Genomic DNA, 72,089 nt, shown 5'->3' on the forward strand with positions numbered 1-72,089 from the left:
GCAATACATGGTGGAAAAAAGCATAGTTAAACGTCTACACCCTTATTTAATCCATTTGATAGGCATCAGTTTAGGCAAAATGGATCTAAAAGACTTCCTTGGCTCAGCTGACTTTATAAGGGTAGCAGAGTGAAGAAATCTATACTATCTACATAACTACTGAGGATTGCTAAGAATTGAAAGTGGTATAAAACTTAGCTTACACACTTTTTGGTGTAATTTACGCACTAAAAATCATTCTTGAAAAATACTCTTGAAAGAAACAAAAGAATAATTTGATATGATACATTGCCAATATAGCAGCAATATAGGATTCATTGTATTGTACTGTATTGCTGAACCCCTGTCCCCCAAATGGATCCACAGGAGAAGACTCCCACGCCACCTGGAGAAGTTTTAGAGATAGGAGCTATAAATGGCAGCTTTGAGTTATATGGTCTCTGACAGAATTTCACTGAAAAGCATGTCCAGTTCATGACCATTCGTTTTGTTGTTTTTTTAAACTTAAAAAACAATTGTATAAAGTTACTTGCTGTGAAAGGTCCAGCACTGGGAGCTCTAGAAACCACATTCTCTAGTTATCCACAGAACAGATACAATGCTGCACAGGTACCAGCAGTGCAAGCTTCTCTACACTGCTCTGCCGATGTCTGAAAGGGAGGAAGAGGGTTATCTGCCACATTAACTCTTGTACATAGTGTTGCTACAGTGGTGTCGGTCCCAGGATATTAGAGAGACAAGGTGGGTGAGGTAATATCTTTTATTGGACCAAGTTCTGTTGGTGAGAGAGAGGAACTTTCAAGCTTACTCAGGTCTCTTCAGCAGACCTGAAGAAGAGCTCTGTGTAGCTTGAAAGCTTGTCCCTCTCACCAACAGAACTTGGTCCAATAAAAGATATTACCTCACCCACCTTGTCGCATTAAATCTTGGTCTTTCTGCTAAGCACACCAACAAAAGAGCCAATGAGTGTTAACTGTGCTGTGTGGGTTTTGTGATGTGAACAGCTGAGAAGCTGGATTAAGATTAAACACATTTTACATAGGCCATTAGTAGGGCCCTACCAAATTCACAGCTGTGAAAAATTGTGTCATGGACCATGAAATCAGACCTCCCCCATGAAATCTAGCTATTGGAGGAGAGGAGAGGGGAGGGGAAGGGGAGGAGTGGCAGTGTCTGAGCCAAGGGCTCCTACCGTGCCCGGGGCTCCAGCTGCTAGTCCCATTCAAGCTGAGGAGGGACAGGACTTGCTCTTCTGCTGCACAGCTGCTCTTGTGGGGAGAGCAGATCCACCTCCAGGTACCTCCCCCGGCTGCAGGAAGCTCCGGGGCTAGGCAGCAACCCCAGAGCTTCCTGCAGCTGCAGGAGTTTGCCAGAGATGGAGGGAGGCGAGTCTGATCCGCCCTCCCCCTCCAGCCCCTGAACCCCCCAAGAGCAGCCATTCAGGGGAAGAGCAAGTCCTGTCCCTCCTCAACCCAGCCCGAACTAGCAGCTAGGAGCCCCTAGCTGGAGTGCTCTCAGCAGCACAGGGGAGATCAGACCCACCTCTAGCTCCAGGAACCTCCTGCAGCTGCAGGAAGCTCTGGAGCTGCTGCCTGCAGATAGGGTGACCAGATGACAGAGGTCAAATATCGGGACGCGGGCGGGGGGGGGGGGGGGAGGGTGGAGCAAAAAAAAAAAAAAAAGTCGGTGGCGGAGCAAAACAAAAAAAAAAACTGCCGGAGCACAGGAAAAACTGAGAAATCACGGGCAGCTCCATGTCCCGCCCCCCCCCCCCCCCCAGCTTGCCTCTGCTCCGTCTCCACCTCCCCGCTTGGGGAGGGAGGAGGCAGCACGCAGAGTCCCCCCCTCCCTCCCCGCCAGAGGGACCTGCCAGGGGGCCAGGTGAGTCCCAGGCAGTGCTAGCCTTACCTGGAGCGGCTCCCCGGAAGCATCCAGCAGGCAGGTCCCGTCCCTCTGACTCCTAAGGTCAGTCAGGTCAGGTCGAGGGGGGCGGGGGCAGGGGCGGGGGCTCGCTGCCGGCACGGCTCGCTGCCGGCGCCTACAAGCCCCACCCCTGCAGCACACAGTGGAGACCTACTCGCAGTCTCTGTGCGTGCTTGGGGAGTGGGGCTGCAGCACTCTGCAGGCTCCTGCCGGCCGGCCGGCGGGTGGGCGCCAGGAGTTCAGCTACACTGCCCCAGGCCCAGGTAGAAGAGGTGAGCGGCGCCGGCAGCACCGGCTTGTGTCCTCCACCAGACGGTCCCCCGATATCGGGACAAAGTGTGTCCCGACCGATGTAAGGTCGGGATGCGGGACAAGTCCCCTAAAATTGGGACGGTCCCGATAAAATCGGGACGTCTGGTCACCCTACCTGCAGAGCCCAACTCTGAAGGCAGCGCAGAAGTGATGGTGGCAATCCCACAACTCCCCCATGACTCTCTTTTGGGTCAGGACCCCCACGGTTACAATACTGTGAAATTTCAGATATAAGCATTTGAAAACATGAAATTGACTAATTTTCAAATCTTATGGCCATGAAATTAAATGGAATGGACGTGAATTTGGTAGGGCCCTGGCCATCAGTAACAATGTTCAGTCACTACCAACCTGGGCTGGATTTGAACAAATGCTCATCCATTTCAACTTGATGACATATAACTAGCTTCCTTAGAAATAAAAAAGAAGTATCTTCACATAACAAGTATTTTCAAGGTACTGAAACTACAAATATACTCCAAAAAAGGAAAACAACAGCAGGATTAACCATCCAGAAATCCAGCAGTGGTAGGAAAGTGGTGGTTATGCCCAGGAACAGAAACCTCTTTTGGTAACCATAAGCAATATACTTTTAATATAGATATTTATAGATATTTGGTAGTTAGGACCAAATTCTTCCTTTAGATACACTTGCCCAATTCCCACTGAAGTTAAAGGCAGTTGGGTGTGAATATATGAAGATATACATATAATTTGGCCCTAAGTCTTCATTACTTAAGTTAATTTTAATGTATGGTCATTTTTAAGTCACATAAACGATCACCTCACCCTAGAAAAAAGTGTCAGTTTTAATGTATATTTATGTGATTGAACCAATGATGAAAAATGTAGAGACCAGGAACTTCAGTGTATCTCCAGAACAAACTCAGCACAGTAAGTGGCAGCAAAAGCCCAGCCACTGCATCTCAGTCATGATGAAGGATCAACTCTGCTGGTGAGAGCAGTTCAGCCTTTATCTCCATTCAGTCCTTTGGCTGCCTGCTGAGATTGCCAGCAAAGGTGCCCAGGCTGTTTGAGATCGCATTTTTTGTTATACTGACTCCTGTCTGACGGGAACGGGACTGACACCATTTCACATAGAGAAGTGAAATGATAATCCATTTAAGGCAAGACTTCTCAAACTTTGTCAAAGGGTGGACCACATCCTAGTAAAGAGATTATTTCACGGAGCCTCCACCCTCCTATTCATCATCACATAACATCCCTGTGGCACCAATAGCAATTACTCAAATGGAAAAATAATATTCGAAAAGTTTTAATGTCTTTTAGCTTCTTTTAGTGAGATAAAGCAGCTGAAAACAAAGAAGAGAGCCAGCAACATGTGACCAGCTAGTGTTCTGCAGGCCACCAGTAGCCCAGGGGCCACAATTTGAGAACTATAGATCTAAACTGTACTAGGTTTCTCTTTAATCAGATTTATTTGTACAGAAAAATAGACAAATCAGAAGCTCCTGGGTCGGTATAGATTCACTTGAGAAAGCAAATTCTAAAATCTAGAGTGACATTAAGGGCCAGATTTTTAAAGGAATTTGGCATCTAGAGGTTCAGATAGGCACTGCCTATCTGCCTCTTTAGGCACCTAAATACCTTTAAAAACATAGCCCTAAACCCTGAACTTGTGCAAAAAAATTGCACGTTAAGATTTTGATTTTATCTGGGATGATGAACCGCCAGCAGCAGGCCTTGAAACCCCAAAACAATTTGCCTTCAACTGAATATGAAAAACATAATCATTGCTTCCTAAGCAGAAAGAAAATTGCAGTGAGTTTAACTAGCATCATCTGAAGTCAGTGTGGCTTGAAAGCTTGTCTCTCGCTAATAGAAGTTGGTCCAATAAAAGATACATCCTCACCCATCTTGTCTTTCGAATATCCTGGGACCGAAACAGCTACAACCACACTTCATACATTCAAATCAATAAATGCTCAGATAGTTGTGGAAAGGAATCAAGACTATTACATCACATGTTTGAGGATATTTGTTCCAAAAACGTGATCCAGTTGATTAGACTTCTGTCACATGACTTGGCTCTGAGTTCCTTAGAACAGAGGAAAGAGCTTCATGTTCCAGAGGTTGAACTATAGGCTCTGAGTGTTCCCTAGTAATCTATTAGGAAGCCTTGTGTTTCAAGGATGTCATGATAAAAAAATAGCAAGCACTTCAACCATTTTCTATTGTTTAAAATGAATAAATGCAGCTTATGTCATGTCCCAATATTCCTACATGTCACCAGCATAGAAGTTAGTTAAGTGACACCATCAGGCTAAGTTGATAAATACATGCTGATGCTCCCACAAAGCTGTACTCACCATAGTCACTGCATATATTTAAGTGTTCTTCATAATATGACACAAATTTTCAAAAGTGACTAGTGGTCATGGTGCCTCCGTTTTTGGGTGCCTGGCCTGAGATACCTTAAAGGATTTTCAGGAAGAGGGTGCTTGGAACTTTTCTGATATTCAGGCCCTTTAATGTAACTCAGAGTGGGTGCCCAAAAATTTAAGCCACCCAAAATCACCAGTCACTTTTGAAAGCTGGACCTATACTCCATTTTCCTTGTCAACCTTTCTCTCATACTGTACATTTCTGTTTGTGATACAGGGATTGTCTGCACATTCATGCCCTATAAAACCCCATGACAAACAGTTTCATCACAACAAATAATGTAAAATGTTATATTATGTTCTAACGCACATAAAAAGATGGGGCCAGATCCTGGGCTGCATTAGGGCAACTTTGCACCACTCTACTGGTACAAAACTACCCTGAAGCGAACTTATCCCACCACTGGGGGGATTCTCCCTGCATAGGCAGTTTCCTCAGATGACATAGAGCCACTGTAGTGGCTCCTGTGCTCTCTCTCCTCCCTGCAGTTGGTGCAGAAGGCATGACTAGAGGAAAGGGAGTGTAACCAGGGTGTCCCTTTACATTGACAAGCACTATCTACCATAATGGTTCCATGGCTGGTAATAAGCACCATATAAGAACCTCTGTAGAACAAAATGGCTCATGAGCTGTTCACTTATTCTGGGAGAAGATCCCAGTGCAGCTCTACTGCATGACCGAGAGCGCTCAAAGGTAGATTAAAGCCATTCCTCTTCCTCAACTGTATCAAATACTCCTTGGCAGCAGCCACGGATTTGGTTCATGGTATTTAAGTGCCATATACTACCTTCAATCTTCAGACACAACTGCAGCTAGCCATCAATGGGAACTGTATGTGGATCAATGGCAGCATGCGGTCTTCAGTGAGGGCTGGCTGAGGGAAACACTGCAACAGTATAGGCAGGAATTTTCAAAGGAATCTAAAGGAGTTGGGGCCCAACTCCCAATGACATTCAGTGCTAGTAGGGTCGGGTGCCTAACTCCTTTAGGTTCCTTTGAACATTTCAGCCATAACTTTACATGTATATTTAATTTGGACTCTTTTCATCACTGGTTCAATGCCAGTTGAAGGCAATGGCTTCCATCTGCCATAGGTTCTCTCTGTCCTTCCATGTCAAGTGCCCATGGACCAGGAAAGTATCATGAAGGAGGGAGACTCCTTTTATCTTTCTCCCCATTCCTTGAGCACCTAAGAGCTATAAGCAATATAGCTCAGAATTATCAAACAAACACTCACACACACAGATTGATTTCAGTGCCTTTCACATGTGGCCTTTTAGTGCCACCTTCAGGTTAACCCGAGATTTGCTCTATGTGCTTTCTTCTGAGCACCAGTCCTTTCCTAAGGCCTGGTCTACATTATGACTTTAATTAGGATTTAGCACCGTTAAATCAAATTAACCCTGCACCCGTCCACACAACGAAGCCATTTCTTTCGAAATAAAGGGCTCTTAAAATCGATTTCTGTACTCCACCCCGACGAGCGGAGTAGCGCCAAAATCAATATTGTCATTTCGAATTAGGGTTAGTGTGGCCGCAATTCGATGGTATTGGCCTCCGGGAGCTATCCCACAGTGCACCATTGTGACTGCTCTGGACAGCAATCTGAACTCGGATGCACTGGCCAGGTAGACAGGAAAAGCCCCGCGAACATTTGAATTTTTTTTCTTGTTTGCCCAGCGTGGAGAGCACAGGTGACCACAGAGAGCGCATCAGCACAGGTAACCATGCAGGCCGATAATCGAAAAAGAGCACAAGCATGGACCGTACGGGAGGTACAGGATCTGATCGCTATATGGGGAGAGGATTCAGTGCTAGCAGAACTTCGTTCAAAAAGACGAAATGCCAAAACTTTTGAAAAAAATCTCCAAGGGCATGATGGAGAGAGGCCTCAACAGGGACTCAGATCAGTGCCGCGTGAAAGTCAAGGAGCTCAGACAAGCCTATCAAAAAACAAAGGAGGCAAACGGTCACTCCGGGTCAGAGCCGCAGACATGCCGCTTCTACGCCGAGCTGCATGCAGTTCTAGGGGTGGCCGCCACCACTACCCCACCTCTGACTGTGGATTCCGAGGCGGGGGTAATCTCATCAGCTACACCTGAGGATTCTGCAGACGGGGAAGAGGAGGAGGAGGAGGACGAGCTTGCGGAGAGCACACAGCTCTCCGTTCACCCCAACAGCCAGGATCTTTTTCTCAGCCTGACTGAAGTACCCTCCCAACCCAGTATCCAAGACCATGACCCCATGGAAGGGACCTCAGGTGAGTTTACCTTTTAAAATATAAAACTTGTTTTAAAAGCAAGCGTTTTTTAATGATTACTTTGCCCTGAGGACTTAGGATGCATTCGCGGCCAGTACAGCTACTGGAAAAGTCTGTTAACGTGTCTGGGGATGGAGCGGTAATCCTCCAGGGACATCTCCATGAAGCTCTCCTGGAGGTACTCCAAAAGCCTTGCCACAAGGTTTCTGGGCAGTGCAGCCTTATTCCGTCCTCCATGGTAGGACACTTGACCACGCCATGCTAATAGCAAGTAATCTGGTATCATTGCATGACAAAACCTGGCAGCGTATGGTCCCAGTGTTTGCTGGCATTCAAGCAACATCCGTTCTTTATCTCGCTGTGTAATCCTCAGGAGAGTGATATCGCTCATGGTAACCTGGTTGAAATACGGGAATTTAATTAAGGGGACAGAGGTGGCCATTCCTACTGGGATGTCTGCCTGTGGCTGAAAAGAAATCCTTCCCTGCAGTTAGGCAAGCGCGGGGGGGTGGGGGTGGGGAGGGAGGAATTGGCCCTGAGCTTTTCGCGTTTGGCTAGCAGGGATCTTCCCTGATACTAGCCACGCGGTAGGGGGAGGTATAAAGCGATCATCCCAGAGAATTGGATGGGGGGGGGGGGAGTTTAGTTTGTTTTCTGCTGCTGAAGGTTAACAGGAAAACCGCAGCAGTCAACAGGCTTTCCTTGGTATGTGGGAAAGGAGGGCGCAGAAGCCGAAAGACAATGGCTTACCATGGTCGCATGCAAGCTGAATTCTGTTGCCCGGACCTGCATCTGTGATCTCTAACACCAAAGCCACAGACACTCAATATTAAGATGGAAATGCGACCTTGTACTGAAATCACATATGCTATGTAATGTGAATAGTGTTGTTCACCATGAAAGAGTATAAGCATTGTTCTGTAAAATGTATCATTTTAAAAACTTCTCTCCTTTTTTTCATCCCTCCAGCAGCTGCAAATTTTTCAAGCCTCCCTCCTCCGTCCCAAAGGCTATCTCAGATAAGGCGGCGGAGAAAGAGTACGCGAGACGAGATGTTCTCGGAAATAATGGAATGCACCCGCAATGAAAGAGCTCATTTGAATGAGTGGAAGGACACGGTATCTAAATACATGAAAGATGCCAGTGAACGTGAGGTCACGAGGACGCTCGAGATGAGAGGTGGCAGGCTGCAATGCTGGGGCTGCTGCGTGATCAAACGGACATGCTCCAGCGTCTGGTGGCGCTTCAGGAATGGCAGCAGGATAACAGACTGCTGCTGCAGCTGCTGTATAACCTCCTTCCCCCCCTCACCATGTTCCATATCCTCCTCACCCAGACATGTGAGAACGTGGGAGGGGAGGCTCCGTGCACCCTCCCACTCCACCCCAGTGGACAGCCCAACCAAAAGGCTGTCATTGTATTGAATTTTTTCAGTGGCCTTTTGCTTCCCTCCTATCCTGCTCCCAAACCTCACCCAGGTTACCTTGTCGGTTCTCTCCCTATGTTTATAATCAATTAATAAAGAATACATGATTTTTAAACGATAGTGACTTTATTTCGTTTAAAAGCAAGCTGTGATTTAAGGGGTGAGGGTGGTTTGCTTACAGGGAATGAGTCAATCAAGGGGGCGGGTTTTCAACAAACAGAACTTTCACACCGTAGCCTGGCCAGTCATGAAACTGGTTTTCAAAGCTTCTCTGACGCGCAGCGCTTCCTGGTGTGATCTTCTAATCGCCCTGGCTGCGCATAATCAGCAGCCAGGCGATTTGCCTCAGTCTCCCACCCCGCCATAAAGGTCTCCCCCTTACTCTCACAGAGATTGTGGAGCACACAGCAAGCAGCAATAGCAATGGGGATATTGGTTTGGCTGAGGTCTGACCGAGTCAGTAACGAGCGCCAGCGACCTTTTAAACGGCCAAATACACATTCTACCACCATTCTGCACTTGCTCAGCCTGTAGTTGAACAGCTCCTGACTCCTGTCCAGGCTGCCTGTGTATGGCTTCATGAGCCATGGCATTAAGGGGTAGGCTGGGTCCCCAAGGATAACTATAGGCATTTCAACATCCCCAACGGTTATTTTCTGGTCCGGGAAGTAAGTCCCTTGCTGCAGCCATTTAAACAGATTAGTGTTCCTGAAGACGCGAGCGTCATGAACCCTTCCCGGCCAGCCCACGTTGATGTTGGTGAAACGTCCCTTGTGATCCACAAGTGCTTGCAGCATTATTGAAAAGTACCCCTTGCGGTTTATGTACTGGGTACCCTGGTGCTCCGGTGCCAAGATAGGGATATGGGTTCCATCTATCGCCCTACCACAGTTAGGGAATCCCATTGCAGTAAAGCCATCCACTATGACCTGCACATTTCCCAGAGTCACTACCTTTCGTAGCAGCAGCTCAGTGATTGCTTTGGCTACCTGCATCACAGCAGCCCCCACAGTAGATTTGCCCACTCCAAATTGATTCCCGACTGACCGGTCGCTGTCTGGCGTTGCAAGTTTCCACAGGGCTATCGCCACTCGCTTCTCAGCTGTGAGGGCTGCTCTCATCTTGGTATTCTGGTGCTTCAGGGCAGGGGAAAGCAAGTCACAAAGTTCCAAGAAAGTGCCCTTATGCATGCGAAAGTTTCACAGCCACTGGTAATAGTCCCACACCTGCAACACTATGCAGTCCCACCAGTCTGTGCTTGTTTCCCGGGCCTAGAATCGGAGTTCCACGGCTATAACCTGCCCCATTAACAGCATGATCTCCAAAGCACCGGGGCCCGCGGTTTGATAGAATTCCATGTCCATGTCCTCATCACTCTCGCCACCGCGCTGCCGTAGCCTACTCCTCGCCGCCTGGTTTTGCAGGTTCTGGTTCAGCATAAACTGCACAATAACGTGCAAGGTGTTTACAATGTTCATGACTGCTGTCTTGAGCTGAGCGGGCTCCATGCTTGCCGTGGTATGGCGTCTGCACTGTTCACCCAGGAAAAAGGTGCGAAACGGTTGTCTGCCATTGCTTCCCTGGAGAGGGGGGAGGATGTACCCAGAACCACCCGCGACAATGTTTTTGGCCCCATCAGGCATTGGGATCTCAACCCAGAATTCCAATAGGTGGAGGAGACTGCGGGAACTATGGGATAGCTATGGGATAGCTACCCACAGTGCAACGCTCCGGAAATCGACGCTAGCCCCGGTACATGGACTCACACCGCCGAATTAATATGCTTAGTGTGGCCGCATACATTCGACTTTGTACAATCTGTTTCCAAAATTCGAATTGTATAAATTCGGATTAATCTGGTAGTGTAGACATACCCTGAGTCCCACTGCATTCCAAGACTAGCAGGAAGCCATGGAGTCTGAAGTTGATGCAGGTCTAAACAAAATCAGATCTGAACTTCAGATTCAATTTCAACTTGGTATCCCTGTAATGGGCAGAAGTAAAACATCAAGATCTGACCAACCCCAAACTTGGGTTTTTTTAAATCCATATCCAAACTGGTGCTTTCCCAATATTCAAGATATTTAGCTTTGGAATATTATAGAGAGGTTCCAGCTGCAATCTCACATCTGAATCCAGATTCAGGGTTTGACTCTGAGGTTTTGATTCAAGCCCATCTCCATTCATAAGGCACCATACACTCACATTTCTGGTATACTGGTTAGTTGAAATTTGTTGTAATTGTAAATGACTGTGGGTAAAATTTCTAAACGGACCTCATGTCTAATCTCTCATTTTGTGTCTGCAATTTTGCACCCATAATCAACTGCAGGCATAAAATTATGGTGAGGTTAATTGTGGGTATAAATGATAGGATTTAAATGTCTGTTGATCTGATGTACTGGCACAACCTGATATTTGCATGTTTACCTGCTATCTCATTTGAGCCTGCATTTACTAGCAGGTGCAACTGGCTGCAGGCACAAAATCAGAGGGCATCTTTTTAATGGGCTCATTTTTAGTGGGCCTATAATTTCTCATTATCCCATTCAAGTTAGATGCTGGTGAGGTTAGTTCTATGCAACTTTATTTGATGATTACTAAACAATAATGGCTTGTATTAAGATACAGTAGTCTACATTTTCAAACAGCAGAACTGTCAGCTGTGTACTCCCCAGTTTATGTGAATTTTTTTCTTGATTTCTAAGTTTTACTTCCTGTTCTTATTTCATCTTAAAAGCAAAACTACTCAAATACCCCAATCCTAACCCAACTAACCCTTTTCTTCATTCTTAGACTCATAGACTTTAAATTCAGAAGGGACCATCGTGATCTAGTCTGACCTCCTGCACATTGCAGGCCCCAGAACCTCATCCACCCACTCCTGTAATAGACACACAATCTCTGGCTGAGTTACTGAAGTCCTCAAATCATGGTTTAAAGACTTGAAGATACACAGAATTCACCATTTACACTAGTTTAAACCTGCAAATGACCCGTGCCCCATGCTTCAGAGGAAGTCGAAAAACACCCAGGGTCTCTGCCAATCTGACCTGGGGAGAAAATTCCTTCCAATCTCAAATATGGTGATCAGACCCTGCATATGTGGGCAGAACCCATCAGGCAGATACTTGGGAAAGAATTCTCTGTAGTAACTCAGAGCCCTCCCATCTCTTTGCCTTCATCGAAACCACCTCCACCTACCCTCTTTCTGTTCAATAATAATATTCAGCACTTTAGAGTTTTACATTTTTAATCACTTTATTACCATAAACATGTTAAATAATCTTTTGGGGCCATTAGCTGCTACTATTTCTCTACCAATCATTAATCTCTGCATTGTGTCACTCTCCTAGCAAGCTATACATAATTAAAGAATCAAAGACAAGAAAGGTCAAATGGGACTAATTTCTATTTTAGTGAAAATGCCAATGCTGTATCTCTGTGCTCTGATACTACTGTAAAACCACGTTTCTTTTTGTTGTTTGATGGACATTGTAACCTGTTCCTTTTGCGGGGGGAAATAAAGAAATCAATAGCATCTATACTGAGGGATTCACTGACCCTGGCCCCTTTGCCCACCCTTACCCTCATGCTGCAGTACAGTTGGCTCATGTGAAGCTCTGGTCCATGGCACACAGACAAGCAGACCTCTGTGAGAGCTTCCTGACTCCTGCACCAGCCCCTGCACAGCAGAACCATACCAGGGGACTTCTTAAACGTTGCATTTTAGACCCTCTTAAATGGTGTGTATCATGGCTATGGCTATGTTTTAGTCACGGGTATTTTTAGTAAATGTCACGGACAGGTTGCGGGCAGTAAACAAAAATTTATGACCCAAGACCTGTCCATGACTTTTACTAAAAATACTCTCAACTAAAATTTGGGGGTGAGGGCTGCCTGAGGGCACCGTGGGTGCTGAGAGAGGACGGCTTGGGTGCTGGGGCGGGCAGGCGGTGGCGCATGGCCCGGGACGCCTGCTGGTGCTGGAGCAGGGTTTGATAGGGCTGGCAGGCTCTCTACCTGGCTCTGCGCCTTCCCCCCCAAGCAGCAGCAGAGTTTGGGTGTGGGTGGAGGCAGGGGGTTGGGACATAGGATGGGGTGAGACAGGCTCTTAGCTTACCCGGGGGGCTCCCTGGAAGTGGGAAAACCACCACTCACTCAGCTCCTAGGCAAAGGCGTGGCCTGGCAGCTCTGTGCACTGCCTCCACCTAGAATGCTGGCTTCGCAGCTCCCATTGGCCGGGAACAGTAGCCAATGGGAGCTGTGGGGGCGCTGCTTGCAGGCAGAGGCAGTGCGGAGAGCTGCCTGGCCATGCCTCCGCCTAGGAGCTGAGCAAGGGGGATGTCACCGCTTCCAGGGAGCTCACGGAAAAGTACCGCTGCATGGGTGGGTGGAGGAGAGGTGTGCAAAGTTTCTTATGTACCTTATAAATACAGTACAACTTCTAGTAACATGGGGGCTATTGAATAAGTTTGAATAATTAAGGTTTTTAGGTAATCAAGGAAATTTTCAATTTAATTAAATGATGTCATGGGATATGACCCTGGTTTGGATAACAGAGATTATCAGATAATTAATGTTTGGCTTATCAGAGTTGCACCCTATTAAGAATCGGCTCCATTTCTTTATATATGTAAATTGTTTAAATCTTAGCACAAAAACATTACATTTTTCTAAAGCTCATTAAATGCCTTGATTAAAATACTACTGGCCTCTACAAAATGGCGAATCTGGGGGAATTTTCTTGACCAAATTACCTTAGGAGTAATTACCCCACTCTTCACATATTCAAAACTCCCACAGGTTCCAGGATCAGGCCTTTATTACTAGCTGTCCAACAAAGCAAAATGTACTGACTGGTATCATGTACACCCACAAAAATTATTTGAATCAGTATTGAATAATTATCTATTTCCAAGCACAATCTTAAAATTCTATCTCTTCTCTCTTTTGGAAAAGCCCTACATAATTTTAAAAATATGAAAACAGTAGGATTCTATGGAAATGTAATCAATTTCTATAGAAGTTGCTCTAAAAATATGGATCCTTTCCACAGGTGGTTTTAAAATTATCTTATACAAACCAAGAATGCAATTGTCTATTGAACTGTATATAAAATTATTTAAAAAAATCTTTAGAAAAGTTATCGTTTCCTATTAAGTTATATAGAATTATTATAAGATTAAGTTTTATAGGACTTTTTCATAAGGATTACCTCATACATTACTGCTATCTTTCAGCCATTATTAAAAACTCCTTTCTAAAGTACACTTTTCTAATTTGAACATGTGTTATTATTCATGTCGCTCTCCACTGTTGCCTATTCATAGCAACCTGCTTTTCCATCTAGCCCTGAAGCACATTCTCCAGGTGGTTAGACAAAGGGATCACAGAATTTATCAACCACCAGGGGACACTATTGACAATGGAAAGAGGATACTAATGTTGACTCATTAAAGGGAAATGCAATTTAAAACTCAAACTCCTGTGTGTGTATATATATTTATCTATATATAAATAAAACTTACTATTGTTACAAGTAATACTTAAGATTACAATACCTGAATGGAAATGGAGAAAATTTTATTTGACTTTTCCCCCCAGTTTGTTTACTTTGTGTATTTTAAATGTGTGTAATCAGTTTCACTGTTTTACCCTACATAATCAGTTAGCTATTCAGTCAGTTTCTTCTGTTATATGTTTTAAAGAGGTGTTTTAAAATGACAAAAATAGGTGTCCTACCCGAAACTACTCAATGTACTGAAATTTACCAAATTTCAAGCAGATGGTGCCTCTTTAAAAACCTTTGCTATCAATATTTATGAATGCACCATATAACTCAGCATAAGAATATTATATTAAAACCATCACAACCCACTGAAACAATGTTTTAAAAACAAAAGCTACTGACTTGCAGAATCTAGACCTTATTAGTTGATTCATAAAAATGACACCATATATCAGAGTACGGCAAAAAGCCATGTAAATAAACCAGACAACTTCCAGACCTCAGTATTTAAATTTATTAATGAAGTTTCAGTCTGCAACTTCGACAAAACATCATTTCGGAACACCACTGAAGTCAATGGGGCTGGTAGATGCAGATGTTCACCAGTCTGGGGCTTGTTGCAGGACTAGGGCCCTAGACCATACACAGGCAGTGTCGGCTTCCAACTTTCCCTGGGGGTGTTCAACCCCCACTCAGCCCCAGATCCTGCCCCAATTCCACCCCTTCCCCCGTATTTTCCAAAGGGAAAATGGGACATCCCTAGTCACTCACCCGAGCACCCCCCCCCCCCCCCCGCAAGGCTGTTGCCGGTCGCTGGAACCCGGACAGCCCCTCGCATGCTGGAATGCTGCATATCCCCCAGCCCGCCTCCCCCCCGAGTGGGACTGCAATCTCCGTTTGCCTCCTCTCCCCACCCCCACACATTCCTCTGCACCACACCACACTTTTTTGACAAAAGTGGGCATTTGTTCCATTTGCTCTTGCCAACTGACCAAGTCAGCAAGAGCAAATGGGACAAATGCCAACTTGTGCCAAAAAAGTCAGGACAGACGGAACAGCACTTAAAAAAGGGGACTGTCCTGGCCAAAATGGGATGTATGGTCACCCTAGCCCTGCCTCTTCCTGCCCCCACTCTGCCCCAGGTCTTGCCCTCACTCCACCCCTTCCCCCAATCCCCCACCCCCTTACACCTCTGCTCTGCCCATTCTCACCCAGTTCTGCCCCCTCCCCCAGAGCATGTCCCATCCCTTCTCCTCCTGCATGCCATGGAACAGCTGATCTGTGGTAGGTGGGAGGCGCTGGGAGGGAGGGAGAGCAGTTGATCAGTGGGGCCGCCGACAGGCACAAGGCACTGGGGGGAGCTTGGCTGCAGATGGGTGCTAAGCACCCGCTAATTTTTTTCCATGGGTGCTCCAGGGCTGGAGTAGGTGCCTATGAGACCATATCTATTACTACTCTTACTTGGCTTTATATTGATACCTCTTCCCTCATTTCCAAGAGACTAATTATTAAGGATCAAGAACTCACAAATCTAAAAAGAACAGGAGTACTTGTGGCACCTTAGAGACTAACAAATCTAACTATTTACAAAAATCATCACAATCCCCTCCACCTGGGGGCCAGGTTGAATATAAGGCCTTTCGGGTCAGCAGCTCTGTTAATCAAACAACCACCAAGCAACTTATTTTAAGTATCAGAGGGGTAGCCCTGTTAGTCTGAATCTGTAAAAAGCAACAGAGGGTCCTGTGGCACCTTTGAGACTAACAGAAGTATTGGGAGCATAAGCTTTCATGGGTAAGAACCTCACTTCTTCAGATGCAAGAAGTGAGGTTCTTACCCACGAAAGCTTATGCTCCCAGTACTTCTGTTAGTCTCAAAGGTGCCACAGGACCCTCTGTTGCTTTTAACTTATTTTAAGTGTGTGTCCCAGGAAGACACAAGCACCCAAGGGTGGGTTGCTTCCACTAGAATCCAATCACCGGCAGCCCTCGGGCTACTCGTAGCCAGCCTGGCCTTAGTCCGGGGAAAGAGGCACAGCTAGCCCCGATGCCCCCGCGGTACCTCAGGGCACACGAGCCACCCACCCCACTCCTGCCTACCCCGCTGGCGGCCCAGGCCAGCGCACGAGAAGCTGCGCTGCGGCCGGAAGGGTCCCACCTATCGCGCACCTGGGGCTGGCGAAGTGACACCACCCACCTGACCCTCCTCACGTGCTTCCCATCCAGTTACCGGCCCTGCCCCAGCCGCGCCGCGCCCCGCCCCTCCCTCGCGCCCTCAGTCACCTGCCCGCGTAAGCGCAGCCACGCCCACATCACCTGCTCGGCTCGCCCCGTGACTCCTCCCAACGGCTCCGCGGCTAGTTCTAAAGCCGCGCACGTGCGCTTTGTTTTGGTGAGCGCCGTTGGGGGTGGGGCGGAGGGCGGAGAAGAGCAGACAATACGCATGTGTGGAGGAGAGACCACGCCCCAAGAGGTTGGGGGTGAAGAGCTGCGTGCGCACGCATGCGCAGAAGTGGCGGTGCGTGCCCGTTCCAAGCCAGTTGCTGCTGCTGCTGCTGAGGAAGCTTCTCGGGTTGGGGGGTTTATAGCGGCGGCCGCTGTTGGGACTCGCCCCCCACCCCCGCCCTTTGTACCTGGCGGCCTGAGGCGCCCCCAGCCCCTCGCTCAGCACCAGCCGAAGGCGCGGGAGGAGGTGGAGGCGCGACGCTTCCAAAATGTCGCAGACAGCCATGTCCGAGACCTACGGTAAGAGCCGGGGCCGGCGGGGCGCGGCGCTGGCCGGGGGGCTCTGCGCTTGCGGGGCGTGCGGGTCTCCCTTTCCGGTCCCCCGGGCGTGCCGGGTCCCGGAGGGTTCGTTCCCCCGCTCTCTGCTCTCCCGGGCGGGGCCCAGGCCCCCGTGCGGCCGGCCCGCGGGCGCTGCCCGTGCCCTGGGTGGCGGTTCGGCCCGACAGGGGGTTGGGGACGCTCAGCGCCCCGGGGGGCGGGGGTGGGGGCAGGGGCTGGGCGTGTCAGCGGCTGCGGGACGGGTCTGGGAGCGCTGATGGTTATGCGGTAGCGCGTGTGGCTCAGGGGCCATCGACTCCCCGGCCCCAGCGTGTGGGATGCAGCAGGAGTAGCTTCCTCTCTGCGCGCAGTGCTGCGCGGTGGCCTCGGTGCATTATCGTCCCGGGAGTGGGGGGTGAGATTTGCATCCTTCTGAATTACCAAGAGTTGGCCACAGCTGGAGACAGAACAGGAAATTTGTTGAACCCATCGCCTCACTCAGTTTGGCAGATCCTTTGAGGTCCTGGACTGTCGCAGGCTTTTGGTGCCTATCCTGCAGCCAGATCTTTTTCTCTTACATTTGTCAAACAAACAACATACATTACTTGTGTCTTCAGCTTCCTGGATTTCACCATGGTCCTTCCCTTTGGTGCTCAGTACAAGCAACCTAAAATTAGAATGCCTGGTTTAATATGGGTTTTCACTGTTAAGAACTGGTGAGTTATTTGACTTGGTGGTGAAATTCAGGCCTTGAATTTTAAGTAGACACTTAATACTGTTGTATTTTAAATGGGTTCAGAAGGAACATCAGAGATCCATTATTTTAGCGGGAGGTGATTGTTACTTTTATGGCAATGCTCAGAGGTTATTAGGATTAGTCGTCTTGTGCTAGGATCATGTCTTTCTATAAGTTTGTATGGAACCTGTGTCCAAAAAGCTTAAAATCTAAGATAAAATATGTAAGTATAGCAAACCATAGGAGGGAATGGGGAAAGAGGACAAGAGAACAGTGATATCTTGTTTATGTAAGCACATGTTACAGGGCAAAGTTAAGGCAATCATGGGGCCTGTGCACAGCATGGGCATCTTGTTGCCGCTTGGTCTGGCTCGCCACTGTAGCTGAGGGTGTTAGGGCTCTTCTCTTGTCCTGTTAAGTTGAGGATGCCTTCAATACATCATTGTAAGGGTAAATACAATTCACGTTTACCTGAGATTCCTTCCACTGCATTGGACTTGCCTGTGCTTGACTGCTTGATTGCAGTGGAGTCTCAAACAGGTCCTGGCTCATGGCGTAGCTGGATGCACTAGTTGTATGTCCTCCAATCCTTCTCCTCGACCTCATTGTTCACACCAGGGGCCTCTGGCTTGGTCTCTTCAGACATTTCTATGGGGGCATTCAGGGTAGTGGTGGGGTCTCTGCCAAATATGGCATGCCGCTCTTTCTGAAAACAGCAGGTGCGGGGTTTGGCACTAGATTGATTGATTTGGCCTTCTGATATGCCTGAAGCAGTTCCTGCTGCTGGTTCCTGTCATACCCCTTCTCCTGCAAACCTCCTCTTTTCTCTCTCTCTCCCCCCTCCCCCCCCCCCTGCAATCTGATTGTAGATGTCTCTGTTTCTAGCACTGATCCATAGGTGTGCTTGCACAGCCTCTTCTCCTCACAGGCCCAGTAGGTCCAGTATTTCATGTCTTTTCCAAGCTGGAGTGCATCTGTAGTGTGTAGCCAGCATGATCAACTGGGCAGTTGCGCGTACACACACACACACCCTGCTAAGTGTGCTCACCAAGCTGAACAATCAGGAAAAGGCATTTCAAAAATTCGTGGGACTTTAAAAGGTAGGAGGGCCTTCTGGTCTTTGTGACCTGTGGGCAGTGGAGTTCACAATAGTGACCAGAATAGTCAGTGTTGGGTGTTATGTGACAGCTGCTGGAGGACAGTGATGATTGATATAAATAACATGTCTACTCTTGCTCTGCGTTGACTTCAGTACATTGACTATGGCTCAACACCAGCTGTGGATGGTGAGGTGTCTATGCTTTGAGGCTTCAAAAGTTCTGTTCCCTGTCAAGCTGTCAAAACCTTCAGATTCTCCTTGACCTCTTGAAATGAAAGTTGTGCATTGTTGGTACAAAGGTCTGACACAGAAAAATGAAAATATGGGGGATAGTATATAATAGCACAAAGATTACTGTACGGACTATATTTTTGTGTATTATCAAACAATCAGTTTTTTTTTATTTTAAATGAAGCTCCTGTAGAATTTAGTTTTACCGGTACTACAAAAAAGAGTGCCTTTCTGCAGACTTTTAGATCTAGCTTAACATGACATACGCAAGGCCTTGGTTATAAACTGATATTGCTTAGGTTGAGATCTTTGTTATGATGCATTTTGATTGGACATAAGTATGTTGCAGGCAGTCCCATGTATGATGCTGCTGGATTTACTCTTGCAAAGAGCCAGGTCCATCGAAAGTGCCCATGGGCTGCGGGAAGCAGCGTGGGCTGAGGGATGTGCTGGCCGCTGCTTCCCGCCACCCCCATTGGCCTGGAGAGGCAAACCGCAGCCACTGGGAGCCACAATCAGACGAACCTGCGGACAGGGCAGGTAAACAAACCAGTCCGCCCTGCCAGGGTGCTTAAGAACATAAGAAAGGCCGTATCGGGTCAGACCAAAGGTCCATCTAGCCCAGTATCCTGTCTACTGACAGTGGCCAATGCTAGGTGCCCCAGAGGGAGTGAACCTAACAGGCAATGATCAAGTGATCTCTTTCCTGCCATCCATCTCCATCCTCTGACAGACACAGGCTAGGGACACCATTCCTTACCCGTCCTGGCTAATAGCCATTAATGGACTTCACCACCATGAATGTATCCAGTTCTCTTTTAAACTCTGTTATAGTCCTAGCCTTCGCAACCTTCTCAGGTAAGGAGTTCCACAGGTTGACTGTGTGCTGCGTGAAGAAGAACTTCCTTTTATTTGTTTTAAACCTGCTGCCTATTAATTTCATTTGATGACCCCTAGTTCTTGTATTAGGGGAATAAGTAAATAACTTTTCCTTATCCACTTTCTCCACATCACTCATGATTTTATATACCTCTATCATATCCCCCCTTAGTCTCCTCTTTTCCAAGCTGAAGAGTCCTAGCCTCTTTAATCTCTCCTTATATGGGACCCGTTCCAAACCCTTAATCATTTTAGTTGCCCTTTTCTGAACCTTTTCTAGTGCCAGTATATCTTTTTTTGAGATGAGACCACATCTGTACGCAGTATTCGAGATGAGGGCGTACCATCGATTTTATATAAGGGCAATAATATATTCTCAGTCTTATTCTCTATCCCCTTTTTAATGATTCCTAACATCCTGTTTGCTTTTTTGACCGCCTCTGCACACTGCGTGGACATTGTCAGAGAACTATCCACGATGACTCAAAGATCTTTTTCCTGACTTGTTGTAGCTAAATTAGCCCCCATCATATTGTATGTATAGTTGGGGTTATTTTTTCCAATGTGCATTACTTTACATTTATCCACATAAAGGTGCTTACCTGCTGATCCCTGCTCTACAATGTACCCACATTGATTTAACCAGGATGTCCCAGGGTATCTGGAAACATTCAGGACTAGTCTCTGTTACAAAGGCTTTGCCAAAACAGTTGTGCTGGTAAAGCTTTATTGACAGACTCCCTTAGTGGAGAGTAATACCAGCAAAAGAAATCTTGTTGGTATAGCTAATCCAACTCCCTGAATGACGTAAGGTACACTAGCAAAGGAGTTATTTTGTCATATAGTTGCATCTGCATGGTCCATTTGACTGACAGAGATGTGATTTCTCTTTCTCTCCCCCACCCCCGGTCTGACTGACATAGCTTGCCAACACAACTTTGCCATTTAGAAGTGATCCCACATTTTTCAGTTTGGTTCTTGGACTCTACCTACTGCAAATAAGAATTTATATTGAGATGTTCTCCTCTTTCTCCAATTAACTTTGCTGCTGATAGAATTTTGGAAAATGGAAGGTAGCTGTTTTGCTATGGAGGTGGTGTTAGCTCTTCTCACTAAACCAGAGCAGTTCCAGTAACCTTGATGATTCACATGTAGGTAACAGATTCAGTACAACTTGAAATAATCTAAAGACCATCTTAGGAAACAGTCTATATTTATAGTAATATCCAGTGTATTGCTGAGATTGATTATGCAGTGTTGCTTCTTCCACTAGGTGAAAATGTATGGACTCTACCAAGAGATGCTTGAATTTGCAGTAATAGACTGGAACATTGTAATTTGCAGGTGATCTGCTGTTAAAAATGGAAAAATGTCTTAATGGTATCAAGAATATAGTATTCTGTGACTCTCATATCATATGAAATTGTTCCTAATACCATTTTTACAGAAAGTGATTTTTGTTTGCATCCAGATTTTTTTTGAAACAGCTAAAGCAAGATAATTTATTTCTTAATCAAGTTTCTGTTTTGGCAGTAGATTGAAAACTTGCCCTGAGCTTAACCATGAATACATTTTCAGTGTGAGTGGAGGTTTTCAAGAGCACCTAAGAGAGTTAGTTGCCCAACTTCCACTGAAAATAAATTGGAGTTGGATACCTCACTCCCTCAAGTGCTTAGCAAATACCACCCTGTTTACCAACAGAGTTTTAGATAGGCAAACAAAAGGCTGGATTCTGTGGTGAGTCAAAGATCTGAAGGAGGGGGATTGGAGGTCATCCCCCAGCAAATTGTAAAATACTTGGTGCAATTTTCTGCATTTCAGAAGATTTTTAGACAAAAGTTTTAGGCACTATATAAATAAAAGCCAAATGAGCAGTGGGGGAGGGGAGCCTATCTGTTCCTAATTTGGGGTTCTGGTGTAACTTGCCGGTGACAAATAAAATGCCAGCAAAAGTGCATCAGAAATCCTGTGTTCTAAAAGATGGGGATTTTTGCATGCGATAACACTAGCATTGTCACTGTTCAGTGGGTTCTTTTTGTTTTTAAAACAGAAGATTATCACTGTCTCCATAGACATTAGCCTTTTATGTCCGTTGCCTGACCCCAGTCCTTTCATCCTACACATATATACATTCAATAAAAATGTTTGATTCTACATCATATTTTGCTTTTCAACTTTTTATTACATAAGTAAAACAAATGTCACACTTCAGTCTTTTGATGTCTTTTTCTACTCACTGTAGGCCTTGCTGGAGCCCTAGGCACAACTAATAATGTGAATCAGAGTAGGCCTGACCTGGGCAGAAACACAACAAAATAGGTATTTGTTAATGCCAAGAAAGCATGTACATGACATAAGAGGATGGTACAAAAACACATATCAACTATGTACACACTCCTAAGAGATGGTACAAGAACACACAGACGCTTCATAAAGATAAGGAGGAGATGACAGGATAATGATGTCTTGTTCCAACTGTAGCAACAGGCCTGAGTACCGGAAACTTTTCCATTGCAGAAACACAGAAGTGAATGGGCAGGATAGTGGAGTAAGGGGCAGCACATAACTGCGCTACTCAGAGTAGGTAGGGGACCCAACAGTGATCAGGTGACAACTTGGTCCCTTTTTTCCTCTTGTTTTGGGGTGAAGTAAGCAGCATTAGGAAAACAGCTGGCTCAGCTTTCTCCCCCATAGTGTTAACTCAGCTGTGTTGGCCAACCTGTTGTGGAGGTGGAACCAACGTGCTGGTGATGCAGGTAGTCTGTGCAGGGGAGGAACAGGATTCCTTATAAAAACAAAGAGGAGTCTCCGAGATGCCACAAGGACTAACAAATTTATTTGGGCATAAGCTTTCATGGGCTAGAACCCACTTAATTGGATGCAGTCTTTATTCAGGCCTAATCTGGTGGTATCCATTTTGCAAATTAAATGAAGTTCTGCAGCTTCACGTTAGTCTTTTTTTGTTGTTGTTGAAGAATTGCCACTTTGGTCATTCAATAACAGACCTCAGAGAAATTGAAGTGTTCTACTGGTTTTTGAATGTTATGATTCCTGATGTCAGATTTGTGTCCATTTATTCTTTTGTGTAGAGACTGTCCGGTTTGGCCAATGTACATGTCAGAGGGGCATTGCTAGCCCATGATGGCATATATCACGTTGGTAGATGTATAGGTGAACGAACCCTGGATGGTGTGGCTGATGTGGTTAGATCCTATGATGGTGTCCCTTGAATAGATATGTGGACAGAGTTGGCACCAGGGTTTGTAGAAGAGTTTGGTTCCTTGGTTAGTGTTTTTGTTGTGTGGTGTTTAGTTGCTGGTAAGTATTTGCTTCAGGATGGGGGGGCTGTCTGTAGGCGAGGACTGGCCTGTCTCCCAAGGTCTGTGAGAGTGAGGGATCATCCTTCAAGATAGGTTATAGTTCCTTGATGGTGTGCTGAGAGGTTTTAGTTGGGGGCTGTAGGTGATGGCTAGTGACGTTCTGTTACTTTCTTTTTTGGGCCTGTCTTGTAGTAGGTGACTTCTGGGTACCCTTCTGGCTCTGTCAATCTGTTTGTTCTCTTCACTTCACCAGGTGGTTATTGCAGTTTTAAGAACGCTTGATAGAGATTCTGTAGGTATTTCTCTGAGGGATCAGAGCAATTGAAGTTGTATCTTAGAGCTTGGCTGTAGACAATGGATCGTGTGATGTGGTCTGCATGAAAGCTGGAGGCTACCTTACCATGTGCACAGAGCTGAGATAACAATGGAGCCCATGCTGGCTAGTTTTGAGACTAGCGATGGTATTTCTTGTCATCTGAAACTCTCTGTGGTGCATTGCATATAATTACTTTTCTCCTGAATTGTTTTTAAATCATCTTTTCCATATTATGAGGATCTTAACTACAGCCAAAGATTAACATTTCTAAACTTTTTTAGCGGTAGCAGCAAGTTTTTGTGTAATGTGAGAGTAACATTCTTCTTTCAGCTGCACTGTCCAGAAAGAATGATAGAATTTTAAGACAGAAGCTCCTCTAGGATGATATCTGAAGGGAATGTTGGAACTAAGGCTTCTGTGTCAGTTGTGAAGAAAGAGAAAAACCACAACATAAAGTGACTTACAAAGTGCTTTTGCTTCCAATTCTGCTCTGGGAAGAGATGATGACTGAAAAGACATTCAGGCAATTCAGCAGCAGTAGAAGCACTAGATGTGAATTGCTTTCAGTGCCTAACACTACAGGGAGTGAGCATAGAGAAATGAGTTTTGTTCCTCACTGAGTTTGAATAAAGACTAGTGTATGCTAAAAGTACAGCTGGGCCAAGGGGACCAGTTACAACACATTTTCATGTTGGTAGGGTAGACAGGACTAGAATCATGTTTATGTACCATGTTAAAGCTTTGGCTGTGTCAGTGCAGTTCAAGGACAGTTCAAAACAGTCAAATCCTGTCTAGATTACAGAATGTAATGGAGTCGTAACTGTCTTCTGACACGATTGTAACTGGAATGTAGCATGGATCTTTGTGAGAGGAGTTTGCCAAAACAGCCGAGTGAAAAGTACGCACTCTTTTTTACCTGTTGCATAATGTATGAACAAAGGGCATGTGGTGAAATTAAAAGCCTGTGCACTTTGTTAAATGGAAATATTTTTTTACACAATGTATTGTCAACTTGTGGAACTCATCCAAAAGACTGTTATAGGCACACTTTTACTCCTAGATATGCTCCTAGTGTATACTCTGAAACATATCTCTGTTCGTCACTGACGTCGTTTCTGTGTTTTTTGTTAGCTCTTTTCATCTTACAGTAAGTGGAAATAAGATGGATTCTATTCTGGTGTTCTCAACATAATAAAGTTAAGTTCTAATAGCAAAATCTTCAATAAAGAGATGAGTATATACCTCAATTTACATCTTAACTGCATTGTTGCAGCTCATTTGAATCAGAGTTTGCTAGCCTAGCAGTTTTTATTTTTAAATAAATAAAATTGTAAACTGAGTAAACTTGCTCTGGAGTCGACTGTTTAGATGACAAAGTTTGAGGCATGGACTGTCTCTTATTGTGATTATACTGCACAATGGGACCCTAGTCCTAATTTGGGCCTCTCAGTGCTAGTATGATACAAATAGAGATAAACCTGGAATCCCAAAATGCCATTTTCACTTTTCAGAGTAGAATTTGAAAGGATACCATCATCTTCAAACTTTCAGACACATTTTTTTTAAGTACAACTGTTAGAGTAATTGTAGAGGTTATTTGTAACTGAAAGAGGCTAAAAAGGAAAATTTCTTCCATAATTTTTTTTCGGTTTACTCTGCATTGGATTGCACTTAACGTATATAGTCAGTTTCACTATGTCTGATGTGGCTTTCGCACAAAGTGGTGGGGATTTAAAAAGAGATTTTGTAGTTGTTTTTTTTTTTTTTTTTTAAATCCTAACAAGGAGCCTTAGCTAGATGTTATACCTGAGACTACCTGATTTCAAATTGGGTTTAAAGTTGCTGATATACTATAAATCTGGGATACTGTACATTTGAAGCAAACTGGTCACAATGAAGATACAATGTTCCTTTGAAAAGCTTGAGTTCATTCTCAAGTGTAGAAAAACCTGAATTTAAAAACTTTGTCAGATATCCACAAAGCTGTCAGCTGATGCCATTTTGGGACACTGGGTTTTTATGATACATACCACAGTTTGACACAGGCAGTAGTCTTGAAGGCTTTCCAGGTGGCCCAGAGAATGAAATCTTCTGTAAAGCATGCATTTTGAGAATCCAGAAATTGGGAAATGAACTGTAGGCAGAATAAAGGCGCTGGAGAACCAGTGATATACATTGTTTGAAGCCCTACCTTTCAGTCCACTGGGGAAGATGCTATCCAGAATGCCCATTGTGACATTGTGCAGTCTATATGGTTTTATAAAAACATAAGAAGTTAATATAATGTAACTGGGATAGTTTTAGAAAAATATGGTAAAAAAGTGAATATAACTTAACTGGGATATGCTTCATGCAAAAGGTCTCTTGCAAGGTATCATTACAAAGCTTATAATATACTGAGTGTGATCATCTGATTTGTATAAATGTACCACTCTTGTATCTAAAACTAGAAATATAAAATATAACTCTGAAGGCCTATTGTAATTATGTAAAGTGTGGGCCATTAATGATGGTTTGGAATCTTGATGACTCCCATTGTCTGCAGATGGCTGTTTATCTGTGAGTCTTCCTGTATATGTGTGTGTGTGTGCTGGCAAGTGAGTAATGAAGTCTTGCAGTGATATATGATCATGTCAGCTGAACTGGAATCCATCTTTAACCTGGTGCTTTTCCAGTGAGGGGCGGTGGAAACCCAGAGGGACAAAGGGTTCCCGCCTTATGCAAAAGATATATAAAGGGGTGGAAGAGAACAAAGGGGAGAGGGGAGCCATCATGAAGAATCCCCTAGCTATCACCTGAGCTGCAACGAGCTGTACCGGGGAAAGAATTGTACCCAGGCCTGGAAGGTGTCCAGTCTGAGAAAAAACTTACTGAAGCATCTCTGAGGGTCGGATTATCTGTATTCAGTTTGATTAGGCATAGATTTGCGCATTTTATTTTATTTTGCTTGGTGACTTACTTTGTTCTGTCTGTTACTACTTAGAACCACTTATCCTATTTTCTGTATTTAATAATATCACTTTTTATTTAGTAATTTACTCAGTATGTATTAATACCTGGGGGAGCAAACAAGTGTGCATATCTCTCTATCAGTGTTATAGAGGGCGAACAATTTGAGTTTGCCCTGCATAAGCTTTATACAGGGTAAAACGGATTTATCTGGGTTTAGACCCCATTGGGAGTTGGGCATCTGAGTGCTAAAGACAAGCACACTTCTGTGAGCTGTTTTCAGGTAAACTTGTAGCTTTGGGACAAGTGATTCAGACCCTGGGTCTGTGTTAGAGCAGATGGGAGAGTCTGGCTCAGCAAGACAGGGTGCTGGAGTCCTGAGCTGGCAGGGAAAACAGGAGCAGAGGTAGTCTTGGCACATCAGGTGGCAGCTCCCAAGGGGGTTTCTGTGATCCAACCCGTCACACCCATCAACTAGAACAAAAAATTCTTCCCAGGTAACTGTTTCTTGTCAAGGAAGCATGAATAGCTGGGTGGAGGAGTGAAGGTTAACTGGGAGAAGAATTTGGGAACAGAATATAGTGAGGAAGAGTGGTCCTATACCTGTGAGCAACTCAAACATCTCAAATTAGCAGAAAATATAATGTTTTGATACAGTGTTTCCCAAACTTGGGACGCCGCTTGTGTAGGGAAAGCTCCTGGCGGGCTGGGCAGGTTTGTTTACCTGCTGCGTCCACAGGTCCGGCCGATCGCGGCTCCTACTGGTTGCGGTTCATTGCTCCAGGCCAAAGGGGGCTGCTGGAAGCAGCGCGGGCCGAGGGACGTACTGGCCACTGCCAGGGGCTTTCCCTACACAAGCGGTGTCCCAAGTTTGGGAAACAATGCTTTGATGGTGTTAGAATTCTATGTGTGGCCACCAAAAAGGCAAAACACAACCATAAGAGTAAAACAGTGACAGTGTACGCTGTCATTGTAGAGATGAATACATTCTGGAGGAAAGTTTTATGGACGTAGGAGGGTTGGGTGCATCCGAGCAGCAGTCTTCTGTTCTGTCTTCCCATTTACTGTTCAGCAGCAGGATTTTATAAACACTGAGAAATTTATTTGTGGTGGTTTTGGTATTCCTATAAGATGCTTAATGATGCACTGTAACAAAGAATAATTCCCATCGTGATGGGTTAGGTCACAGAGACCCCCTTGGGACTGTCACCTGATGAACTGAAACTACCTCTGAGCTGGTTTTCTTTGCCAGCTTGGGACTCCAGAACCTGTCTTGTTGAGCCAGACACACTAGCCTGCTGCAACACAGACCCAGGGTCTGAACCACACCCCCAAAGCTGCAGACTTAACTGAAAACAGCTCAGCAAGTATTCCTGTATCCAACACCCAGCTCCCAATGGGATCCAAACCTCAAATAAATCTGTTTTACTCTGTATAAAGCTTATATAGGGTAAACTCATAAATTGTCTGCCCTCTCTAACTCTGTGTGAGAGAGAGATGCACAACTGTTTGCTCCCCCAGGTATTAATCACTTACTCTGGGTTAATTAATTGATAACATTGATTTACCAAGCAAAATAAAACAAAACATGCAAGTCTAAGCCCAATACATTAAGAAACTGAATACAGGTAAATCTCACCCTCAGATGTTTCAATAAGATTCTTTCACAGACTAGACTCCTTCCTAGTCTGGGCCCAATCCTTTCCCCTACTACAGACCTTTGTTAGTTCCAGCAGGCATCTTAGGGGAAAAGCAGGGGATTTCACATGATTGGGACCCGTTTTGTTCTGTTCCACCCCCTTTTATATCTTTGGCACAAGGTGGGAATTGTTTCTCTGTGGGTCCACACCCCTCCTTCTAAATGGAAAAGCACCAGGTTTAAGATGGATTCCAGTATCATATGACCTGGTCACATGTCCTGCGAGATCTCATTCTTCATTACCCACCTCACCTACACAGGAAGGCTTGCAGGTGAACAGAGCCATTTACAGCCAATTCTCCTAGTCAGTGGGAGCCATCAAGATTCTAAACCATCGTTAATTGCCCACACTTTGCATAATTACAATAGGACCTCAGTTAACTTCATATTTTTAATTTTAGATACAAGAATGATATATACATACAAATAGGATGAACACACTGTATAAGCTTTGTAATGATACCTTAGACGAGACCTTTTGCATAAAGCATATTCCAGTTACATTATATTCACATTCCAAGCATATTTTCATAAAGCATATGGAGTGTAGTGTCATACCCATCTGAAACAGAATGGACTAATGATTTGAATGCATGCATGCTCCTGGAGAAAAATAACCTATAAATGAAGGTCTCACCCTGAACTTCTGATGAAGTATGGTTTTCATGCTTTGACATATTAGCCGTGATCTGATTTTTCAAAGTTAATACTTATGTAACCCATTTGACCAGTGAACACTGACTGCTTGATGGAATTAATCTTCACTTTCTGGTGGAATCCCAGTCTTCATACTTCAATTTCATGCTTATTTTGTGTTCTCTGGAAGCTAGCTGTAGTTAAAGGAGAAAGCTAATAAAGATGATTAAAAGAGAACTGAGACTGCTTGGAACAAAATAGGTCTTGTAAAATTTTGTAACTTTCAGGGTGGATTGATTAAAACTCAGGGATTTAAATTGGCAAACAGGAAACCTTGATTTATAATTGATTTTAATCTTTTTTTGTATTTAGTTATTTTCCTAAAAAAAGATTAATTCTCATTGATTGGTAACAATTAAAACATAGCCGTAAGCAGAAAGTTTAGTGTATTTTGCTAATCAGAAGAATGTACTATATCTATGCACATTTAAGCAATTGTATAGCTTAATTTACTTATTTAATTTATTCAGATTCTTAATTTTTTACTTATGAAGAAAATGGCAAATGCATTTCTTATTTACTAGGTGATTAATTTTTTTTCTTGTGATTTGTGTTGAGCTCTATTTGGATGGAAATTAAAATGCACAAAAACAATTTTAAAAGTGTATGTTAGTTAAACTACCTTAAATGTGCTGTGTACTTTTTTATGTATCAAAACGTGAATTTAACTCTAACTGATTAACCAAAGTGAATACCTGTAGTTAGTGAGTTGGACTAATTTTTTCTTGTTACTTTGTCCTTCAAGATTTTTGAACTAGTAGATCTTTTCACACCTAGTTCTTATTCATAGATTGGAAGAGAAAATCAAGCTTTGTGCTTTTTTCAATTTCTAATCTGTTTCTTATCTTTGAAATAACTGGTCATAGAACTGAACAGTTGAATAAACTGAAATGACAAAAATACTGTCTCGGTACTTGCAGAAGAGGCTACTGGTCTTAACACAGGTTGTCACAATTTAGGCTTTTTAAAAAGTAAGCCTATTTTGAATTAATATATTTTTTAAATTGAATTTATCCACCCCGAACTAACATACCAAATTTCATCTTCATTGCCATGTATTGGGAAATTTAAGTCTGATATTGATATGAGAATTTATTAAACAGTTGAAAAAAATCTTTCCTTTCCTTGTCATAAGCAAACAGTGGAAGTAGTCCCATAAGCGAAGGGTGAAGCAGATATGGACAGAGCACAAATACTGAACATATAAATGAGCCAGTGGACACACACAAAGAATTATTCAGCGAACTCCTGTTTCTGAATCACTTTTCATGGCACTGAAGTGCCAGAAGTGGCTTAATTCATAAGGGAGATGTGAAGGCAGTAATCCTGGAGTGTATATATATATTTTTTTAAGCCTATACACACACACAAACTTGTTTCAGATACAGAAAATATTACAGCAGAATATGGAGTTAGGTAATTAATAAACATACTTTTAATTTTGTTCTCATTAATCTAAGCATAACAGTGCAACTCAAGAGTTTTGCACATGGCACGATGATACAAATGCATAACCACACTAACTATCTGCAGAACATCAAGCTGTGGCTAAAAGGTGACAAGAGTTTCTGGAGGTGGTAGTGCCCAGTAATATGCGTGTGTGTTTGTTTGTTTGTTTTTGTTTTTTTAAAGTGAAGTATGTGTTTAAAAACTAAGTTTTTTTTCTAATTTATCTTTGTAGTAGGTGTTATAATACTAAAAATCTTATTTATTCCTTACAAATTGGCTTACGTATCTTACTTGACTCCAACAGTTTATTGATTTGTAATATGCTTATGCCACAGTGTTTCCTGAACTCTAACTACTTCGTGTATCAGCATATCTTGAATGGTGTTTTGATTTTTGTTCAGCATCATGGTGAATTTCTTGTTAGTTCTTGATACTACAAATAGCAATGCTTCATTTTCTCTTGACTGTCTTAAGATTGACTTTTTCTGTGTTCTCTTGATGTAAGAACTGTTGTGAAGCAGATCAGTTTTCATGTGTTTAAAATAAATCAACACTTGGGCTCTTAACATTTCCGTGCCTCTTGGCTGTTATTACTTCTAAGTAATATCACTTCTACATTTTTATGGTAGGAATCAATTCCTAGGACTTTCAGTATATGACTTTCATTTTGACTTTTCTTATACGCGAAGATGTTTCTGTACTGTGTTGTAATGTCTGAGCAACTTGAAATGTGTTTTTAGGGCTCTCATTGTGAGAAGTGGGGATACTGTGAAAAACAAGAATATACTCTTTTGGAATACTAAAAGACCACCTATCTTACTATGCCTTTGTATTTTTCTTTAAATTGCCCTTTTAATCCAACTTCTCTGCTTTTTAATTATCTATCCCTATAGCTCCGTAAACATAGTGCTCCTTTTTTTTTTTTTTTTTTAACCCCTTTATTGCTTGCTTATCTTTATGGCCATTTTCCTAAGTGTCCTATCTATTCCTCCTTTTTAGAATAACAGCTAGTGGCAGGTGGCTGACTGAAGAAGTGTTTTCTCCTTACATTACTTGGTCTGCTGACAAGGCAAAAAACAGATACTAAAACAGAAGTAAATGTCTCATAGTTGGCTCTTAGGTCTCTTTTTGTTTTCATTCTTCAGATTTCCTCTTTAAATTCTTGGTTATTGGAAATGCTGGAACTGGCAAGTCCTGTTTACTTCATCAGTTTATTGAGAAGAAATGTAAGTATTTATATCTGGGCATAGTGACATGTCTGATGTTTCACCGTACAGTAATTTTAAAGCTCTGTCCACACTGGCATCCGTTTTTTGCTAGCCACAACATCGTTTAAAAGTATTTTGTACTAGCAACACTTCTTTAACCAGTGTAGACAAGGATTTTGTCTGGGAACTGTGTTCAGAACCATGTTCTAAAACTGTTGTAGACTGCAGAGGAAGGTGATCTATACTATGATGCTCATTAATAATTCTTGTCCCCACTGTCCAAGTAAACCATACTAGGGCATGCTAGTAGAGAGTGTTTTAAGCAAAGTAAGCTAGCATGTTTCTGATGCCAGAGTGGACTGGGCCAACACTTGTTAGAGTACCCCTCTATCTGTTTTGTACTTGTTTATATTTGATGGCAAAAACCTGCTTTAATACAGAGTTAATGTTGCTTGGTGGCATGACATTCCTTTGCAGAACATTGAGTTGATCAAAACTAAGACTTCAGCAAATGCAGAGTTAAGGTTGCCCATACCACCTTAACTCTTCTCTCTTTCAGCAATGCTCACATACACCCCCTTAACACACCTACCTTTACTCTGCCAACTCCACAGTTGCTAAGCTCTTCACTTCCTTTTACAGCCCGTGTTCTCGTTCTCTCTCTCTCTCTCTCTCACCCACAAGATTCCATCTAATACTATTAAAAGACAAAAAAGAACAGGTTTTCCATACCCTCTTCAGGCAATATCTCATTATTCACATTGGCTCTTGGCATTATAAGATTCAGGAAGTTCCAGATCCTGGCATATATTCTCATACTTATGCTATTTTTTCTGAGGAGTTGGCTATGTGTTGCAGGGGGTTGGGGTGCACTGGCAGAGCTGGGGGTGTTATGCCTTCTTCACTTAAGCCTCTAACCTCTCACATCCCCTGCCATCCATCTCCATTTTCCCCCCCTCCCTTCACTGCAGCCACAAACCCTCCTCTGTTCCTGGAAAGCCTTCACATGTCTAACTTTCCCGCCCCCCCCCCCCAATACTTTGTTCCCCTCCAAAATGAAAGTGCCACCCACGACTGTCAGGTCTTGTCTATGCTTAGAATGCTGCAGCACTTCAGTGAAGACACTACTACGCCGATGGGGAGACTTCTCCCCTTGGCGTAGGTAATCCACCTCCCTGAGAGGCAGTAGTTAAGTCAACAGGAGAAGCGCTTCTGTTGACGTAATACTCTCTACATTTGGAGTTAGATCAGTATAATCTTGCATTGTTCAGGGGTGTGGATTTTATATAGCTGTTTTTCCTTTTACACACCCCTGAGCAAAGTAGTTATACCAACATAAGTTGCTACTGTAGACCAAGGGCATATCTACACTACAAAATTAAGTCGACTTAATTTATGTCGGCATACAGCCACTGCAGTAATTGCATCCTTTGTGTGTGTCCTCACTTTGCTTCTTGTGTCGGCAGGCATATCCTGACTAAGAGCACTTTTACTGTCAGTGTGGGGCATTGTGCAATGCCTTTTCAAAGCCAGTAACAGTCGATGTAAGCAATGCAGTGTCTACCTTGGCACTGTGTCGACCTAACTACATCAACACTGACTCTGTGCCTCTCATGGAGGTCTAATTAAGTCGATACAGTGAGGCAGATACGTTGGTGGGAGCAAATTTTTAGTGTAGGCACTTACATAGTTAGGTTGACATAAGCCACCTTGCGTTGTCTACACTACAGAGTTAGGTCCAGGCCCAAGCCTTAAATTGCAGCAACCTCCCGCCACTCAGTTGAAAACTCCTTTTGTCTTAAGTTGGGGGTTATGATTAATTATGTTAATTGAATGGTGAGTTCACAGCCATCAAGAGGGAGGTCTGTGATTCATCCATTTGTAGTCCTCTCAGTGTAACAGTACAAGGCAGCAGAATAAACCATTTTGTGGGGGTGCTGTAACTTGGGAACCCCTTGGTCAAATGACTGCAAATTTGGATCACTAACACTATCATGTGCCCCCATGAGGCACACCAAATTTCAGAGTAATCTGTTTCATTTTTTTAGAGTAATTATAAGAGATGAGTTTAAAGCATATGGATGACAGCAATGGAAACTCTTGCTGGTTTTCTATATTGGCACATGTGCACTGTAAAAAAAAATTACATTATTTTATTTATACATTTATTTATTTTCTTAAAAGCTATTGTCACTAAATACCCAAAGATTTAGTGGATGTCATGCACTACCTTTGACTCGCATTGCATCAACAGTTTGATCTGTAGCTCTGGGCACACACAAACTACCCACCTAAAAAAATTTTAAGAAATGGCTCTTTTGGGAGTGGAGGCTTATATTTCTGGAACTCTGGGCTAAAATTACATTAAATTTGTGTTATTAATCCTACCTGCTGATGAAAGAGAAATCTGACTAAGACTGTCGATTTTTAGAAAACTTAGAAAGGTCCATCTTTAAACAGATGTCTTGATTCAAACTTCAACTACAGAGGCACTCCTGTTAAACTATAAGGCATGGTAGTGCATAATACTCTCAGAGCATTTCACAAGGATGGGAAGGTTTTATTGCTATTTATCGAGATGGGCAGCTGAGGCAGAAAGAAGTTGAGTTTCCCAAGGATGCTCGGGTAGTCTCTCAATGCCTAGTCTCTTGCTATGACTGATAGGGCCCTACAAAATTCACTGCCATGAAAAACGCGTCATGAATTGTGAGATCTGGTCTCCCCCTGTGAAATCTGTGTTTTTGTTTGCTTTTACCCTATACTATGCAGATTTCACAGGCGAGTTTCTCAAATTGGGGGTCCTGACCCAAAGGGGAGTTGCAGGGGGTTTGCAAAGTTATTTTAGGGGGATTGCACTATGGCCACTGTTACTTCTGTGCAGCCTTCAGAGCTGGCCGGCTGGAGAACAGCAACTCTGAAGGCAGCACCACCGCTAGCAGCAGCACAGAAGTAAGGGTAGCAGTAACGCAAATGCCATTCTCTCCCCCCCCCCCCCCAATAATCTTGTGACCACCCCACACAAATCCTTTTGGGTGAGGACCCCTACAATTACAATACTGAAATTTCAGATTAAATAGCTGAAACCATGAAATTTATTATTTTTAAAATCTGATGACCGTGAAATTGACCAAAATGGACTGTGAATTTGGTAGGGCCCTACTGATAGACAACCCTGCCTTTCATGTTAAATAGTTGGCAGATACTTTGTTGACTTTGGTAGTGGTGCTTAATGTTTTACTGGTTTATCTTACGTTTATCACTTCGAGTCATGCATTCATTATCATGATATTTAAACAAAAATGAACTGGGATTCTGATACACAAAGTGTGCATTATGTACTGGGAGACACATGCAACACTCACATGGTCCCATAGTTATGCACTGGAGCATGCTCCTGTGCTTTAGCAGGTGTGCGTTGCTGCCCATTTTGAAATTTGAGCTCCGTGTGTGTGCAAGAACAAGCTTTACAGGAGAAATAGAGCCTGCATATTTGTGGACAAGACTGAGTCCTTTGTGTTCTGCTATTGTATTGAATTGGTCTGTTTTTAAAAATGTAGAGCCTTAAACATGGTCTTACAGGGACTATATTAAAATTACTCCCAAAATTGCTAGTGGGTTTAGTATTATGAAGTGGCTTTATTTAAAAGCGAACCTTTCCTGTGGTGATATTTTGAATTGGTCAGGATATTCAAATATTGGAGGGGGGGGAATGTATTGATGGCACAGGAAATATGTTGGATTATGAACAATTCATCCGGTCTTTTGACAAGCAGGCTGTAACTTTATGGTTACACTTGAAGAGTTTTGCTCCTGCCTAAATTGGGAGCATATGCATCACAGAAAGTGACTTATCTAGCATTTACAGTAAGTGGTAGAGATCTGTTTTTAATGGCCCTTTCATTGTTTATACTCTTACCTTCACAATGAATATATATTGAAATGTTTCTAAGTTATGTAAAAACATCTAATCATAAACCTGAAATGTTCTCAAAATAAACACTAAATCTGTTTTTTTTCTGTTTTAGTCAAAGATGACTCAAATCATACTATAGGAGTGGAATTTGGTTCAAAGATAATAAATGTAGGGGGTAAATATGTAAAATTACAGATATGGGACACGGCAGGACAAGAGAGATTCAGGTATCTTTTTCATTTACTTTATTAAAGAATATTAATACCAAATTGGAGATGTAGATACTATGGACCAAATTCAGCCCTGGTGTAAATGGGTGCAGTTAATGTCTGAGTCATTGGAGTTGTAGCTGCTTGTTATGGCTAACTCTGTTCCACTGAGCCTGAGTCTCAGCTTGTGTAAACTGGCGTAGCTCCATTGACTTCAGCAGAATGATGCTGACTTGCGTCAGCTGAGGTTCTGGCCTTCTGTTTTTCATATAGTGAAACACCACTCATGCGGTTGGTTGTGTAGTGTAAATTTATATAATGGTTAAAGTATGTAAATAGAAGGATACATGCCTTAAGTTTGCTAACAAAATTGAAATATTATCAAATTTTGAGTACTCAGATTTGTGTAGAAAACTTCTGGCTGGAACAAGGAAATGCCAAGAAATTCTATGCCAATCAAAATATACAAGAAAATAAATCCCAATATCAGAGTAGTCTGTTATGAAAATAGTCCTAGTACATTTGTCAAACACATTCATAGTCTGCCAAATACACTTCTAGAGAAACTGATCTATGCCCCAGACATGCTGATATGGGTACAATATATTGTTAAAGGTACATTGGTGTTTTGGTTTTGACAATTGAAGGGCATTGCCTCTCTCCACTCCTTAAATTTTATTATTTATTATTAGCTATTTATTATCTAGTATATTCCAGGATCCCAGTTCAAATGTAGATACTGAAGGCTTTGATACAAATATTTGAATGGACCTCTATCTAAAAGGACATAACTTATCGTTCAGTATACTTCAATATTCTTTAACTGAAATGGTTGATCAAAACTCCAATTAGAAATTTTTAGTTGCTTAAAGCTAAACTACAACTGACCTACACTGGGTGACTCTCTTTATCTGGGTTTATCTGGTGAAGCTGCGAATTTTTAAAAGTCTGAAACACAATGGACTTGCATTGCAGTGTAGACATACCCAGGGTTAGTGGAACTCAAGTTAGCAGACCCTGGGATAGTTAACCTAGGGTTTGAGCATCTTTACTCATTTGTAACTCCAAGTTAGTAATTGTTGAACCCGGGGTCCCAACTTGGGGCACCAGTGTCTACATTGAATTATGAGGGCCCAAATACAAACACCCATATCCCAGATTTTTTAGTACTTCCCAAAATGTGGCCACTCTAGCCTGGTTGTGGTGCAGCATGGGGAAACTTCACTGTCCAGAAGACAAAGAAGGCTAGCCCATGGGATCGTGGAATATTTTTGGCAGACTCCCAGAGCGTGAGTCTAGTGGGGCTGTGCCTGCACTGGAAAGCAATAGGGCTTGAACCCTGGGTCAACTCTAGAGTCCTGGATCCAAGCCCTGGGTTAGTGCTATTTGTGTGTAGATGGCAGAGGCGGCTAGGCTTGAGCCAAAGTTCAGAACCTGGGCTTACATTGCAGACAGTGTAGACATACCCAATAAGAGCCTCTTAGGAAAACCTCCACCGAAGGTCACAAAAGACAGACCAAATAATAGGCATGCATCCAAAAAAAGTGGGTATTCACCCACGAAAGCTCATGCTCCTATACATCTGTTAGTCTATAAGGTGTCACAGGACTCTTTGCTGCTTTTACAAATAATAGGAGAAATTAATTTCAAAGCTGAAGGCTCCTGAGAATGTCCTGCTGTTGGGCATTGCCTGTTTAAACCAGAGGACTGTTCATGCATTTCGGATGATCACAATTGCCCTGGAATGAGTGGAGACAATCTCTCGTATAGCCAGGACCCAAAGAGTTTGGAACTCATAGGTCAAACCAACAGTTCAAGCTCCATCTGGAAGTCACTTGCTAACCAGTGCAGATTGTAAAACATTGGTGGAAGGTGCTTCCTCCAAGAAATACTGCTTAATTATTAGCTTCAGTTTCTGAATGGTCTTTCCTGGGTGCTGGCTGGTGAGTCTTGCTCACATGCTCAGGGTTTAGCTGATCGCCATATTTGGAATTTTCCTCTAGGGCAGATTCGCAGAGGTCTTGGAGGTTTTTCGCCTTCCTCTGCAGCATGGGGCACGGGTCATTTGCTGGAGGATTCTCTGCAGTGTGAGGTCTTTAAACCACGCTTTGAGGACTTCAATAACTCAGACATAGGTTAGGGGTTTGTTACAGGAGTGGGTGGGTGAGATTCTGTGGTCTGTGTTGTGCAGGAGGTCAGACTAGATGATCATAATGGTCCCTTCTGACCTTAAAGTCTTTGAAAGCATAGCCCCATGTGGAACACATCATGGTAACCCAGATTTGAGATGACAAAGGCATATGGGAGCATAATTGTATAACTTAAAATTCTCTTTCAGGTCTGTAACAAGAAGTTACTACAGAGGTGCAGCGGGTGCTTTGCTTGTCTATGACATTACCAGGTAATAAAAAATTAACTATTTCTGGCTTTTTCTCTTAAGTCTATAATTCATTTGATACTAGATACTATTAATGGTTCAAAATGTGTTTTTCTTTAAAATCAATACCTGGGAGCTTATCAGTTGGAAGCGACAGAGGAGGAGAGACCTGGTTTGTTGGTCAGTCACAGGATGCTTTAATGTGGTGTGGCTGTGAAAAAAGGCAAATGTGCTCTTAAGGTATATCAGGCAAGGCATTTCCAGTAGAGAGAGAAGTATTAATGCCATTGTACAAGACATTGCTAATAGGAATACTGTGTACAGTTCTGGTCACCTGTGTTCCAGTAAAATGAATTCAGCTGGAATTAGTGTGGAGAAGATCTAGTGGGATGAGTAGGGTCTAAACAGTGAAGTTCCACTCTGCTCTAAAGCAGCATTAATATAAGGTAGAAACAGTGTAACAATCTGACACTAGCTTACCAAGCCCAGGGTGTCACACGTGAAGAGCAGAATTTAGCCTCTTGACTGAGGAAGCAAATTCTTTTCTGGAAACCTGACTTACCTGTGTGCTGGTATGGCAGTTCCCCTCTTGCTCTCTGGAGAAAGTGAGGTGGTTGATTGGATTTCCTTCCACCCATCCCCACCCCACATTTGGAAGCTACAGCTCTAGATGTAGTACTAGAATTACTTCTGTTGATGGTTCTGTCTTAATTTTTTATTTTAAGGTTCTCTGAGATTTCTTAGCTGGTAGTGAAACCCAGTTCTCAACCATGGTTAATCAGATTTATATGCACTGACTTTAGGATCAACTGTCTTCTCCCATCTGATGTTCTATAACCAACTTCTTGTAGAACACCAGTCTGATTTAGACTGTAACTGATTTTTATATATCCTTGAAAATTCTTTAGAGGTGGTGGTCTTGCTTAATATGGTGCCTTTTTTTTTTTTTTTAAACACTAAGCTAGATAGCTATTCAAAATGTTTAGTTAGAGGAATTTTGTATTGCCATAAACATGAACATATACAGAATGTTTCATAGTTATGTCCTTATACTTCACTAGCAGTTTACTGGTGTACACATCAGTTCACCAAAAACTTCTAGTCTAACACTCTTGTGCTAAACTTCATTCCAAAGTTAGCTCTTATTGCTGAATTATAAACCCCGGTTAAAAACTTCCACAGAAATAAATGCCGATATGATTGTAGTGTACAAAACAACTAGGTTACTCAAAACAGTAACTTTGTGTGCAAGATATGAACAAATTAGAATTGGAACAAGCTACACCACTTTTTATTTCAACAGCAATACCCACAAGCAAGGGTATTCTGCTAAGCACCCATCATTTAAGCAAGCACCATATCCTGATAGGTGATATGAAATAGAGCCTAGAACGAACTATTGGCCAGATTATTGTATACCTCCCTGGGCTAGATGGCCCTCGTGTCATCCTCCTGGGCATTACCCTGACACTTAGCAGTCTCGCTATATGAAAAAACTAAGGGAGATCTCTTATTGGCTCCAAATATCCGGGATCTGTCTTCTTCTAGAGAGAAGGACCAGTCTCCAGTTATTATTCCAGATATACTCTGGTAGTGCTGGAATGTTTATAAAGAGATGAATCCAGAGCTGGAGGACCAGATCTCTCCAGCTGAGAACATGGCATTAGCATGCCTCTTTCAGAGGATACAGTCTTGTTTTACAAATTAATAGGAAAAATTGGAACAACTCTTAAAATTCCTCCTGTGGCAGTGGAAGAAACTCTACAGCCTAAATTTGATATCCTCGGTTCCAAGAAGACGACTACATTGCTGCTATTGAATGAGCTTTTAGAGCCAGCCAAAAACATATGGTCCAAGCCTGCATCAATACAGGCTGTGCCCAAGAAGGGAGATAAATTATTATCAGGTTCCTTAACAAAACTTTATTTTCACATTCACCCCTCTCCCAACACTCTCATAGTTGAGGCTGCAGTTCAGAGCTCAAAGGCCAATGAAGTTGACTTTACACCAGCAGACAGAGGGAAAGATGATAGATGTAACTGGCAGAAAATTCTTGTTGGCAACGCTTGGCATCAGAGTATACAATGGCAAGGTACTAGTTTCCATCTTTAGGAAAAGATGGTGGTATTTAAAGATCTCTTCCAGAAGATCAGAGCAAGCTGGCTAATGCACTGATATCAGAGGGACAGTTAGTGGCAAAACACTGATTGCCGCATTCGATTCCTCTGATGCATTTGGAAGAGCAGTAGCCTCAGCAATTTCTTAAATGTCACACTTGTCTCAGTCTGCCTTCAGAGACAAAAGTAAGAGTAAAGAACCTCCCATTTGAAGGGGGATAACTTATTCTCCGCTAAGACGAAGGGTACTAGGTCTACTGCTATGTTGTTGGGAATATACCAACCTCCCAAAGGAAACCTGAGGTAAGTCTTTAGGTAACAGACACAAAATATCCATTTTCATCTAGTTCCTCATGTTTTAATCAAAAGCTACAATACCAACATCAACAGGTCCTCCTTTGATGTTGATAAGGAGGATACTATAAGCCACAAATAAAGATCGGGAAGACCCAGTGACTTTTTCTGGGTCAGACCTGAGATCACAGACTTGATCTGAGGATCAAGAACTATGAACCAATATGGAACCATATCTCCCTCCTCTCCGCCCAGCACCTCATTTGGATACCACCTATGTAATTTTTAAAATGTCTGGTTATCCCAGTCCAAGGTGGGCATTTGGAAATGTACAAAGCGGATGTGCAAGCCAATTCAAATACTTCACCCCCTCCTTCCCTATTCACTTAGCAAGAGGTAGATTATTTTTTAAAAGCCACCCATACCGAAACAAGACATTCCACTTCACACTCTTTCCCTCTGGGGACAGGATGTGAGAACAAACATGTGACAGGTGTGTAGTCACATTGCTGAATGCACTACCAGAAAGCACTCAGATACTATGGTGATGAGCGTAGTATAAGAATCGATATACAATGGATTATTCAGGAGTCCCTCTTATTTATGAAAGCCTGCTATGAACAGAGGCTCTCTTTTGGAGATGAGAGCCATAGAAGAAGTGCCAAAGGAGTTCAGAAAGAGAGGTTTTTACTCGAGATATTTACTGATCCCAGAGACAGATCTATACTGGACCTCAGGAAACTTTGTCAGAAAGTTTCTATTGTGGATGTTAACCCTAGCATCTGTAATACCTTCCTTTGCCCTTCAAGATTGGTTTGGAGCACTCAGTCTCAAGGATCCATGTTTCAAATGCACAGAAAAATCTTCATTTTGTAGTGGGGAGGAAGAATGATTTCCAGTACAACATCCTCTCATGTGGTGTATTTATTGTCCCCAAGTGCCTGTCTGCAGTTGACAGTGCATTTAAAGAGGTAAGAGATTCATGCATACCTGTCTTTAGACAATTGGCTAATCAAAGCATCCTCTCAAGTAAGCTTTCCAGTGCTATATCCCCACAACCTGCTGCCTTCTTGGAAGACTGGGACTCGTAAGAGACTGTCACTTTTGCTTTCCACTCAAAGGATCCTCTTAGGCTGTTCCTACCCAAGAGTCCAGAATCACTTTCTGCCAAAGGACAAACTTTTAAACTTTCTTTCAAGTTAAAGTTCCCCACTTCTTTGGAGTTCTAACTGTAATTCTGGACTTCGGGGGCGGGAGAGGAGGATAGAAGGAAGTGAGGTGGGCAGAACATCATGCCCTCTTTTATAGTCTGACTCAAAGTTGAGGAACAGTGAAAAGAAGAGTAGGAGGGTGTGAGTGAGTGCTCCAACAGGTTCTATCAAAATAATCCACTAGAGCTGCACCATTGACATATCTCACGAGTGTGAATATGCAGAGTCTATCTCAAAGAACTCTGGTGACAGGAAATAACCTCTTGTAATGCTCTTCATCTGTAGATCTCAACATGCTTTACAAAGGAGTTCAGTTTTATCCCCATTTTCAAAATGGGGAAACTGAGGAAGTAACTTGTACAAGGTCACCCAGTGGCAGAGACAGGAATAGAACCCAGGTCTCTTGAGTTCTGTCCTCTAGGTCATCCTGGTCCAGAAGTTTATAGAAATATTAATTGTATATTATAGAAATGTTTTTGTGTTACGCAGCCGAGAAACCTACAACGCACTTACTAATTGGTTGACGGATGCAAGGATGTTAGCAAGTCAAAATATTGTTATCATACTGTGTGGGAACAAAAAAGATCTCGATGCAGATCGTGAAGTTACTTTTTTAGAAGCATCCAGGTTTGCACAAGAAAATGGTAGGTAATCTGTTTAATCTAGTTTAAGATTTTTTTACTTCAAATTATTCAGCTCTTGTGTCTAAGGAACTAATGTTTGCCCACTTACAAACCTTGTTAAAATTCTAATACTGTTATACATGTAATACCCCTTCCCCTTAATTTAGTATTAAATACAGAGGGCTTCGCTGAAGTAAAGGGGGAGGAAATTTTATTCACGGAGGCTCCCATCATGTAGTTTCTCGAGAGAGTTCACTTCACTGGTTTCTTCCCCGACAACAGAAAAGGCCAAAAAGATGGCCCACAAAGCCCCCATTTTCCAGGAATCCAGGGGAGGTTAGAACCATCCATGTAAGGGCTATGTGCCTCAGGTGCTTCATCCTCTACTTCCTGTTCCCTAATAGCACAGCTTCATTGAAGTCACACTACCAAGGATTCCCCCTACACAGAACTATTCTCAGGGCCCTCTTAAAGAAGGGTTCCTAACCATAGAAAAGATCCACAATGGAAATATGGCAGAAATACAGGCAACACAGCTCCAGGATATATCACCATAGGGCTGGGGAGAAGATGAGGAATAGGATCTTCTAGCTCTCACTCTTTTCCTCCGATGAGGATCCCTCTCCCATGGAGATTCTTGGCGTGGGATGGTACCACAAAGGCAGCTTCCATGTGGGAGGGGTGAGATCCAGGCATAGAGGTTCCCCTTCCTGCATGGATCTGGAAGAGCATTCTCTGGGGAAAATATGAAAGTTAAAGGCCAGCTGATTCTTTTCTGCGATTTAAGGGGAGAAAGGGAAGGAAGACAGAACAGAGTTCTAAAAAACCCCAAGACCTGATCTTCAGTCTCCTACATGATTTTGCTATGATCCAAAAATTGCAGGCAATGCAACATTATGTGAGGATCTGAGTGTGGGGATTGACTTCAAATGTTATGTCTTTTTTTTCTCACAAAGAGAAAAACAGGAAACTTGCTCTGTTAACTGGTGATAACATATAGTACAGTACTTGTTTTAAGCCACTGTGGAGCAGCATTGATTAACCTTGTCAAGGGCTTGCTGCTCTTTGAAATGTAACATGAATGGTAGGTACGTAGGCAACATAAGCTTCTTGTGAAGATCAGGAGGGACGAAGGCAGCCCAGCAAAGCCTATAAAGTGACAGTCCTTTAGCCACTGGAACAAGTCAAGTTGGTATTGTCTATCCAAACTGTAAATATGCCCTTGGTTTGGATAGTGGGAGAAGGCATTTTGGTCTACTGCTGAGAAGAATGGCAGTGTTTCACTGCTCTTGCCTCCTTCTCATTCCCGCAAAATCTGCTAGCCACTCTCCTTCCACCTTTAAAACTAATTTTTCCTAAGTAGACATTTTATTGAGGACTGGATTTTCTGAATGGGGTGTTTGCTGTCTCGCGCTCGCTCTCACCAAAAAACCTTGAATTTTATAACTGAAAGGTGAGGGGAGGATGTTACCAGGTAAAGTTCACTTCAGAGGCCTGGATAGAGATGCAGTAAACTTCCAAATAATTGCCTTGCTATCGTATTTGACTTCCGGATAAAGTGTTAAGCTGAATTTTCATCCAAGAACTAGCTGCTCATGCGATAGAGCCAATATGCAGCCTTTTGTAGTCTAGAACAACATTTTTAATTTGTCTATGATCAAATAGATAGTTGGTGAATGTAATGTTTGTGGCCTATTTGGGAAATATTAGCCACTGATTTAATTATCTCTTCTTCCTTTAGAGGTTTAAAAAATTGCTCAAAATAAGTGTATTTTAGGTTTGTCTTGGAACTGCTTCATAGTTTGGTGCTCACATCACCGTTTCCTCTGTCAGCATGCTTGCAGCTTTTTAGGGCATTCTTTTAAATTATTAACTGAAAAACACTTGTGCTGAATAACAGCATGGTGAGTTAAAGGGACATAAAACACAATCAGTTAAAGAATCCATATCTATATTACTAAAACCTCTTGATAAATCTAATGTCTTACCATAAATACTGGCTGATTTTTATACTCCACTTGCTTTGAACAGTAGAACTAGATGGGCTTGTGCAGTTGGCTTCATATTCTGATTCCCATGCATAAGCACAATGCTGTTGCCTTTGAGTTTCCAGCACTTGAGGGAGAATGTTTAAATCTCAAACCAAAAGCAGTTTTTCAGTTACATGTTATCATGACAGTGTCAATATTCAGTATGTTCTAGGACTCCTACCTTCAGAACCTAATTATTTTTTGGAGAGGGTGGGGGAGGCTAAACTGCTTCAGAGTCTTACTTAAAAATAGCTTCTGTTTAAAAGAAATTCTTACTGTTCTGGCAAACTTTTTTTCTTGTTTCAAGTACTGCAACAGAGCATTTCAAAGTTTTAATGACCTGAGATTTTATTTTTCTGGCATCAAATGCAGAGCTGATGTTTTTGGAAACAAGTGCACTAACCGGGGAGAATGTTGAAGAGGCCTTTGTACAGTGTGCAAGAAAAATACTTAATAAAATTGAATCAGGTAAATTGAAATAAAGATTATGATTAAGTTAGAATTTATTTTCACTTCTTGTCCCACAATAAAAACTCCAGTATCTCTCAGCTTTGGAATTTCCTTATAGTTTAGTCACAGTGCATCAGTAAATCTATGGCTACAGTTACTTGTAATAAATTACATGTATAAATAGATTCAATGTGTACATTCTTTTGTTGTAAAAAGATGTCCCTTTCTGTTTATCCACATCTTACCTCCCCATATATGTTAACAGGAATGAACATTAAATGTAATTGCATTCATCAAAAGGAGGATGTACCCCCATAGTTTCTTAATGTTAGACTTAATATTCAGCTTTCTGGTTGCAGGCTGCATGCTCTGTGGCCTTCTTTGTCTTCACAACTACAGAGCCTCTGAATTAGGAAGACTTAAGTTTTAGCAGCTTTCTATGCTGCATCACTATCATAGCAGACATGACTCTTCAGATCACTTTTGCACCTGCTTTTATATAGATAGGGAATAATAATATCAAGGTGATTAAATAGATCATATACTAAGCATATGAGACCTTCCCTTGTTAGAAGTGCTCTAATTGACCTGCATGGCTTCTGACTGAGGTCAACTTACTCATTTATATTTTTGCAGGCTCCAGAATACACAAGGTGCCTCACAGTACAAGTGAGACTAGATTGTGGTAATAGTCATTGCAGCAAATCCACTTTCTAGTCTACTTGGTGCCTCATAAAATAACTTTTTAAAATTTTGCAAAATCAGGAAGCTCAGTCTAGCAGGGAGCTAGTTTCCATGATTTGAATTCCAAGGACCTATTTTGAATGATCAGGAACTCTTTGGTGTAAATTCCTCTGTACCTTTAACTCAATCAAGGCCAAAACTTCATTTTTAATTCATATTTTAAATGAAAATGGAGCAAAACAGAGAGCTCATGGCTAGTGTATCAAACTGATCTATCTATTCCTGGTTTGCTATGGTACTTCTTTGTTTGGGTACCCTTTCTCTCTCTCCCCCCCCCAAGAATGAAATTGGAACTATAAAGCCAACATTAGTTATTTTGGCCTTTAACTACCTCTGTAAGGGAAAAGACCTCTTGCTGCAGTCAGTCTAAGGGCTTGTCTGCACAGGGAAGCTAGTGCACAGTAAGCTAGAGTGTGAATTTAAAGTGCATTAGCTATTTTGCAAAGATCTCCCCATGTGGACACACACTCTACTGTACACTAAGGCTACATCTACATTACACACCACTTTCAGTGGCACGTAGTATACATGTAGCTAAATGCCACCGGGGAAGGCACACTGCGTCCACACTGTAGTGCATAGCTACCCAAGTTAGTGAAAACCTCTGGGAGAGGGGAGGCCACGAGAAAAGGCTTTAGCTGCTGCCTGAGCCTTTCCTTGCTGCCTCCACCCCACCAAAGCCTTTCCTTGCCACTGTGAAAGCTTAACCCTTTCCCTGCTGCTTCCCCCCCCCCCCCCCCCCACACACACACACACACACCCACCAGAGCCTTTCCCTGCTGCCGGAATCTTTCCCTGCAGAGAAGAAGGGCTCCAACAGCAGGAGCTGGCAGCCTTTCCCTGCTGCCAGAGCTTTTTACTGCAGAGGGAAAGGCTCAAGCAGCAGGACACTACACTGCTAAAAGTAGCAGCGTAGATGGGAGGCACAGCTTGGGCCAGTAGAGAACATGTAGGGAATGTACTCCAGGTACATAGCCACACCCTTCAGGTGTGTCTACTCTACTGGCTTAATCCATGCTTCACCATCTGCACTGCTGTTTATACCATACTAAGAGGGCTGTGTGTGTATGCCCACTGCCAAAAAAATCTGCGGTGTAGAGACACTGCACTTTGGACAGGCAGAGAAAGCTACTATGCACAAAGGTACTTTTAGTGCGCAGTGTAAGTGTTCACATAGGAAACTAGTACACACTAGGCACTTCGGGCTTTTTCCCCAGGTAGACAAGCCCTAACTCACTTGTAAGATGCAGTGCTTCAATTCTGTTCAGGTGCTGGACAATTTGAAACTACTGTGGGAAATGAGAGATGGAATTATCTGAATGATAAAACAGTGATCCAGTTCTTTATAACTGGGATAGGAAAACATAAATGCTAATAACTTTATCTAGTGTTAGCTGTTTTTACTTGTAATCTGTTATCTACAAATGAGGACAACTTATAAGGCCATTTTGTTTAATATCAGGTGAACTGGATCCAGAAAGGATGGGCTCAGGAATTCAATATGGAGATGCTGCCTTGAGACAGCTGAGATCCCCACGTAGAGCACAGGCTCAAAGTGCTCAAGAATGTGGCTGTTAAAAAAAACACAACAAAACAAACTGAACACTTGTTCTAGAAACAAAAGGTAAGCCATAGAAATTGAGAATAAGCATCTTTGGTAGGTTGCTATACCTTGTTAGTTTAGTATATTGATGCCTCCATACAGAGCCTTCATATTTTGTGGTGTTGGACTTTTTCACAGCTAACCTGTTTGATGGTTTTTTGGGGTAGCAACGTGGGGTCTCTCCCCTCCCCCCTTGCCTTCAGTATGACGGATACTTGCTTGCACTTAGCTGGATGTCAGCTCCCTGACACCACCAGCCTGTTAGTCACCCATGCACACTCCTCTGGGCAATGCCATCCCTTTCCACATAGTTCTCTGAAAAATCTGCTCAAAGTGCAGTGGCAGTCACAAAAGATGTATGTTAGGAATGGGATAGATAAGACAATAAATATCATGCCACTGTATAAATGTATGGTATGCCCACACTTTGAATACTGTCTGCCATTCTGGTTACCCCATCTCAAAAAGATATATTGGGATTGGAAAAAGTACAGCCAAGTGCAACAAAACTTATTAGAGGTAAGCAACAGCTTCCATATGAGAAGAGATTAAAAAGACTGGGACTGTTCATCTTAGACAAGGGAAGAATATGATAGAGGTCTGTAAAATCATGAATGGTGTGGTGAAAATGAATAAGGAAGTATTTTTTTTATCCCTTCATGTAACACAAGAACCAAATGTCACCCAATGAAATTGATAGGCAGCAGGTTTAAAACAAACATACAAAAGTGCTTCTTTACACAGCGCATAGTCAGTCTGTTAAACTCATTGCTAGGGGATGTTGTGAAGGCTAGAAATATAACTGGGTTCAAAAAATAAAGTTCATGGAGGATAGGTCCATCCATGACTATTAGCCGAGAAGGTTGGGGATGGAACCCCATGCTCTGGGTGTCCCTAAATCTCTGACTGCCAGAAGCTGGGACTGGATGACAGGATGTATCACTTGATGTTCTGTTTCATTCCCTCTGAAGCATCTGGCACCAGCCACTATCTAAAGACAGGATTCTGGACTAGGTGCACCAGTGATCTGAGCCATATGGCCATTCTTATGTTCCTTTACTCTGCAAGGTGTACTCCAGTCCCCGAGTTCTTTTGAAGCGTTCCTGTAGTGTCCAGCTCCTTATCTAGTGAACACTCACAGAAATACCAGGTCTCTGGTCCCCAAGGGAACAGTGTACACACCAACTTATATGATGCAGCTCAGGATCAACACCTTGCTTAATACCTCAGTACTGAGATATAGTTATAGTGAAAACAATAGGCTTATTATCAGATTCAAGAGATGGTGAATAATGATAATGGATAAAGGGCTACATAAAAAACAAAATGACATGCTTTCTGGGTACTAAACTTAACTATTAGGTTAAACTTCTGTCTAATGAAGTTTTATCTAAACCAAAGCTGTTTGCAGTTTCTTTAACCAAGGCTGGTTGTGATCCTGTTTTCCTGAATGTAAATGCACTGCCCATTTACTTGGCCTTCACAACATCCTCTGGCAAAGAGTTCCACAGGTTGTGCACTGTGTGAAGAAATACTTCCTTTTTGTTTGTTTTTAAACCTGCTGCCTTTTAATTTCATTTGGTGACCCTTCCCCTAGTTCTTGTCATGTGAAGGAGTAAATAACACTTCCTTATTTCCTTTGTCCACACCAGTCATGATTTTATAGACCTAAATCATATCTCCCCTTAGTTGTCTCTTTTCCAAGCTGAAAAGTCAGTCTTATTAATTTCTCCTCCTATGGAAGCCGTTCCATACCCCTAATCATTTTTGGTTCCCTTTTCTGAACTTTTTCCAATTTCAGTATATCTTTTTTTGAGATGGGATGACCACATCTGCACGCAGTATTCAAGATGTGGGCGTACCATGGATTTATAGAGACAATATATTTTCTCTCATTATCTATCCCTTAATGATTCCCAACATTGTTTGCTTTTTTGACTGCTGCTGCACATTGGTTGGATGTTTTTCAGAGAACTATCCACAATGACTCCCAAATCTTTCTTGAGTAGTAACTGCTAATTTAGACCCCCCCCCATCATTTTATATGTTTAGTTGGGATTATGTTTTCCAAGGTGCATTTCTTTGCATTTATCAACATTTGAATTTCATTTGCCATTTTGTTGCCCAGTCACCCAATTTTGAGAGATCCTTTTGTAGCTCTTGGCAGTTTTCAGGCACACTGCAATTTATTCCTACCCTTTGTTTCCTATCTTTTAATCAGTTTACCAGGCCGTGAGAGGACTTTCCCTTTTATCCCATGACTGCTTACTTTGAAGAGCCTTTGGTGAGGGACCTTGTCAACAGCTTTCTGAAAATCTAAGCACACTCTATCCACTGGATCACTCTTGTCCACATGCTTGTTGACCCCTTGAAAGAATTCTAGTAGATTGAGCCATGATTTCCCTTTACAAAAACCGTTTTGACTCTTCCCCAACAAATTCTGTTCTTCTGTGTCTGACAATTTTGTTTTTACTATAGTTTCAACCAGTTTGCCCGGTACTGAAGTCAGGCTTACTGGCCTGCAAATTGCTGGAAGAACCTCTGGAGCCCTTTTTAAAAATTGGCGTCACATTAGCTATCCTCCAGTCATTTGGTACAGAAGCGGATTTAAATGATAGGTTACAGACTATAGTTAGTAGTCCCGCAATTTCACATTTGAGTTCCTCAGAACTTTTTGGTGAATACTATCTGGTCCTGGTGACTTCTTACTGTTTATCAATTTGTTGCAAAAACCTCCTCTAATGACGCCTCAATCTAGGACAATTTCTCAGATTTGTCACCTAAAAAGAATGGCTCGGGTTTGGGAATCTTCCTCACTGATGCAAAGAATTCATTTAGTTTCTCCGCAATGGCCTTATCGTCCTTGAGTTCTATAGCAACTCGATTGTCCAGTGACCCCACTGGTTGTTTAGCAGGTTTCCTGCTTCTGATATACTTAAAAAAATGTTGCTATTACTTTTTGAGTCTGTGGCTAGCTGTTCTTCAAATTCTTTTTTGGCCTTCCTAATTATATTTTTACACTTCCTTTGCCGGAGTTTATACTCCTTTCTAGTTTCCTCATTAGAATTTACCTTTTACTTTTTAAAGGATGCCTTTTTGCCTCTCACTGCTTCTTTTACTTGTTTGGTTTTCTTACTGTGTTTTTTAATTTGGGTATACATTTAAGTTGAGCCTCTGTTATGGTGCCTTTTGAAAGGTTTCCATGCAGCCTGCAGGGTTTTCACTTTTGGTGCTGTACCTTTTCATTTCTGTTTAACTAACCTCCTCATTTTTGTGTAGTTCCCCTTTCTGAAATTAAATGCTACAGTGTTTGGCTGCTGTAGTGTTTTCCCTGCCACCGGGATGTTAAATTTAATTATATTATGGTCACTATTATCAGGCGGTCCAGCTATATTCACCTCTTGGACCAGATCCTGTGCTCTACTTAGTCCTAAATCAAGAATGGCCTCTCCTCTTGTGGGTTCCAGGACTTACTGCTCCAAGATGCATTTAAGGTCTCAAACTTTATCTCTGCATCCCATCCCGAGGGGATATGTACCCAGTCAATATGGGGATAGTTGAAATCCCCCATTATTATTGAGTTTTTTTTATTTTAATAGCATCTCTAATCTCCCGGAGCATTTGTCACTATCACCATCCTAGTCAGGTGGTCAGTAATATATCCCTACTGCTATATTCTTATAATTAGAGCATGGAATTACTATCCATAGAGATTCTATGGTACAGTTGGATTCATTTAAGATTTTTACTTCATTTGATGCTACGCTTTTTTCACATATAGTGCCACTCCCCCACCAGCACGACCTGTTCTGTCCTTCCAATATATTTTGTACTCTGGTATTACTGTGTCCCATTGATTATCCTCATTCCACCAAGTGTCTGTGATGCCTATTATATCAATATTTTAATTAATACAAGGCACTCTAGTTCACCCATCTTATTATTTTGACTTCTAGCATTGGTATATAGGAACTTTAAAAACTTGTCATTTTTTAGATGTCTGCCATTACATACATAAATAAATAAATAGGATATCTCCATTAATTAATTTAGCTCCTAGAACTGGAAGGGACCTTGAAAGGTCATCAAGTCCAGCCCCCTGCCTTCACTAGCAGGACCAAGTACTGATTTTGCCCCAGATCCCTAAGTAGCCCCCTCAAGGATTGAACTCACAACCCTGGGTTTAGCAGGCCAATGCTCAAACCACTGAGCTATCCCTCCCTCCCATGATGTAATTGAATGGGACTTTTTCATTTGACTGTTTCTCATCAGATCTTACCTGTATTTTATCATCTTCCATCCTCTCCTCCATTACTAGGACATAGAGAATCTCCATTCTCCCCCTAAGGGATGTCTCTGTCCAAACCACATGCTCCTTCACACCTGTCAGCTTTCCCCCAGCCTTTAAAATTAAAAAGGTCATTGAGCAGTTTAGTGCCAGCAATCTGGTTCCATTTTGGTTTAGGTAGAGCCCATCCTTCCTGTACAGGCTCCCCCTTTCCTAAAAGCTTCCCCAGTTCCTAATAAATCTAAACCCCTCCTCCCTACACCATTGTCTCATCCACGTATTGAGACCCTGCAGTTCTGCCTGTCTAACTGGCTCTGCACGTGGAACTGGAAGCATTTCAGAGAATGCTACCATGGAGGTTCTGGATTTCAATCTTTTATCTAGCAACCTAAATTTGGCCTCCAGGACACACCACCTGTCCTTCCCATGTCATTGGTACCTACGTGTACCATGACCACTGGCTCCTCCCCAGCACTACACACACATCTATCTAGATGTCTCGAGATATCCGCAACCTTCACACCAGGCAGACAAGTCACCATGCAGTTCTCCTGGTCATCGCAAACCCAGCTGTTTCTAATGATGGAATTGCCCATTACTAATACCTGTCTCTTCCTAATAACTGGAGCTCCCTCCCCTGGAGAGGTATCTTCAGTGCGAGAGGATACCACAAGGTCATCTGGAAGGAGGGTCCCAACTACAGGATTGTTTCCCTCTGTTCCAGTTGGATGTCCTCCTTCCCTGAGACTTTCATCGTCCTCAGTAGCACAGAGGCTGTCACACTGGGGGTGGGACCATTCTACTGTGTCCTGGAAACTCTCATCTATGTACCTCTGTCTCCCTTAGCTCCTCCAGCTTAGCCACCCTGGTCTCCAAAGCCCGTACACGGTCTCTGAGGGCCAGAGTTCCTTGAACCGAATGCACACATACGCCACTTGCTCATAGGGCAGGTAATCAATACATGCTGCATTTGGTGCAATAAACAGATAGCCACCCACTTGCTCTGAGCTGCAGATGTATTAAAAATAAGTGGTCTTTGAAACACAATAACTGGATTATTTTCTCTGCATTCATTTTGGCCTGAGTGTGATACATTATGAGTAGTACACATCCTCCTCATTCAAGCTGCTAGCAGAAATCTGAGCAGAGGAGGTTGAAACTTAAGAGCAAAGTTTTAAAAATTTGCAAATATTGATTTCTTAAATCAACTGTCATCCATAAATCCTAAAATGAAACTTTCTATTCCTAGTGTAATCTGTGAGTTGGCAATCCCTCAATCAAAGAGCTTTGTGCCCTTTAAATGAAGGAAAACTGGAAGGATGCAGCTTGAGGGATCCTGAGTTTACAAATGGCTTGAAGAATGCATCCATCTGAATTCCCAGGAACTTCAGTGGGGCTCCGCAAGGGTGCATGTCCATGGATCCAATTGCAGGATTTGAGCCTTTTTATTCCTAAACTTAGATTAAATTCCATAAAATGTTCACAGCAATAATTTGCTTTTGTATTTTTCAGATGTCCATGGAATTGGTGTGTGTGTAGCAACAACTGATGCAGCTTGAAGGCTATGCAGTTTTTTTAAAACATCGTTACTACTGTATGTGAACAGAAAAACCACTGCTGGTAAAACAATACTGTATGGTGGTAGGCAAGAATGTGCATATGACATAACAGACTGCAAAACAAACCTGACTATTCAGTGGACAATACGAAGACTCACCTGTATGTAAACATTTTCCGTTACATATTTTTGTCACTCACCTTTAAAGTATTGCTGTATACTGTATATAATGTAACAGTAAATTTCCAAAGCATGATATACTTATGTTTGATATAATAAATGTTGCACTAAAAGCAATTATTTTATTTTTTTAATCATATTAACTAAAACTTGTTAACTGAGTTAGGCTTTATCATCATGTTTGTGTTAATTGCACACTAGGTTATATTTATGACCTGAAATACAAAGCCACTGGCACTGTCAGTGATTTTCCTACTTCACTACGTTTGCCACATTCTACGAGGTGTTTACATGATCCATTCTTGAAGTACGGTGAGGACATTACCTACGTTTACTAATCTGTCAAATTTGGAATGGACGTTTTTATTGAAGTGCATCTGTCCTGTTTTCTGACAATTCTTAAATAAATTTCTCTCGACTGTATTTTTTTCCTACTTTGTAGGTTAAAAATGCTGCTGCTAAGTCTCTGAAGTGACTGCTGTCTGACCTTGGAAGTTTCTTATCTGTGTTCTCTTGATCTGTTCTTTTCTTTTCCTTTTCTACTTCTGTTGTATAGAAGTGGGGGCCAATGAGATTTATTTGTTTTTTGGCAAAATTGTGTATCTTCTGTTTAACAATTCTACTACTGTGTGATGAGTCCATGAAAGATCACCACAATGATTTCTCGTGTGTCTGTATGAGAAAGCAGTTTCTTTAAGGTATTGCTTAATCTCGTTAGACTGCACTTCTCAAAAATGCTTTAGCTACTAATAAAGCAATCTGCTATAAAAAGTCTGTTCAGTGAAAATACCTGTTCAGTGAGGCCAAGTGTTTCAAACGTACAGTACCTAGGAAGTGCAACCAACTATACGGAATGTGGAATTTTCATTAAAATTTATTTTAAATATTCTAAAAAACTATAATTGTATTATAGGAATTTAAACAGAGGGCTTGATGGTCCTAATTGGAGGGTCTCTTCATAAGTCTCCCCTCTGGCCTGGAATAAGGTACCATCCTCCCTGGTGTCAGATCCCACTGAGGGTATTTCATAGTGTTGGGGATTTATATACACGAGGAAATGGAATATAGGTGGGCTACATGCATTTTCTTTCTGCCCCTGGAAACTATCAGGTATTCAGCCTGTGATATTAACTTTAGTTCAGAGTTGTTTAGGATGTTGGAAGCTCCCTCCTGACCTCTTTATTGTGGGGCAAAACAGCCAGCACAGGAAATCCTGGTGTCATTGGACTGTCTCCCACCACCTTAGTATAGCTCTAATGGAGCCATGACAACACAAAGCCTAGGTATCTACATCACTCTCCAAGAGTGGTGGGAAATCGATATAGCTTTCGTATTGCCCCCACTCCACAGGTCCTTAAGTGGCATTGCTGAAGAATGTAATAAGGAGGGGGTAGAAAGGTTTCTCATGAATGTAAGTCCAGAATAACTCCATTGAGCCTAAGGTTATACTGGTGTAACCGAACAGGATTTGGCCCAGGAAACCTAGCAACATAGAAAATTATTTCTTAGACATCTATTACAATTTCATGGGCAAAAACTGCATTATTGAGGGATACCTGAATCCTCACTTGATAAAGAACACAAGTAGAATATAAATGTTTCAATATTAAAACAAAACTGAAGTATAGTGCTATACTTCCAGAGGGTATTAGCAGCACAAGAGCACACCTAGAGTGCTTGAGGTAAATACTAGAGCCCCTCAATGGAATTTTAATCCTACATTTAAAAATAGTCCAGGGTAAGGCTTGGTTCAGTTCCTTTTTTTTCTAAAAGGGTGTGGGTCTGTATCTAAACTGAATGTAAAAGCAAGAGGATTAAATAGAATCCCTTTACCATGCTTTATACAGGAAAATCTGTCTTTGAAGTCTTGTAGGCCATTAATCCAAGTAGCTTTGTGTGATATCCCTTTCTCAATCAAAATGGTCAGCATTAGACTTAAATGACATGTAGAAAAGACACTCTTATTACTCCTGGGGGAATTCTGCACAAAAAAAAATTTCTGCATGCAATATCTTTAAATTCTGCAAACTTCTACATATTTTGACACAAAATAATACACTATAATCACACCAGCTTCCATTGTTTGGGTAATTTATTTCAAAATACCTGTGAACAAGTATGTCTGTAACAATACAGACTACAAAAAAGATTCAGGAAATGTTTTTTGACAAATAGAGTTCTGTATTAATATGCCTAGTAAGGAATCTGAGTAATTCATTTAAATGACAATACCAAACTATATTCTCTCCCCCCCCCCCCCTCCCCAAAAGCAGTGCAAAGGCTTGGGGGAGTTAGTGGTAATGGAGGAGCTGACTGAGAGGGAAGTAAACTGCTGGGAAGGAGCCTGGATGTGAACTTAAAGGGTTGCTTGGGTAGGGGTAGGAAAAGTATGGAACTGGTTGGGGGGGAAGGGAGTTTAGAGGGGGAGTGTCTCCACACAGACCCTGAGTGACCCCTAGCCTCTACCATTCAGTCAGGCACATCTGCCCCATCCCCATGTGTCTCTGTACCCCCATGCTCTATTCCCCTTCCCGGCTGTAGCTCTACACCCCTCTCCCCATGTCCCTGTACCTCCACTCCCATTCAGCCCCTGCCCCAGTCTATCCTCCCTCCTGAGCCCCTATCTGACTGACCCCCCCCCCCCCCCCCCAGCAGCCCCATGTTGTCTGTCTCCCTGTATCTCCTGATCTGGTCCAACAGGCACTGTGAAGAAGGCAGGCTCTTTCTCTTCCCTATCCTGGCTGGGGCTTGCCAAGAGCTGCTGCTGTGCTCTAGCACCACATTTCCCTCTGGTGGGCAAAACTGCAGCAACTTTTCAGCAGAAGTTATTTTCTACCAAAACATTTTAAAAATATGCATGGTACATGAAAATATGCACACATGCAGTGATGCAAAATTCCCCCAGGAGTATTATATATAGCATGGATGTCTGTTACCTAGCTGACCAGAAATGCTCCCAAGGAATGTTCCTCTCCTAGTATATTTGCATATTTTTTTTTGGAAACTGCCTAATACTGCATTTCAAAGCCTAAAATAACTCCAAAGAATTATAATATGTAAATATCTACCTTGATCCCAATTTCTTGGTTGTTTTCCAACTTCATATCATCTGGAAGTGCTTTCAGCCCTCCTGTTTCTCCTCCCAGAAAAAAGAGAATATAACTGGTGATTCAAAATAGAGGGAGTTTGCACATCAGACTTGAAAGATCCTGCCATTGCCTGTCCTTTGATCCCAAACTCTGCTGGGGTAATCCAGTGGGATATGTTGCCTTCATACCAGCTTCTCAAAGTTGGGAGAATTGTGTCCTGCTTTCCAGAGCCCCAAACAAGAATGAATGCTGGGAAATGACTGTGTGGTTTTCACCTTTACACCTCCTGCTTAGTTTTTTGGTAGATAGCAAGGAAAGGTAAAGGCTGCCTGACCTTCCCAGTTCTGAGATGTAGCACAAGCTGTGGTGTCTCTCTCCTGCCACTGTTGTTGTTACCAAAGTGGGTAGGGCCTTTAATCATCTAGTTTTCCTATTACCCATCAAGTTAAGGGTGCTGATAAGAGGAAGGTTTGCTTAATTCCAAGGTTCTCTAACCCCAGTGCTACTTGCACTGTGGTCTCAGGTGGCTTTCTCCTCCTTGGCTGCTAAACCTCATTCATTTTCCTTCTCTACATCTCTTTACTTTTCTCCATTACAATGTCATTATCTTCAGTGTTACAAATGTGATTTGATTTTTTTTTGTTCTTTCCAAACAGTCTGAGAAATAACTGGAGTGATAAAAGCAGTATCTCTTCCCTCCTGCTTTTTATGTACAAAACTGATAGAGAAGCCTTTTGTTTATATACAAGTACTTTTTGAAGAGTTTGGTCAATTCTCTGGAACTAAAAGCTAAGCACAATTTTTTTCTGTAATCAGTTATCTTAAGCTTCCAGATTCCCTTCATGTAGAATAAGTAGCTTTATTACAGTAAGCCTTAGCGTATATACTTGATCTTAACATCTTAAAGTGTTTCTAAAAATAAAGTGCATTCAGACAGTGCACATTATCAAGGTTAAAGTGCATGACATATGTTACAATGTGTGCTGTGATGCATATTTCATTTTAATGACCAGTTGGTAAAGTAACAAGGTGTTTTAAAACTTAACATAGCAAGGTTTGGGGAAAATATAATCATGACAGAGGGTAGCTCTCCACAGTGTGTAGTTTAGATTCACTACTATTCCACAGTGAGAGATTTGAAGATGTTAAATGTCATGGCAGGAACATCCCCAAACTAATAGTTCAAGTTTGGCTCTAAAATTTTAATCATACATGTAACAAACCAGATAGATAAACACTACATTTGTCAAAATAGTCCCCTTACCTTCCATATACATAGTGCATGCATTCCAGGTGTGGAGAAGTTCTTACCCTAATTGACTTACCAAAGCAAAATGACTTAGCAAAGCTTTCCTCCCACAACATCAGGTATCTGAAGTCTATAATTCATTGTTTATGGAGGTTTTAGATTGTTAGTTTGTAAAGGTTTAAGTATTTTATAAAACCCTCTATCCTACCTTTTGAGTGTATTGCTGCACTATGCCATTATGTTTGATGCTTGTATCTAATCTTGAATAAAGAATGTTTTCTGAAGAGTAGAGGTGTTCTGTAGTGACTCATCTTATGTCTTGTACCTCTATTACAGTGCAGAGCGGGTTTAACTCAGTTTATGTTGACTGGAGAGCTCTCTCCCATCAGCAGAGTGTAGCTACATGAACAGTCTTACAGCAGTACAGCTACAGCTGTACAAGTGTAAGCTTGCTAGTGCAGAGATGGCCTCTAAGTCCCCTGATTCAAGGCAGGGTTGCTGTATGGGTTTTGGCACCTGTTTGTCTCAGTTCATTTGTAAATTACAAATTGTAAGCCAGCACAATAGAAACCCTATTTACATACAAAGTGAAGATACCAGAGAAGGACAATCTCCAACTCAATCTGAGGGCAGACCATGAACTTTGGGGAATTTAAGGGAAGGGCAAAAAGATGCCCCTTCTTCCTATGGAGGAAGATGACTGTTTACCTTCATGAAAATGGCACCCCAAAGAACCTTGCTTGGAAATGTAATGGACATTTAGGATGAGAAAAGCTGCTTTAGGTAGATAGTTAGTCCAAGTGTGGTCTTCAGGGTAACTTGTTCCATTAGCCAGTCTTAAATCTTGATCATTGAGAATAAACATTGTTTTTTGCTACAACTATGTTAGGTAAGTGCTGATCCTGAATTGACTAACAGGCTGGGTATATATGCTTTCTTGGACAGGATATTGGGTAGTTACTAGCAGTATTCCAGTGAATGCTAGAAGGATGTGTCAAAGGGGACTAGAGTACACCTGTTAACCTGCAAGACAAAGTAGGGGCTGCATAGCCCAAAGAGTGTTGGTGGCAGGGACTGATCTACCCAGTTAAGCACAAGCAACTCTCTTGCTGGAGGTGGTGGTGGTGGGAAATCAGTGACTCACTGTCCTAGGCACCCCAAAAAACATCCCATTGGTGCACCTGAGATGGACCCCTACCTTAGTGCAAATGGCAGACAGTAGGATCCTCCATTCTCCCCTTGCATCCTAAGATAGCATTGTGGCCAAGTCATTAGTAACATTTCCATAAGTAGAAACACTTGTGTAAGAAAGCAGCTTTTAGGAGTGATACTGTGAAGTAAGAACATCCTCAGGGCAAGAAGTCTTCCCATGAATGTTCAGTGTATAAGGGGCTGGACATTATAGGGAACACCAAGAAGGCCTGTGGGTTGATGTTATAGCAAGGCTGACAGAGGCCTCACAGGTAGTGCTTGTACTGCCAGGAGCTGATACAGAGGTATTGATTAAGACTCCTTCACATTAAGGCAGGTAGCTCACAACCCTGGGGAACATTAGATACTCACTGTTGGCATTTGGTCATCTTATCTAATGTAGTTTCCAGCTAGGTCTAGAAAAGTTGCTTGCTAAGCTCTTGGAACACTTCCTCTAGCCTATCCTTTGATTTTGCAATTCCCTGGGTTCCCAGAACTTTAGTGACACCTGCATAAACTTCTGTAACTTTTTGGAAAGTTACGATCTATGGCCCTGATTCTGCTACAAACTATTACAGATAAGCACCTCTGACTACTTGTGGAGTGGCCCTTCTCAGCATGAGGGTAGCAGCATCAGGCCTGAGTAAGCACACCACTGCATTAAGGCTGGGCAGGTTAGTGCATCCTTTCCTTTCTGGAGCTCTCAATGCCACTTTGCACCAACAGCTATGGGGGCCAGTTGAACTATTTACCTAGGCAAAAGAACTGATAGAATTTCTTCTTGCCCTTGTCAGAGGGACCCCCATCTGCACTTAACAGAGCAATGAAGCCAATGTTCACTCTGTTAAGCAGATGAGGAAATGGTATTAGGGATCATGTTACACTACACTAACTACTGTAGGAACAATAGCAAAGAGGAGGGGGGAAAAAAAGACTCCTACAGGCCACTTTCCAGTATTCCTTTGAAGATGGAAAAGCACCAATTTCTTTATACTAGTACCTATTCCTAATGTGGTGGCTCAGAGTACAGGGTGATGGCTAGATAGGGTTGAAGCCAAGGTTACTGAATTTTTAAATAGCCACTTGATTTTTTTCCCCCACTTTAAGACCTGCAAAGTCAATAGGTACTTGGTTAGTGAAGAGGTAGTTAGATTCACAAAGCTATACCCCCACCTTCTATCTGTACCACTGTTTAAGTCAGAGTCTAAGCCAGTTAAGTCACTAAATTTTATTCACAGGTACAAGTTGACTCTACATTGTGTTAAATACAAATACAGAAGCTTTAAAAACAAAATACTGTTTAAAAACATTCTAAAAAAGTCACATATTGCTTCAAGCTTAGATGGTATTTTCCCCATAGTTCTTAAAGTGAATTCAGTGCTCACAAAAGCTAACTAAACAGCATCAGGCCACTTCCCCCCCACTTCTACCCCTATTTTTAGAGGAGCCAACTGTAGAGTTGAGTCAGGCTCCATTATGGCTTTGCTGCTGAGTGATCTAGGAATGGACTGAAACCAACAACTCATTGCACATAGATCCTCAGATTAACAACTTTTGGTCACTATAACCATATGTCCAACTCAAAGACTTCTAGTGCCAGTACATTACATTAAAAAATTATATATTTAAAGACTGATGTACTTTCCCCAGAATGGAAAATTGGGTGGTGTACATCTGCTGCCTCAATTAAAGTGGATCAAAACAAGTTACTAGGAATAAGACATCACAAGTCAAATTTGGCTCTATATCTAGACCATATCCCTTTCAGCATCTTAAACTGATATGTTACACTGAAATTTAGATAATTGCATGATTGAACAAGCATGCTCCTCTATTGTACAAAGGCATTCTTTTACAGTTTTCATTGTAACACTGTACACAAAGTACACCAAACTAGTCTTCATAGAACTTGTGAAGTTGACAAACTGCAGCATTATATTAGTGAAATCTATCAAGTTTCACTTAATGTAGAGTGCTGTTAAGTATCTAGTGAATGAAGGGACACCCTTCAGAGCTTTAGTGAAGACTTAGCAAAAAATGCTATGAAATATTTAGTAAAGTATAAAACAAGTCTTGTCTTTAAAATGAGGGTTCATTAAACTGGTAAATTTACTTTTTCTTTAAAAATCAACTCAATGCAAGATAAGCTGCTGTCTCCTCTAAACTGAGAGGGTTGTGACATTTAGTCTAGCTGGATGTTTAAGTTTCTCATTGTCAAAGAGGCAGTCTGCTTCTGGTGAATCCATCTCTAAAGCAAAGTAGCTGTAGCTAGCTAAACCATTATAGGTATTTAATAGGAGTTTGCTTTCCATCAAGACTCTGCTCCAATATCCTATTACCAAGTTTAGTTTAAAAGCTGTTTAGCTGCAAAACCTGTGCTTTAAGAAACTGTCTTTGGGACTGATCAGCCATGACCACAAGTTAGAGTAAGTCTACATTTACAGTGGCATGTAGAGCAGATACTGCTAGCACAGGTGTGAATAGCAGTGCAGACAGTGAAGCACAACTTAGGCAAGTAAAATGCCCTATGCATCTCTCTACAGGCCCAAGCCAACCTCCCACCTCTATGCTGTGGTTTTTAAACAGTATGTCCCGCTATCTCCCTGCTGCTGTGAAGGACTCCAGCAGTGGGAAAGGCTCAAGGCAGCTCCCCGTTCCAGAGCCTTTCTCCAGCTCAGTGAAAGGTTCCAGCAACTTCTTGCTGCCAGAGCCTTTCACTGCTGCCTCCCCCATCAAAGCCTTTTGTTACCATGTCTTGGTACACATCCCAGTGAGTGTGGGTGCAGCCTGCCTGTCGTTGCAACATGAAACTACACATACTCTACACACTGCCAGAAGTGTAGACAAGCTCTTAGATGTCAACACTACAATTTGTGCCCACAATTGATGGCAAACTCCAAGTGGTCAAGATTAGGACCCTTAAAAATATGGCCTCAAGTGTTGTGACTGAGGTGTTTATTTTCAAATGGTTATCTTGAAGAGTCAGAAGGATCAGCAGCTTTCCCAATTTAAAAAGTCTTCAGAAAAACCTGCCTCTCAACTCAGGCTTTACCTGAATTACCAAAAGTCAGTCCATGCACATAATTCAATGCTGTTTTTAGCCACAGCCTGATACTGCAGAACCATCCAACTGACAGACATATGACCTGATTTTGTGACACTACTGCCTTTTAGCAAGTTAGTCAACAGCTGTTCCTGTCAAAACTAACTTGGCCAGAGGGTGAAAACAGAACAACCACTTTTAAAAAAAAAGTTGTCAACATAGAAACTGATGCTGTAGCTTAAGTAGGACATAAACCTTATATAGGATATTTAAGCAAACCTACTGAACCTTTAAATACCTAGAAGACCAAGGCAGTAGTTTGGCTGATTTGATATCTGCACTGAAAGTATGGAACAGAGACTAAATATAGGTACTTCAAAATATTCCAGCAAAGCCAGAGAAGCACCCAATGTTCTGAGTAAAAGTAGTTTTTAGTGAAGTCAGTAGAGAAACAGGCACCACCACTTGTTTATCCAATATAGTTGCGAACATACAGCTACTGGAGCTTCCGTGCTGTTGTCTAGAGGAGACAAACTAACCCTGAGAACAGAAGAGGACATTTGAAACTAGACCATGTTTACAGCAGATGTATCTTGAGGGAAAGTAAACCCAATAGTGGAAAGATCTCAGTTAAGTTAAAAAAAAATTGACATGCAATGGACTAGGATGTCCTCAATACTGGGCATTGATCTGGAGGAAGGGAGATCTACTAAGCAGCATATTTTAGTCAGTTATGAGCCACAAATAAAATTTACAGAATATTTTCAACTGTAAACAGAAATTAGTTCTGAAAAGCAAATGGTCAGTCTATTAAAAAACCTCTAGTGACTAGTTTTAGAAGGCTAGGCTTGTAGAAAGTTGTATAAAATCTATTAGATGTTTTGATTTTTGTAATTGTATTGTAAGTTAAAAGTTTTTAAAGCCAGAAAATGAGGCCATGTCTTAGTTTTATTAAAACACAGAAGGATTTAGTAAGTCAGTTTTAATCATCTCTGGCATAGGGACATACAACTTTCAAAATATTATTTAACCCAATAGTATCCCTTGAAACTTAAATATGACTGAGCAAGCATGGCTTTCAATTTGGCTAGTTTAAGCCAGGCTTTCATTGAGGAAAGCCTGACTATTCTAGACTGAATCACACCAACTCCTATATTACTACTAACTTTAGATTTTTGGATTCCAGTTTACTTATTGCTGTTTACTTTATTTTCTGCATTTCACTACAGTGAAGTTAAGCAGACTGGTCAAATGCATTAAACACACTGTTACTACACTTCCAATAATAGGGGCATAACATTTCTCATAATAGATTTTAAAAGTCTTGTTTAAAAAAAATCTGAAGTGTTAAATGTGATCAAGCGATGTCCATGATCCCAAAGCAGCCTGTAAAGAATGAACCTCAGAACTATTACATTACCACCACTGCACTTCAAAGAGATCTCAAAAAGCACACAGCTACTGCAAGGATCTGTTTAAGCTCACATTTACTACAAAACTAAAAGAATTCCATTTAGAACAACTGAGTAAAGAAACAAATTGAGGATCCAACATCAATTACTGCCAGTCTTATGTTGTACAAAAAACAGCCAACCAAGTAAAAATAGCCACAGATTTCATTAGTCTCCAGTTACTAAGGGGTTTATTTTCTTTCCCCTTGGCAGGAAGTTATGAACATGCCTCCAGGACAGATATGACCCCATGAAAACTTCATTTGTAAATGTTTATCAAAATTGTTCTACAAATTTAAAACCTCTAAGTATTAACCATACTAAACCAAATGGAATGCATACCAGTGAAATACACTCTCCACTCTCCAGATACAAAACATTAAAAATAAACAAGACTTCACTAATGAATCAGCTGGTGTCTGGTCAAAGTATATTTTGAAATATATACAGTCTCCATTGAGAGGCTGGTATCAAAGTGATTAAGCATAAAATGGGTGTTTTTACTAGCTCAGTATGAGGTTGTCAGGTCAAGAGTGGTACAGCAAGCAACTATTGACTAACAGCCATCAGATAATGATTGTCTACATCAGTCATTTGGTGTAATAGTCACAGTAATTGCAAATTAATCCAGTGACTTTTCACTTGGAAAATAAATTGCCACAACAACTGGATCATTAATCTATTCCACTGACATTTTAAAACAGCAATGAAACAATTGAAGAATATCTGCATGATTCAATAATTACTGAAAGTTTAGAGAAATATTACCAAGTTTTTAAAAAAGTCTCCAATATGTAGCAGACAACCCCTAACAGCTGTCTTCATTAGGCCGGTATTCATTGTGTCTCAGAGCCACTGGCTTCCAGGCTGGATATTGTAATCTAAATGGTATTTTGAAGGTGTTGAATCAAGTATTTTAAATACAATGGCACATACACCACACCCTAGGAAAGGTTTCCAACATCACCATGATCACATGATTTGAATTAAGCCCCCCCCCTTTTTTTTTTGAAGGGGCAGTTAAAAGTTTGTGAAATGAACCAATTCTAATAGATTTTGAAAAATTTAGACTTTCAGTATTTTGAAATCATCATCTCAAAAGGTCCATTGAAATGCCTCTTAAAAAGACTTCAGAAAAGGAGAAATATTTAAAAATTTAAGGAACTATATTTAAAAACATCAAATGTTATGGCTCCAGCTCTACACTCTACTGATGAGGTAGGTAGCCAAAATACAAACGATTATAACTGACTGCTGGAAACCCCCTATAAAAACTTTGCATAAGTAGTTTGCACCAATGTCCTGATCTAATATAAATATTTTTTAACCTAGAAAGATGTCCAAGCAAGTTTTGATTCACCGAGCTCTTGCTGAGTAGCATCTCATGTACTCAGTCATCCAGGGATTATCTGGCAGGGAAGGCTTTACTCTCCAGGTTCGATCCACATCTGCAGAGTGCACTCGCTTTTGAGACAACTTCCTTTTCTCCACTTGCCTTCTGTTCTTTGCTCGTAGTGCAGACTCATGAATCTATCAAGGATTTAGAATTACAGTCAATTTTGTGGAAAGAGTAAGAAGTCTAATTTTTATTCAAGGAAACAAAGGTTATTTAAAAATTGACCCTCAACCTTCACTCCCCAAGTCAAAGGGAACAATTTGATTCCACATGACTATAGTATTCCAAAGAGATTCTAGAACACCCTGGGGTATACATGTTGCTGCCACCAATCACAAAAGGGAGGCATTTTAGTGTTTGTGGTCTCAGATTAGATGAAACTGAACTTTACAAACATTTGGTATTTGTGCCCCCACTGTTTTTCCTCCCTTCATGATTTCACTCCAAGGTAGAGTTGAAGTTGCTTGGGAGTCTTGAGTTTGCATTTCTATACCTTAACATGTTTGAATCTGTCAAGTGTAACCCTAACTGTGAATTTTAAAAATTATAACATCCCTCTAATTTTAGTTCACCCTTAAAATGGAGTTACAGTTGAGTACATCTCTAACACTTAATTTTTCCTTCCTCTTGGAATTTTTGGTTTTTAAAAATAAAAAAAAATCATACACTAACACCAAAACCCAAAAGAATGCAATCATAAGATATTTCTATTGATTTGAAAATGAATCAACCAGCTTATTTTTATTTTAACTTAAGGACAGATTCATCAGTACACCACAGCAGTCCTTAACATCCAAAGCATACTGTACTTCCACAAAACTGATCCTTAGTTTGCAACTGACATTGGTTTAAAGGGCAGTGTTTGGAGACCAAAAAAAGTAAGTAAGAGAAATGGGAGCCAGCCCCCAAGTCCCAACATTTGGGCCTGCACTCCTTTCCTCAATTATCCCAACAGTACTCAGAGCCATAGGGAACCTTTCAAGCACTGATGCCCAAGCTAGTAGGCAGCTGGAGAACCTTGAAGGAGGATGTGTCAAGTCTCCCTCATACTAATCAGTCAATAGAATGGTTACATGCAAATAAGCTGTAGAGCAAGGCTGATGGTTGGCTTGTGTGAACAGCCCCACTTCAGAGCCCCCGAGTTGTTGAACTGACCCTGTAGAATCAGAACAGTTAAATACAATAATTAATATAGCTTAATTACAGCCTAATTTCTTCAAATGTAATTATGCACAAGATCTCCACAAGCTTTAACTATATGGAAAAGTTAAGAATGTTATTCCATTCTTATCATTCAGAAAAGAGGAAAGACTACAACAAAACTTTTAGAGCCCACTGTTAGCTTGAGTTTTAAAATTAACTGATTTGCTTGTACATTTTAAAAGAATGTCATGGTGTACTCTAAGTGCTCTCGGTTCAGAGAGGATATACTGCATTTTTCATAAAGCAACGATAGAACCTCAGTGTAAGAGGAAGACAGAACTCAGCCTTATCTCCATCATTTGGCCAGCATCCATGAGTATCCCAAGATTAGCCTAATAAGGTTCTACATTCTACAGGATAGACTAAGGAACATGCTATAGAGGGGGGAAAAAAACAAGCAAGTCTTTTTCTATATTAAGAATGATTAATATGTGGACTTCCAAAAAGTTGATTTGGGGGGCTCATACAGGCTGCTATGCAATAAAATATACGTTTGCACCTATTTTCAGTGGCATTGGTCATAACCTCCCCCACATCCCAAAAACCTGTTGGAATAATGCTTCTGGAACACATGTATTTGAGAACAAAGTGATACCATATCCCAGCAGACCTAAGTGGCCAATAGTTACACCTAATTAAAAGGCAACATGACTGAGGGGGTGAGGAAACAGTCATTCTGTACGTAAAGGCCCTATATATAGAGCGATTATGCAGCTGCACAAACCACTACCCACTTGCAGATGTTTAATCATAAGCCTTCAGAAATATCTGCTTCTTCATGAAAAGAGTTCTGGAACCAATGCTAGTCATCCCAGGTCTGCATGATGTGATCCCACCAATCTGTGCTTCTGGTCCTGCTCCAGAAGGATCAGCCTACATATGGGGAACCTGTGACTGACAATAGGCACAAGCAGCTTCAGTCAGTTGCAGCTGCCATGTCTGTGACCCCCGGCCAAGAGATGCTGTCAATAGGATAATTACTGCTGCCAAAACATCCATCAGTATCTCTCAAATGCTCTGCCCAGTTCCCAAAACGGGAGAATGTGAGCTGAAGAAAGTCTTCCTCCAGTGCTGGATCCAAGTTGATGACTCTGGATGCTAGGAGCATGCAGACTCAAAAATGTCTTGCCTGGATGCATTGGCAGGCTCCAGTCAAGTTCCACAGGATGGGCAGAGATGTTCTCCCACAATACATGATGAACCAAGCCCTAGAGTGTCCGTAGCTACCCAGGGTGCTGAGAAATCTCTAATATGCCCCAGAAACCTCATGTCTGACTCTGGTGTAACTCTGGTCTGCGTAGTGGAGTGGGGATGCATCGGCATGCCTGCGAGACTCACATAGCAATGCAGTGTGGAAATTTACATGTGAGCTTGGAAAAAATGGGTCCCACAAACCCAGGTTTGCTATGTATTATAGCCATCCCTTGGCCAACTGTCATGGGACATCAGGCCTTGACATATTCCAATGATGAGACCTAGTCTTTGTGCATCAAAAACACCCGTTGACTTGAGCAGGAGTTTTGGGTGAACAAGGAATAAAGGGCTCAGGTCCAAACAAGGTCAGCCATTCTGTAAGATAGTGCGTTACAGTCAGAACTGTCACCATTTTGGAGTAATGAGTTGTTATTCAGACATAACATTTTACTTGCCAGCAACACTATCAGACTCAACATTTACAACTTCATAACGTTACTCAGCTTCCAAGGGATAGACAGAGGAATTCACTCATCAATAGTGAACCACTTATGTCATTTCTAGGCTTGAGCTAGTCTACCTGTCTGCCTGCTTTGGGACACTTGCTGCTAACTGCCCACTTCTGATCCACTTTCTTTCATGGAGTTCAGACCGTGAGGGTACATTTATTTCATCCACTTTGTCTTATTTCAGCACTACTGGAAAAAAAAGAACTATGCATTAATCAGAGGCTGCACCAAGGGGTCATTTAGTCTGGAACCTTTTGAAAGTGATTGGCAGTTTAGAAATTAGGGGACATGGCCTTAGTCTACATTTAAAACTTCTATCTGCACAGCTATATCAGGGGTGTGAAAAACAAAACACCCCTGATTGACTAGCTATGCAGACAAAAGCCCTGGTATAGACACAGCTGTACTGACAGAGGAGTGTTTCTGTTGGCATAGCTATCATTTGGGTGAGGGTGTTCCTACACCAGGAGAAAAACTTGTCAGCATAGGCTGAGTCTACACTAGGAGGCTATGTAGACATAGCCTCTGTGTGAGAACTACAGCAGTATTCTTAGATCCAACCAACACCAGCTAGAAACTTAGTCACTGGTTTTCTTACAGTAGAAGCTACAGAAGTAATCTCTGCTTGAAAAATTAGTGATGGGACCAAAGTATCAGTCCAAGTTAATTTGGAGTCTTCAGACAGGAGATTTTGATTCTTCATAAGCAGTTGCTCTCCCCACACAAGCTCTATAATGAGACAATCATGTCCAATGACAATCAGATAATTGGCATCTACATAGATAACACAACCCAATCTTCAGCATCTCACAGGAGCAGGCCCTTAATGAAGAGGGGAGGGGAAGGTTGGGATGTGCGTTCACTATACTATTTGACTAGGAAGAAGTTTATAAATTATGTAGTGTAGCACAACCACTACAGTTAAGACCAAGGCCTTTTAGTTCTTATGATCACTGAAATAAAGGCTGATTGCGAATTTGATTTTCTTCAGGGTAGAATTAAGGTAGGTTGCATTCCTTGTTTGAAGAGTGCAACATTAACTGAATTTCCTGGAGTATTTTAAATTCTAACGTTCTTGAAAGGTACCATGCACTCAAACCACTGGTAGGACTTCAACCTTCGAGTTTGAATTGAAATTTATATAAAGAATGTATGCCTTAATACACTGGGGCAAAGGGTGAAAGCCAATGAAAGGAAAGGTATCTATTAGAAGAGCCATTCTGATGTACTTATGGCAAGATTTTCCCGAAAGTGATCGGTGATTTTGGGTGCCCATGTTTTTAAATGCCCAGTTTGTCACCTCAACAGCCTGAGTTTCAGAGGGCAGGTACTTAGTGCTACCTGAAAGTCAGGCCTGCAGGGTGTCAAAGTGAGCACCCAAACATTTTTAGGAAGTGGCTGATTTTTGCTGTTTAAGCCTTAGCTTTGCATGCATAAACAGTAGTTGTCCTCTGCCCTAAGTGAAAGAACACACTACATGGAACTCAATTTTCCTAAACTTGGAAAAGTTAAGGCCAAGTGAGTCCTGCAGGATTCAGGCCTGGAGCTCTAGAGAATTTAGGAATTTCAAACCTAATGCCTCCCAGTCCACCATTCCCAAAGTATCATTCCTTCTGACTAATACAAAGTGACAAAATAGCATAGCAGGACTAAGCTAGGAAAAAACTTTTCAAGACATTAATGCCCCAAAGTAGTCCTGGATGCAGGTTAAGGAAGGTTAATAAGAGGGTAGTGAATTTTATTTATAAATAATCAGTATTATTCCTCTTTCCCTATAGATGTGGGGGGAAACTAAACAGTAAAAAAAGTTTTATTTATATATATATAAAAAAATGTTTGCTTACTTCCTGCACTGAAGCAGAAGCACAGACGTTGTGAGTTTTCTGGCTCCCTGTATCTGTATGTTTTTCTCCCCAGCCATATAAAGCAAATGGATGTTTATGCTCCTTTGCTGCATCTGTCCTTTGAGGACTTTTAGCTGATCTTCGATCGTTCCGACTGGACAAGGCACTTCGATTTGGATGTTGTCCTGTACGGCTGGTTGATTTGTCAGTTTCTTTTACCAATGTCTGTTCTGCAACTTTTTCTTGGTTGTCTCCCTCTGTTTCTTTCTCTAAAGGGAAAAGAAGAAATCAGTTCAGCTTTAAAACATTTAGCTGAAAAGACTGCATACATCTACGTGCCTGAACGACAGTTAAAAAAGCTCTTCCTAAAGTTGTATTGAAAGATAGAGAAGAGGAACAGCCCCCAGTTGCATGACTGCAGATACACCCCATTAAGTCTTGTTTATACAAAACATCTTCCCCTCGTTAGTGTCAGACTGGCATAAGGAGTATGCTAGTCGTTCTGTAGTTTTGGACATGAAGTATCAAATACTTAAAACAAGTGCACTCAATATAAGGGTCTGACCAAAGCCACCTAGCAGCACATGATGGCTCTCATGGTACTCAGTCTATCAACAGCATTTCCACAGACTCCCTAGCCTACCTATTCCATCATCTTCTTGCAACTTTTTCCACGTAGCCAACAAATACGTTGACATATGGCATTTAAACTCTACCAGGCACACTGAAGATAGCAACAGATTTCATCAGAGTATGTGAAATATGACCTCACACTATAGGAGCATCTACCCTTAAAAAAGGTGGCTTTGAATTTAGGCTTCCTCGTGAAAGCTTGTGCTTCCTGATTACACACACTTGCCAACTGTATCCTGCTGATATTTTCATGGGAAAACACACTCCCCAAAATAGTCTTATGTCTAAGTGTCCCACTTAACACACACTGCCATGCTTGGCCCAGAGCCTGTAATACTGCTGTTGGCTTTTGGTGTTTTGAAAGGAATCTGCAGAGTTATATATATATTTTTAACCAGGTATTTGAGGGTTTGTTCTCTTTTTCTGATGATGTTTTTAAGTAAGTTGTTGTACACTAGTGTACTTAATATGCAAGTGAAAGAATGGCCAGCAAATTCAACTGTCCAGCACTGCAGGACTTCAGTGTTGGAGAAGCCATCTTGCTCCTTAAAAAAAAAAAAAAATCAAGTTTTATTTCACAATCTGCTGTTGCAAGAAAAAGTTAGACTATTGCTTGCCTTCAAATTACCTAAGCTTAGTTAGAAAGCCTATGCTCATTCTCCCCTGCCTCCATCAGATCACCAACATTTAAACTGAGCCCTAGCCTCCAGCATGCCCAACTGTGTGCACTTCTCCCAAGACATTGCTTTTGACATCAGCTACTCTCCATCATACTCCACTCTAACTGGCAGCTCTGCTCTAGTGTTTGCATTGCTCTTCCACCTCCACAACTGTTCATTGTGCTCCACTTCCTCTCAGCCTTTCCAGACATCCCCACTCAGACTAGCAACTCATTGCTGTTGTCCCTGATGTTAGTCAGCCTGCCTGCAGCAACACCTGTTGACTATGCACAGTGGGAAGCAAAAGTGACACTTTACCAAACTGCATTTCTACTTGTCCTGTGTGGACACTAGGATTTTTCTGCAGCCTGTTCAGAGATTATGGAAGGACCGCAGAATAGTCTATTCTGCGAGTTCTACTTTAAATAAAAGCCATCTTTCTACTGTTCTGAAGACAACGATCACAGTGTAAATCAAAGTACATCCTGTTAGTGGTCTCTATGCCCAAATGCAAGGCTAAGCCCTTACTCCCAAGCATCCAGTTTTAAACCCCACAATGGCACCTGGTGGGCAGCACCACACGTATCCCCCACCCCAAGACTCGAACTCATGCCAAGTTTGCGTTGTAGAGCAGACTGGGAGCTCACCTTCTGCTCCCTTTCTCCAGATGCCAACACTATGCACAGACCCCTACCCGCAATGAAGAAGTGAGAGCAAGCCAATAAAAAAATTAATCAAGAGTGGAAAATTTAATGGAGTGTTTTGGTTTGTTTGTAGTTTTAAAACGTGTATGGATGAAGGTAAAGAGATACCCATACTTTAGATAGAGCTCCTATTGGACCCAACTTGCACAAGCAAGCTTATGATTTCACTGAGCATGTAAAGTCTAGCACAGTTTGGGTACTTAGCTAGCATAGGAAAAGGCAGTCATGTAAGAAGAAATAGTCAAAATTATTTTTAGGCTTGGTGGTTTTGGCCATAGGGTTGTTGCCACAGCTTGCCAGCTTGTTCAAAGACATCTGCCCACTGCAGAAACTAAGAACTATATAGCCAATAGAGATGAACTGCCTGGGAAGTGGGATAGTATATGCAAACTGATATGGTGTCGCATTATTCCTAATTCTTAGCACCTTTAAACTCCATATGGAATGGGGGAAATTCATCTAGCTCAAGGCTGGAGTAGCTAGTAGACTATGGAAGTCAACAGGAGAGGGGGAAGTTTAAGAATGTTACAAAAAGAAGAAACAAATTCAGTAATACTCTTGACTGCAAAGCTTCACAAACAAAAGGGCAGCATGGAAGGCTACAAGAAGGTAGGGGTGAGAAAGAATATCCTCCATACACATCAAGTACAGGATGAGTCTTCTGAGTACAATTCCACAGTAAACAGCAGTCATTCTTCCCTGCCTCTTCTCCAGCACAGCACTATCATCAGATCAACACCTCTTTAAGCAACTTGACTCTGGATTGGTCACGCTACAGCTATATAGCATTTGAATAATTCTCCAGCACAGGCCTTGTCTGCACAAGAACCTGCACCAGTAAAAATTACACTTAATAAAACCAGGACAAGTCCTCGTGTTGACACAGCCATATGTGTAAGAGGCAACAGGGGATTCTTTAAGGAGGATGAAAATTGAGATGTCAATCTATATCCATCAGTGACCTTTGCAGTGCCGTCATCACCGCCACACCAGAACCCTGTTTATGACAGGTTTTTTTAATATGGGAAATAACTTTTCAGCAATACTACCACCTAACCTGTATCTGAATGAGTCAGTATGATGCAGTTGCTAAGAAGGTTAATATTCTGGGATGTACTAACAGGAGTGTTGTATGTAAGACATG

The 72,089-nt window shown here is 42.1% G+C and overlaps 2 protein-coding genes across 3 annotated transcripts in view; one reads left to right on the top strand and one right to left on the bottom strand.

Moving 5' to 3' along the window:
• Positions 1–16,329: 16,329 nt before the first annotated feature.
• On the top strand, positions 16,330–57,407 carry RAB4A (RAB4A, member RAS oncogene family). Of its 2 annotated transcripts, none has more exons than XM_054022978.1 (8): positions 16,330–16,583; positions 31,121–31,201; positions 35,209–35,323; positions 37,644–37,706; positions 41,794–41,948; positions 44,330–44,425; positions 46,614–46,775; positions 52,292–52,548. In XM_054022978.1, the coding sequence occupies exons 1-7, from the start codon at positions 16,553–16,555 to the stop codon at positions 46,727–46,729; spliced, it is 657 nt and encodes a 218-aa protein (XP_053878953.1). In that variant the 5' UTR covers positions 16,330–16,552; the 3' UTR covers positions 46,730–46,775; positions 52,292–52,548. The 2 variants fall into 2 exon arrangements, with proteins under 2 accessions (XP_053878953.1, XP_053878952.1); XM_054022977.1 differs by lacking the exon at positions 52,292–52,548 and adding an exon at positions 52,555–57,407 and having other exon boundaries at positions 16,331–16,583.
• A 5,029-nt stretch (positions 57,408–62,436) lies between these two features.
• CCSAP (centriole, cilia and spindle associated protein) overlaps positions 62,437–72,089 on the bottom strand; it is a 15,912-nt gene continuing 6,259 nt past the window's right edge. Inside the window, exons 2-3 of the mRNA XM_054024053.1 lie at positions 68,950–69,218; positions 62,437–64,333 (exon numbers count right to left, since the gene is read on the bottom strand). Of these exons, the coding sequence (XP_053880028.1) occupies positions 64,160–64,333; positions 68,950–69,218 (443 nt within the window). The 3' untranslated portion in view covers positions 62,437–64,159. The remainder of the gene's footprint in view (positions 64,334–68,949; positions 69,219–72,089) is intronic.

The sequence above is a fragment of the Malaclemys terrapin genome, chromosome 3 (genome assembly GCF_027887155.1).
Source record: "Malaclemys terrapin pileata isolate rMalTer1 chromosome 3, rMalTer1.hap1, whole genome shotgun sequence".
Taxonomy (NCBI): Eukaryota; Metazoa; Chordata; order Testudines; family Emydidae; genus Malaclemys; species Malaclemys terrapin.

Excerpts from the sequence above, each read along its gene's own strand:
- RAB4A (XM_054022978.1), top strand. The coding sequence starts at position 16,553 with ATGTCGCAGACAGCCATGTCCGAGACCTACG. Across the intron at positions 31,202-35,208 it reads TCAGTTTATTGAGAAGAAAT|TCAAAGATGACTCAAATCAT; the intron begins GTAAGTATTTAT and ends TTTCTGTTTTAG. Across the intron at positions 35,324-37,643 it reads GCAGGACAAGAGAGATTCAG|GTCTGTAACAAGAAGTTACT; the intron begins GTATCTTTTTCA and ends ATTCTCTTTCAG.